The 70,770-nt window shown below is 49.5% G+C and overlaps 3 protein-coding genes across 3 annotated transcripts; 1 reads left to right on the plus strand and 2 right to left on the minus strand.

Annotated features, from left to right (window-relative positions):
• Nucleotides 1–14,590: 14,590 nt before the first annotated feature.
• LOC144248407 (olfactory receptor 14J1-like) lies at nucleotides 14,591–16,228 on the minus strand. Its single transcript, XM_077790580.2, has one exon. It carries the CDS (start codon nucleotides 16,144–16,146, stop codon nucleotides 15,172–15,174), a length of 975 nt encoding a protein of 324 aa, XP_077646706.2. The 5' UTR covers nucleotides 16,147–16,228; the 3' UTR covers nucleotides 14,591–15,171.
• An 11,641-nt stretch (nucleotides 16,229–27,869) lies between these two features.
• LOC146764184 (uncharacterized) lies at nucleotides 27,870–47,581 on the plus strand. The gene is given in 2 exon segments (XM_085565415.1): nucleotides 27,870–28,786; nucleotides 46,411–47,581. Coding segments are annotated over 2 exon segments (2,067 nt in total). The 5' UTR covers nucleotides 27,870–27,890.
• LOC144248564 (uncharacterized) lies at nucleotides 36,700–37,596 on the minus strand. The gene has a single exon (XM_085565688.1). The coding sequence runs from the start codon at nucleotides 37,498–37,500 to the stop codon at nucleotides 36,700–36,702; it is 801 nt and encodes a 266-aa protein (XP_085421814.1). The 5' UTR covers nucleotides 37,501–37,596.
• Nucleotides 47,582–70,770: the final 23,189 nt, after the last annotated feature.

The following is a 70,770-nucleotide window of genomic DNA, read 5'->3' on the forward strand; positions in this document are numbered from 1 at the left end:
TCTTCAGGGGTGGGATCGTTCCCTCTCTCCCACTTTGATCTCCGGGAGATCCAATTTTTTGTATTCAACTGTGGAGTGTCGCACCTGAGTTTTTTAACTAATTTGCGACACTTAACCTGGACTATATCCGTGAGGAACGGACCCAGGGGCTCGTTGGAATGGTAACAGTGGAATTCAGGGTTTATTCCCTTTACGAAAATTTCCCACCACTCAGGGGATCCTTTAGTCAATTCCCGAGTGGCAACCTTGTAATTTAGTACTTCAGATGTCAATTTGCGCTGCTCCAGCCAGCAGCGTTGACATACACTTTTTGGAGCTCTCCCCTTTCTGCAGTGAGCCCACCACAATCCTTTACAGATTTTGCAGGAAAAACAGGCAAAAGGGTAACAACGACAATCTAACCAGCTACACCTTACTCTAATACTTTGATGTTCAGCGTGGCCCTCCCCTTCCCAAGGTCTCTGTTCTTTTTCAAGTCGGATGAACCGATAGAAGGGCTGCTGGGCTGAATCCTCTAGACGTTTACAGTATCCTGGAGGTTTTGTTTCTCCAACTAGTTGTACTTGCAGTTCCCAGTTATCTCCAACCCAAATGTCTTTAGAGCTGATAGAGCTCATGAAAATTATTTGTAAGTTCTCTTTACTGTTAGCTTTAAATCCCCCGGCTTCCCGTCAATTTTCCAGCTCGCTTCTTTGGAAGCTGTATGAAATCGAGTTGGATCCACTGGCCCCTTTATTCTGCTAGCATGAGTCCATCCCTTCTCTGCTGTACGGACTGCGGAGTCAGTGGTGATTAAAACCAGGTATGGTCCGTCCCACTTTGGGGTGATTGAATCTTCCTTCCAGCTTCGGATGAGGACCCAGTCGCCGGGTTGTACCTGGTGTAACACAAGATCTAGGGGTGGTCTTTGGGCCCACATCCCTTTTTCCCATAACTGTTTTTTATATTTCATTAAAATGGTTAAGTATTTATTAATACTTTGATCAGTAATATTAGGATTGGTTTGAACTTTTTCTAGGGAATAGGGCATCCCATATAGCATTTCAAATGGGGATAGTCCTATATCAGCTCGTGGCTGAGTTCGAACATTTAATAATGCCAACGGCAAACATTTTATCCAGGATAATTTAGTTTCTAGTGTTAATTTGGTGAGTTGTTTCTTAATTTCCCCATTCATTCTTTCTACCCTTCCCGAACTCTGTGGATGCCAGGGAGTATGTTGTTCCCATTTTATGCCCAGAGCTTCTGCTAGCATCTGTGTTATTTTTGAAGTGAAATGGGGGCCTTTATCAGAGTCTATCATTTCTGGGACCCCATATCTAGGTATTATTTCTTCCAGCAAGGCTTTTGTTACTGTCCGAGCTGTTTCTCTGGCAGTGGGGATTGCTTCTACATAATGTGTTAAATGGTCCACTATAACCAAAAGATATTTTAGTCTCCCTATCTTGGGGAGCTCAGTAAAGTCTACTTGTAAATTTGAAAAGGGCCTCTTTGCCACTGGCCTCCCACCCAGGGGTAGTTTCCTTAGGTTTCTTCTGTTTACTCGTAGACAGGTTGGACAGCTTCTAGTAATCCCTTTCGCTAAGTCATGTAGGCCCACTGTCATATAATGGGTGGCAAAGTGATCCACCAGTCCCTGAGCGCCCCAGTGTGTTCTCTGGTGTAATTTACTAAGCATCCGCTGGGCTATGGCTCTAGGTAAAACCTCCCTCCCATCCTTTAACAGCCATTTCCCTGATTCCTCTTTTATTCCCAATTTTGTAAGCTTCTCCTGTTCTTCTATTGTAAATATAAGCTTATCCTGGGTAGTAGACCCAGGGTTCTTTGGGGTATCTACAAGGTCCTTCTTAATTCCCTCACTTAAGGTTAATGTCTTAATAATTGCAGCTTTCTTTGCCTCATAGTCTGCCGCATTGTTACCCCTACTCCGGTAATCCATTCCCCGTTGATGCCCTTTTAAATGGACCACTGCTATCCTGGTAGGGCCTCTCAAAGCCCTCAGGAGGGCTATTATTAGTTTCTGATGGATTAAGTCCTTTCCTTGTGAATTTACGAGGCCTCTCTCTTCCCATAATTTCCCAAAAGTGTGCACCACCCCGTATCCATATTTAGAATCTGTATAGATGGTCCCCTCTTTTCCTTTTAATAGTTCCAAGGCTCTTAGGATAGCGTATATCTCGCAGGCTTGGGCTGACCATGTTTTGTCTAGGGGTCCAGATTCGATTACCTTTAAATCAGGCCCCCCCACTATGGCATATCCTGATCTCCTCTGACCCTCAACTACTCTGGATGATCCATCAACAAACAATTTTTCCCCAGTCTCTAATTCTTCTTCCTCCAGGTCAGGTCTAATTTTGGTTTGTTCTTCTGTAGTAATTACACAGTCATGTATCAGTGATTCAGTTTCGGGCTCTCCGAAGAGGAAGGAGGCTGGATTTTGTAATGAGGTGGTTTCTAAAGTGAAATTAGGGGTTTCTAATAGAATCCCCTCATATTTTAGGAGCCTGGCATCGGAGATCCATTTGTCTGCTTTTTGTTGCATTACACTCCGTATGTTATGTGGAGTTAATACCTTCAGAGTGGCATTAAAGGTGATCTTCCTTGCTTCTTCTACTAACTCCGCACAGCCTGCAATTATTTGTAAACAGCCCGGCCATCCCGTTGATGCCCTTTTAAATGGACCACTGCTATCCTGGTAGGGCCTCTCAAAGCCCTCAGGAGGGCTATTATTAGTTTCTGATGGATTAAGTCCTTTCCTTGTGAATTTACGAGGCCTCTCTCTTCCCATAATTTCCCAAAAGTGTGCACCACCCCGTATCCATATTTAGAATCTGTATAGATGGTCCCCTCTTTTCCTTTTAATAGTTCCAAGGCTCTTAGGATAGCGTATATCTCGCAGGCTTGGGCTGACCATGTTTTGTCTAGGGGTCCAGATTCGATTACCTTTAAATCAGGCCCCCCCACTATGGCATATCCTGATCTCCTCTGACCCTCAACTACTCTGGATGATCCATCAACAAACAATTTTTCCCCAGTCTCTAATTCTTCTTCCTCCAGGTCAGGTCTAATTTTGGTTTGTTCTTCTGTAGTAATTACACAGTCATGTATCAGTGATTCAGTTTCGGGCTCTCCGAAGAGGAAGGAGGCTGGATTTTGTAATGAGGTGGTTTCTAAAGTGAAATTAGGGGTTTCTAATAGAATCCCCTCATATTTTAGGAGCCTGGCATCGGAGATCCATTTGTCTGCTTTTTGTTGCATTACACTCCGTATGTTATGTGGAGTTAATACCTTCAGAGTGGCATTAAAGGTGATCTTCCTTGCTTCTTCTACTAACTCCGCACAGCCTGCAATTATTTGTAAACAGCCCGGCCATCCCCTGCTTACAGGGTCTAAGATTTTAGACAGATATGCAATAGCTTTCTTTTTCCCCGCCCAGTCCTGGGTAAGTACTCCATATGTTACTCCATCTGTGATATTAACAAATAAAAAGAAGGGCCTCTTTAAATCTGGGAGGCTTAGGACTGGAGCATGGACCAGAGTTTCTTTTAATTCTTGGAATTTAGATTTTTCCTCCTCTGTCCACTTGAGATGCCCATCTTGGGTAAGTTTTTGATACAGAAATCTTGCCTTCCCGCTATAGTTCTCAATCCACTGCCTACAATATCCTGTAAGTCCTAATACCTGACGAATTTGTCGTTTACTTTGCGGTAGAGGCAGAGATAGGATTGCTTGTACTCTATCTGGATCAATTCTCTTTTCTCCCTTTTTCAAATAATGTCCTAGGTACCTAACTTCTTCTTCCACAAATTGTAGTTTTGCTTTAGAGACTTTTAATCCTTTTAGTCCCAGGAAATTCAATAGTTTAATACTTTCCTTCCGGACTTTGTCTTCTTCTTTACCTGCTATTAACAAATCATCCACATACTGAACTAGCTTTACCTCTGGGTCTGTTTTATAGTCTTGCAAAATTTGTTCCAGGGCTTGCCCGAATAAATTAGGTGATTCCGTAAAGCCTTGTGGAAGTACCGCCCACCTGAGTTGCTGTCGCCTCCCCGTGTCAGGATCTTCCCATTCAAAGGCAAAATAATCTCGACTGGATTCGTCCAGAGGGCAGGCCCAAAAGGCATCCTTCAGGTCTATTACACTATACCACTCATTTTCAGGTCCCAGTTTGCTTAAAAGGGTATAGGGATTTGCCACTACTGGGAATCGGGCTACAGTTCGCTTATTAATTTCCCTAAGGTCGTGCACCAGCCGATAGGATCCGTCTGCCTTTTTTACCGGGAGTATAGGGGTGTTAAAAGGCGACATACAAGGCTCTAGCAGTCCTTGGTTTAACAGCCTTTCAACCTCAGGTTTTAACCCTCTCCTCCCTTCTAGTGAAATTGGATACTGTTTTATTCTTACCGGGATTTCGGGATTTCTGATCTTCACTGTAAATGGGGTTATATTTAATTTGCCCACAGTCCCTGGATTATACCACACTTCGGGGTTTATTTTCTCTTCATCTTCTAAACGGAGGGAACAAAGTCTGATCTTTAATTCCTTCTCTACCACCTCAATTTGAACTCCCAATTCGACAATCAAGTCTCTCCCTAACAAATTGTAATCTGCTTCAGGAACTAATAGGAAGTCACCCAACCCCACTTTAGTTCCCGATTCCACCACCACCCCTTTAATAATTTGTACTTCAAAAGGTTCCCCCTTAGCCCCTATTACCGTGGCTGTCTGTTTTGACAAATTACAGCCCTGAGGCAGAAATTGAATAGTAGATCTTTCTGCCCCTGTATCGACCAGGAAAGCTATTTCCTGGCCCTGGGGACCCACCTTCAATTTTATCAAGGGCTCTTTCTGATGTTTCCTGGTCCCCATAAAATAGAGCCCCTGACTCCCCTATTCGATTTTGAACTCCTCCTCGTCCCTTAGCCTCCTCCTGCACTCCCTCTTGAAATGTCCCTTCTTACCGCAATAATAGCATACCCTTTCTCCTACCTTTCCCTTGTCACCCCCCCCCTTCCGAGTGACTCTCTTTTGTTCTTCCTCTACCCACCTGCTTTCCCTCACTGCAGCAACCATCATTTTCACCTGTCTCTTCTGACTTTCATCCTCTCTGCGGACATAAACCTTCTGCGCCTCTCGCAATAATTCTGCTAAATCCCTATCCTGCCAATCATCCATTTTCTGTATCTTCCTCCTGATATCATCCCAAGATTTAGAGACAAACTGGACTTTGAGAATTGCCTGTCCCATTGGGTTATTCGGGTCTAATCCCGAGTACAGCTGGAAACTTTTCCTTAACCTCTCTAACCATTCAGTGGGGGTTTCATCCTTCTTTTGTCGGTCGTTAAATGCTTTATTTATATTCTGGCCCCTAGGAACGGACTCTCTTATGCCATCAATTAATATGGTTCGAAAGTCCTGCATATTAGCTCTATGGGCCGCATCCTGGTTATTCCAATTAGGATTCTGGAGAGGCCATTTGGTGTCGGCTGGCTGCTGGGCATGCGCGGGTAGGGCATCCCAGGCTCGCATTCCAGCAACTCTTATCATGTTCTTTTCCTCGGCCGTGAATAAAATATTAAGTATAGCTTGTAATTCCTCCCAAGTGTATATATTAGGACCTAAAAATTGATCCACCCGCTCTGCCACACCCAGGGGGTCTTCTAGCAAATTTCCCATCTCCTTCTTAAAGTCTCTAACATCCCCCGAACTTAAGGGCACCGAAATAAATCCAATCCCCGGCTGTGGTCCCCCCATCGGCATTTCCCTTAAGGGAAATAGTTTGCCTTGCGTCTTACTCCGGGTAAGAGGACCACGCGAGCCTGAGGGTTGATCAGAGTCTGAGTCTGATTCTTCCTCATCCGATTGTGGAGGAGGAGGGGGTGCATTTGGTGCAGGGGGAATGTAGGGCGGGGGTGCAATAATTACTTCTTCCGCTCGCCCCTTCTTTTTCTTTCCCCCTGAAACCTCCGAGAGTTTAAACACGAGCACCTCCGGCTTTTCTATCCAGACTTGGGCATAGGCACTCTCCTCAAGGTTAGAAGGTTGTTTAGCGTGTACCCAACCATTCAACAGTTGCTTTACCCAGTCCTCTGAGGACCCAAAGATGGGCCAAAACACACCTTTAGAAATCTCTTGTCCTCCCCATACTTCTATGCAATAGTGTATCATCTTTGCCTTATCCTTCCCAGGTGCCCCTGGAAAGTGCTCCCAATTTTTTAGCATAAACCCTAAGGGACTCTCCTTAGGAATTGGGGGAAGTTTTACCCCCACCGGGGAGGGGGATTTATCCTTGCTTCTCCCCTGCCCCATGTCCTCCGGAGTACCTTCAATCACTCACGACAGCACAATCGCTTCCCCTGGTTCGTGGCCCAGGCCCTCGCGGGCTCTGGAAAACGCACTACTGAGGGTCCACACTCGCTTGGAGAATCCGGCTGCCAGTCCTCCTCTCACACACACACACACTCGCCGTACTCCGGGATCCCGAACCCCGCCCGAACGGATCCCCTTTATACTCACGCGTCCTGCGCCTTCGTCCGGACTTTTGTGCACAAAAATTACGGGGTACCCTGGGCCCGCTTCCCTTTCTTTGCTTTCGCTCTCTAGGCTTTTAGGTTCGTCGGTCGGGATGAGGGTAAAAACCCCGGTCTGAGTCCGCTCAAGGGAGCGGAATCGTGGCGCCCCTCTCAGAGAGAGGTTCCCCAGATCCCGATCCGAGTCACGGCACCAAATTGTTATAAACGAGCACAATAGGCTGTCAAATCCAATTAAAAGGATTTATTAATAGCAGAAAGCGAAAGCAAACCAGCGCGCGCTGGGCGGCAGTCGTTTCAACTACCGCGCCTAGCTCTCCGTTTCCCCCCCACTTATTGGGTTGTCTCTTCCGGATGTGTGACGCTCTGGTGACGCTCCGGTGTCTCTTCTGCGCAGGCGCACCCTGTTGTTAGGTGGTCGTTCTCTGCCTCTTGGTGGCGCCAGTGGTCTTCTTTAAGGTTGTCTCTGCGACCTGGAAATTCCCTCAAAAACAAGAAATGTTATCTCTAGGCACGTTTACATGTTTTGCCAAGTCTGTAACGGAACTATCCTTGAAACATATCTATTTGCTTAGGTGTTTGGGTGCCTAGCAGCAGCTTTTTCAAAACAGTTTTAACTCCCTAAAAAGTTTGTAACGAAGTCGTCCTTGAGAGATAGTCACTGGAATGCATGAGATAGACACTGGAATGCCTGACAAGATGAGAACATGTTCAGACAAGTAAAAACTCTAATTAAAACTCTATTCTGTGAATATGAGAGACTCTATATGAACAAAAAGGCCTTATTTTCCTAACAATGTATATTGACACTACTTACCATTTCATTATCTGTTCTCCTTGTAAAATAAGTTGTGTAGCTCTGAATTTGATTTCTACTGCTTATGCTTATTATGGCAGCATGGTTATGTCACAGTGTTTCCAAGAGAAGAGATAATTGTAGAGAAAAATTTATGAGAACAATAGAAACTTCTAGGATGGACAAGCTCTCAGGCTCTGTTTCTTCAGTTCTGGAAATATTTATTATGATTACAGTGCATTAAAGACACAGAATTGTATGAGTATAGGGGAAAATACCCATAAGTACTTTTGTCACCATCTTTAAAAAGCCATTTAAAGTCATCACCATTCAACTCAAATTCTTTAAAATACTGGTTTACATATTTTAATTGTTGCTGGCAAGGAAAGTTTAGTGCTCATGATTTTTCTGTAAGGCTGCATCCTGACCACAGCTCATATAATCAATTTTCAGGCTCCTCATAATGTTTTCCTGAAGTATCCAAAGAAAATAAATGCACCTCATACAGAAATGATGTGAAATACAATCTGACATCAAAATGACCTGAGGTACTGTTGTTCCCTAGAAATGAAATAAAATTTAAAACAACATAAAATACTTAAAGTATAGAAATGTTTCTGTATCTGGCAGGGCAAAGTAGCACAACCATCCCAGGAGGCTTGTTCTCATTTTCATTATCACTACTGTATAGTCCACACTTCAGAAAAAATAGCTCTGTAAATTTTGGTTTTGTAGTTTTTAGCTTTAAACAATTCCAGAAAAATTGGGGGACAAAGTGGGGAGTGTTTATTTTTTATTCAGTCTTTTCAGTGGTTATTTTTTTCAGTCCATTATCCTACTGTGGCTACATTATGTTCTTATGCTCAAATTTCCAGATTTGACTACATGTATTTAAAAACAACAGCAGAGGATTTTTTTATTAAAAGCATTAAAAACAACCACTTGAACCATGAGCCATTTTACCCAGCTCTGATACTGAATTTCTTTCCTTTGTCAGCTCTATACATATGTCAGAGATTGAGGATTTTTCTTTTTATGCACAAACTCTGTACAGTAATTGCATCTTCTATGGAACATCAAATCTTTTAGCAAAAAGACCATCGTACTGAAGGAATACTTGGTTATATAACTGGGAGATATAATCCAGAATAAGTGCTTGGCCCATGCAATAGTGACTGATATCTCAACATGTCAGAGTAAATGATGGAATTTAATTGTTAAACTTTTTCAACATGGAAAAAAATACCACTGACAGTGATTGCTGTTGGTTTGATCTGTATCTTGGCAAACCCCCAGATTTTTAGTCAAGCAAAAACAAGAACAAAAAATTTAGTTTCCCCTGCAAATATTTAAGGATTTTTATTGCTCACAGAATACTGGAAAGTGACAACAAAAAAAAAAGAGAGAAAAAGAAAAAAAGTGAGAGACACCTGCTTCTGTTAGTGTCTCCTGCTTGCAAGTTTGTTACTCACACCACTGGAGGCAGGAGAGAATGAGCACCTGTCCCCAGGCTGAGGAACTTGTATGGCACTGCACAGTCCCTATCTCTGCACAGTGAGAAGGATGGCTGGGGCTGAAAAAAGCCCCATTCTATCTTTTTGAGGAAGAAAGGAAGGCAGCTGCAAGAGTTTTAGGAGTGGCTGACAGCTGAAAGTATGACTTGTGAAGATGCTCTTTGATGAATGTACAGCATACGTGGAGGAAAAATAAGAGTTTGCCAAGTGCAGACATCTTCTATTCTCTTATAGCTAAAGCTGCTTTGATCTCAACCTGACAAGCGATGTGTATATTATACCACTGAAACCACTTTAGTCTTTTCAACTCAATAAACAAATAGCCCAGGGACCTAAATGCGGGATGACCACGCTCCAGCACGGTGTGGGTGGAGGGAGGCAGAGATCTCTGAAGGTTGCTCTTGGGGAAAGAGGTTTATTGGGGGTGCAGGAAGGTCCGAGCCTCGTGCTCTCAGGCGTAGCATGTGGCCGGGTTTAAGAGGGCAGGGGAGGGGAGAGACAAAAGGAGGGTTTATGAGAGGGGAAGCTCCAGGGGGGGAGGGAGAGGTTCTAAGAGGGGAGGAAGTTCTAAGAGAGGGGAGAAGTTCCAAGAGCGGGAAGAGGTTCCAAGCGGCCGCATGGCTTCTCGGAGCCCCCTTACCAGGGGCTCCTAGGTGGGCTGGGATAAGGCATGGGCCAATGGGGTTACAGACACTGATGTTTTAGGGGCAGGTACAGAGGTGCGGGATGAGCCACACATCTTCTGGGGGGTGAGATGTGAAGAGAGCCTGACAGAGGAATGGTTGTACAACAGGGGACATGATACTGTAAAATTAATCCAAATAGGGAGGGCTACGTGACTGCTGCAAAGTTTGCATGACCCTGAAGAGTAGATGGTGTGCAGAAAGCAGGATATTGAAACTGCTTGGTATGTAGAAATAGATAGAGAACAAAGGGGTACTAAGCTGTTCTAACTGCAAGGCCAGCTGGACAGGCAAGTATCGATCACAAAGATACTTTTAAGATAATATTACAAGTCACGTAGCAACCAATCATGAGCTTGGCTTTTGCAATATGTATGAGCTAATTAACGAACATATATAAACTGTGTAATCTGTTACAATAAACTGAGACTTGATGATCATGATATCATGAGTCTTGTCCCCCGCGGCACCCTCCAACAACTGGCTCCCGAAAGCAGGGACCTGATCCGAGCCTAAGGCGAGAGAGGTGCTGCGTTGGGGTTCGGGTCCTGCAGCTGGAAGGACGGCGAAAGAGCCGAAACGCGTTGCTCCGCGCCCTGAGTGACCGCAGCGGCGAGCTCAGCCGATACGTGCTGCCGAAGCCTGAAGGAGCCAGCAACGGTACCGACGTAATCATGGAAAGGCAAGCAGCATATGATTTATTTAGTGCTTCTCTTAGAAAAAGGCAGATTAGGGGGATTGACTTAGATAAGGATCTCCCTTCGCTATTGCATCATGCTGAGTCTTACGGCTTTTTCATTAACCCCCATAGTGTTCATGAACTTTCAGAATGGAGAAGATATAGGGATAAGTTGTGGGAATTAGTGTTAGATGAGGATAAACCGGGCAAGAAAATGAGTAAACTTTGGAGTGTGGTTGATAACGAATTGTTAATGTGTCAGGCAGAAAAGAGGGCGGTGGAAGTGATACGGACAGCTCTGGAGAAAAATAAGGAATGTAAACCCTCGCTTCTCTCCAGTGAGCCAAACCCTCCGGTTCTCACAAATTTTCCCGTTCCCATCTCTGCTTCTGAAATGCCTGTACCTCCCATAGACACTAGTAGCATTGAGGTGCTGGAAATTGAGATCCAAATTGCTTTATGGCAACGGGACTGGGATCCCAAATTCACTTTGTGTGAACGGGGATCAGGTAGAACGGAGCGGGCGCGGGGCCAGACAGAGCGGGGCCGGCCAGCACCGAGCCGGAGGCGAGCCCGGGGCGGAGCGGACATCAGCCGAGAGACGGAAGGCTCCTTGCTGCCGAGCAGCAGCGCAAGGGGGGAGAGGGGCGTTCCTGGGGCTCAGCCGCGCTGGAGCCGGAGCAGGCGGGGCGCGGCCGTGGCGGGGGTGTCTCTTCTCCCATCCACAAGGTGACACAACAAGGACGGGAGCGAGGCGGCGCCGCCCCTCATCGCCCCGCAGCGCCCAGCAATGGCGGCGGAGATGGCGGCACAGTCCTGGTTGCCATGGCAGCGACAACGCCGAGAGCAGCAGCGCCGCCGGTGGCGGGATCGCAACACTACAGCAAAAATTTCAACAGCATCTTCCCAATTTCTTACAAGAGTCAGAAGACGTAATGAAAAAGTACAGCAGGACCGAGTGTTTTCCAAGATACCAAGAAGGATGAACATTATGTGAATCAATGTTATTTCAAATATGATATAGATAAAAATCACTGTATAAAGATAGAAATGTTAGTAATGATTTAATTACCAAAAATGTCTCTGCAAACAAAGAGTTGAGAAAATGTCATCTGATGGAATTTTAGTATTGAGTTTGTAATCTCCGTCTTTGGGTTTTTATAGATAATAATATAAGTAATAGTGATTTTTAAGTTTTATAGATAATAAGATAAATAGTGATTGTTAAGTTTTTGTAAGTAACGATAAGTAGTGATTGTTACTAATGTTATATGAGTGCTTTAAAAGGATTGTCTTAAACTATTTTAAACATTTCTTGTTAATAGGTTGATCATAAAATGTGAGTTGTCTGATTTTTGTGATAAGAATTATTATTAAGGTATTAAGGTGTTGTTATAGTATTTACAGTCAGTTTTCATATGTTTTATTGTCTCTTTAGGTGATTGATTACAAGATGTTTTTTCAGGATCCTGTGTTTTTGATTTTTTAACTACTCATGTGTTTTCTTTATCCAATCTTTTATGCAGCTGCAATTCATCTTCCTTTAAAAATTCATCATCCAAATTTTAATTCAAAATTTCAGACTTCAAATTTTCAGATTTCTGAAGAAAGGGTTTGTTGTATTTAGAGAATTTTTGTTTTGAAAGAGATTTTAAACAGGTTCAATTATTTAATAGTTTGATAAAATTTTAATAATAAGGTTTTTTACTTATAACTGTTATTTCTAGGACTTTTGTTTTATAATGTGTTAAAACATATCCTCCAATTAGAGTTTGAGCTCTGGCCAAGCTCTGGCTCTACGTGGATGGTGTGATTGACCCAGGTGTTTTCTGCATCAAAAAGTATTCAAGTCCCTTTGGCTTAACAATTTGACCATATAGGGCAGCTGAGCCTCAAAAGGAGTTTTGGAGAAACATGATCCGGACATGTTTTATCCAAATCTCTGTTGTTTTAAGGTTTATCAGCTGCTGCAGACTCTGGGATAACAATTTGATAGTGTAGCACTTGGTAACTGTGATTTTATATGTAATGTTAATAGTGTATTATCTGATTGATTTTTTGTTGTTAGTTTCTTTACTATATGCATTGTTTTGTTCTTGATGTTTTTTCATGTTTATTATAAAGATGTTGATATTTCCATTTCTTCATGCAAATTTTAGGAAACAGAATTGAGAGAGGACCCTCCAGTCCCTGTGGGGGGTGTTGAGTTTGTTTGTGTTTTAGCAGGTGCAGAATCTGGATAGATTTCATTGAAGAATGTTAAACTTATCAATTTCAAGAGAACACTAATCTCTCCACAAGTAAATCAGAGGATGCACAGCAAAAGTGGATTGTACAAAGATTTGTGTTTCACCCACAGAAGATTGTAAGCTTTTAAGTTTTTTCATAAGTGTGTTTTTAATTATGTTATAGACATTTTTGCTAAGTTTTGATGAGTTTTAGTAATGCCTGTGATTTTTCTGTTCATTTTGCCATTGCTTTTCAATGGCAAAAGAAAAAGAGGGACAATCAATTAGATAATCAAAAGCATAACATTAAGTTTATCATAAATATAGTTTGTATTTAGAATTAAGTTTGTTCCTTTCATGTTAAACAGAACAATCAAAAACATGAGAAATATGAAGTGGGGTGCACTTCTGTAATACTAACCTCATTTTTCACCCCACGAGTTGCTTCAGTGCAAGCTCTCACACAATTGAAAATCCTAGCCTACTGGACAAAAAGGTAAATTAGTATTCCATCTAAAATGTTGAGTGAGCTTGCCACAAATATAAGTAGTATCTGTCATGCAGTTCTGCAAAACAGAGCAGCTGCCACTAATTTACTTCTTCTAGCCCAAGGTCATAGTTGTGAAGAATTTGAAGGAGTGTGCTGTATGAACTTATCTGATCACTCTACATCTATCCATAAGCAAATATGAAAATTGACCGAGCTAACTCAACAGTTAAAGGTAGAAGATAGATTAGGTTTAAAAAGATAGCTAAAAGGATTAGAGATCAGACTATAGTTAAGAGACATTATCAAATATGGCATAATAGTTCTAAGCATAATTGTGATACTTTTGCTTGTTTTGCCCTGTGTGTTTACTTGCTTGCAAGGCTTGATGCAGCAGCTTTTGCAGAAAATGCTGAATGCACACCTTCTTGTACAAAAGGAAAACGGGGCAGATGAAGAGAGCCTGACAGAGGAATGGTTGAACGACAAGGGACATGATACTGTAAAATTAATCCAAATAGGGAGGGCTACGTGACTGCTGCAAAGTTCGCATGGCCCTGAAGAGTAGATGGTGTGCAGAAAGCAGGATATTGAAACTGCTTGGTATGTAGAAGTAGATAGAGAAGAACAAAGGAGTACTAAGCTGTTCTAACTGCAAGGCCAGCTAGACAGGCATGTATCTTTCACAAAGATAGTTTTAAGATAATAGTACAAGTCACATAGCAACCAATCATGAGCTTGGCTTTTGCAATATGTATGAGCTAATTAACGAACATATATAAACTGTGTAATCTGTCACAATAAACTGAGACTTGATGATCATGATATCATGAGTCTTGTCTCCTGCGGCATCCCTCTAACACCATCCCAGAGCTGGGGCAGCCACAAAGCTGTGCCCATTTCTGTTCATTCCTGCTCTGATGGGGATGCATCCTCAGCCACTTGGAGGTTGATGATGAATTTTACTACTCCAGAGGGCTCTTCTTTCTTGAGCTCCTCTGTTCAGGAATTCCGTGAAAAAGGCACATAAACATATGTTCTAAATACCTGAACAAGAAAAACCTATGGGAATAATTCATGTCCTCAATTCCTCTGTGGTGAATTAGACAGATTTCTGAAGTTTATTCAAAGTGAATATACTATATTGAAAACAATGCAGAGAGAATTATTTTGTCCTGTTAAGTTTTCTTTTCCTGTTTATTGATTGATATCAGCAATGTCCAATTGATATTGATCCCCAGCACCTTCTAATACAATCTATAAATATATGGAACCAAGGGGCCCGTGCTGCTCCTCAAGGACTTGTAGAATTAAGGGAACATATTTAACACCATGGTGGCCCTTGGGACCAAGAGGCCATTGTGACACTCTGGGAACAAGGAGAGCATTGCTGCCCTGCCAGACCTCATGGAACCAAGGATCCACTGTGACACTGCAGGGCCTTGGGGGATCACGGTGACATTGTGACACTGCAGGGCCCAAGGATTCAAGGGACTTTGTGACACCAAGGGGTCCCATGGAACCAAAGGGACATTGTGACACTGGGAGGCCTCATGGAATCATGGAGACCATTCGGACACTCTGGGGACTCATGGAACCGTGGTGACACCAAGTTGTCTGGGAGTGTTGATCTGCTGGAGGGTAGGAGGGCTCTGCACAGGGCCCTGGACAGGCTGGATCCAGGGACCAAATCCAACAAGGTGAGGTTTAACAAGTCCAAGTGCCGGGTCCTGCACTTTGGCCACAACAACCCATGCAGTGCTACAGGCTGGGGACAGAGTGGCTGGAGAGCAGCCAGGCAGAAAGGGACCTGCAGGAGCTGATGGACAGCAGGCTGGACATGAGCCAGCAGTGTGCCCAGGTGGCCAAGAAGGCCAATGGCTGCTGGCCTGGATCAGGAATGGTGTGGCCAGCAGGAGCAGAGCTGCTGTGCCAGCACTGATCTGCTCCAGCTCTGCACACAGACATTGCTGCTGCAGCTCCAGAGAAGGCAACAAAAGGACATCTCTGCAGAAAACTTTGCTGGGAGATCCTTTAGTTCCTGTAAAGCCACAGAGGATGCAGCCCCTCAGTGACACAGTCTGTGGCCACAGGGAAGGGGAGAGAAACAAAATCAGAAATGGCACAGACGATGACATTTGTTAAGAACATTAATATGTAAAACAAGGAAAAACGACCTCCAAAATGAAACCAGCAAGATGTATCTAATATTAATTTTATTACAAGTGATTTGCAGAAATTGGCCAGCCGTTTAATGTTTGTGAAAGCATCCAGTCATCAGTCTCCTCACTGCAGCCTTGAGCTCCTGGTTCCTCAGGCTGTAGATGAGGGGGTTCAGGGCTGGAGCCACCACCGAGTACAGAACTGACACTGAAAGATCCATGGATCGAGAGGAGATGGAAGAGGGTTTCAGGTAGGCAAATACTGCAGTGCTGACAAACAGAGAGACCACAGCCAGGTGAGGGAGGCAGGTGGAAAAGGCTTTGTGCCGTCCCTGCTCAGAGGGGATCCTCAGCACAGCCCTGAAGATCTGCACATAGGAGAAAACTATGAACACAAAACATCCAAGTCCTAAACAGGAACTAAATGCAATGAGCCCACGTTCCCTGAAGTCAGATTTGGAGCAGGAGAGCTTGAGGATCGGTGGCACCTCACAGAAGAACTGGCCAAGGGCATTGCCATGGCACAGGGGCAGGGAAAATGTATTGGCTGTGAGCAGCAGAGAATTGAGAAAGGCACTGGCCCAGGCAGCTGCTGCCATGTGGGCACAAGCTCTGCTGCCCAGGAGGGTCCCGTAGTGCAGGGGTTTGCAGATGGACACGTAGCGGTCATAGCACATGATGGTCAGGAGGGAATACTCTGCTGAGATGAAGAAAATAAAGAAAAGGAGCTGTGCAGCACATCCTGAGTAGGAGATGTTCCTGGTGTCCCAGAGGGAATTGTGCATGGCTTTGGGGACAGTGGTGCAGATGGAGCCCAGGTCACTGAGGGCCAGGTTGAGCAGGAAGAAGAACATGGGCGTGTGCAGGTGGTGGCCACAGGCTACGGCGCTGATGATGAGGCCGTTGCCCAGGAGGGCAGCCAGGGAGATGCCCAGGAAGAGGCAGAAGTGCAGGAGCTGCAGCTGCCGCGTGTCTGCCAGTGCCAGCAGGAGGAAGTGGCTGATGGAGCTGCTGTTGGACATATGTCCTGTCTTGGCATGGGGATCTGTAATAAAAGTAATCATGGAATAGCTGGGTTTGGAGAGAACTTTAAATATCCCAGCACAGCTTGGGGGCACTTCCCCTCACTGCCTATCCCGGGGTCTTGTGCCCCGAGCTGTCCCTGCCAGCAGCTGCTTCCCTGTTCCCAGCGCTGTGCCCTGCCAGAGCTGCAAGAGCCCAGTCCAGCCCTGGGGGCTCAGCTCTGCCCTGCAGACCCCTCCCAGACCTGGCACAGCCCAGGGGCAGCTCTGGCTCTGCCGGTTCCGATGGCAATGTCAGAACAACCCTGATGAGGCTGGGAAAGCGACACTGATGCTGCCTTTAAGGGGCCCTGTGCTGATTTCTGTCACTGCCTTGTTTATCCCGATCTGAGAAAAAAACCTTTTTATTTTTTTCGACCTGAACTGAGAGATGAATACGTAAGAGAAATTTCACATCCAGGCAACACATAGCAGTACATTAAAAAAGGCAAATTTTCCTATTTATGCAGCCCCTGCCTTGCTGTGATCCCTGAATAATCTGCTTGGAAATGCTCTGGGGATAAGTATCGTGCTGGGAGCAGTCCTGAACAATGCAGCATCCTCATCACACCACACAAGGAGAACACTTCCAACCCTTTCCAGCTGTCTCCTACCACCCAGATTTTGGCCTCCAGCGCTGGGAGCAGCTCCAGGGCCGGCTGAGAGCTGTCCCTGGCAGGCAGCAGAGTCCCTGGCCCAGCACAGCGCCCTGGGCTGCAGGACCCTGCTCTGCAGGACAGCCCTGGGCACCCCTGGCTGCTCTGCACAAGAGACAAGCAGAGAATGTACTCACAGGGTTTGTGGGCATTGGGTTGTTCCAGCTTTAGGAAATCACTGCAGGAGCTGCCTCTGCATTGTCCTGCAGCCAGAGGTTCCTGTGCCAAGGGCTGGCAGTGATTCTGCCCCAGGCACTTCTCAGCCCCTTCCCAGCCCTGACTGATTGAAGCTCTCTGTGCCTCTGTGCTGTGCCCGGGTGGCTGCAGGCAGTGCCCCAGCCCTGCTGGGCTGGCAGAAGAGCTGCTCAGCAAGAGAAATGTGCTTTTGAAGCTCTGCTTGGTTACCAGGATCACTCTCTGCGCCAGGAGCCCGGCCCAGCTCAGCAGCACAAACACAGCACAAGGACTTTAATGACCCTCTGGGGCTTTGTGCTCAGGGCCTGAGTATCAGGCCCTGAGAGGGAGCTGCAGAAACCTCTCCAGAACTCCAAGTCAGAATCCAACCCCAAAGTTTCTTGGACTTTTAATGGGTCCCACTGAGGGACATGACTGAGAAAGTGTCCCCAGGCCCCAGGCAGAGCAGAGAACTGGAGGCACTGATGACAGGAGGGGACAAAGAGAAGCCAAGTCTTGGTGCCCTGGGGCACAGCAGGGTCTGTGCCACCAAGGGCTGTGAGGAGACACCTTGTCCTGAGGCCCTGGGGCCTCCTGGCACAGCCCCAGCCAGCCTGGGCACTGTCAGCCCCTGGTCCTGCCCTCAGCATCCCCCCCGAGCCCACATCCCAGTGGCCTCAAGGATCTGCTGGAAGGAGTCCCTGGGGAGCCTTGGTCAGGAATGGCCCTGCGGGCTCCTTCATGATCCCAGGGACTGCAGGTTTTTCAAAGGACTTTGCCTTTTCCTTTGGCCTTGGAGTCTCTGAGAGCTTTGTGCAATCATGGCCTCCAATTATCTGCTTTAATTAGTCCCTGGAGAGGCTTTTTCAGAAACAACATACAGTGGGGCCCATTCATGCTTCAAGGTACTTCAGTTTTATTAAGGTACTTGGTGTTCCCCTTTTGCTACAGACTGTGAGAAGTTTGTGCAATCATGGCCCCAATTATCTGCTTTAATGAGTCCCTTGAGAGCTTGGCACTGACACTCAGTGGGGCTCATAAATACTTTGAGATTCTTAACTTTTGCAAGGTACTTTGGATTTTCCTTTCCACTGTGAGAGTTCTTTGTGCCATTTTCAGTCTCTGAGAGGTTTTTGTGCCATCCTGGCCTCCAGTTCTCTCCTCCAAGGACTCCATGAAGAGCCTGTGGTATAGATGGACGTTTGTGGTTCCCATTAATGCTTTAGACTCCAACCACTTTGCGGTTTTCCTTCGACCTTGACTCCGGGAAAGGTTTGTGCAATCTCCTCTCAGGCCCTGGGGTTCCAGGACTCAGCTCCAAATTCACCACTGGGCTCATTAGGATCAAGCAAGTCCTGACAAACCATGGGTCTGCCTCAATTTCTCTCTGCTCTTGTGCAGTTTTTCAGGAAGTTTCTGTAGTGGTTTTGGTTCATCATTTTGAGATTTCTCAGCCAATGCTTCAATTAGTGTGGTGGGTTCATTGGTGGCTAATTACCAGTGCACTCACTAGAATATACTTACTCATTTCCTGCTGTGAGATAGGATTAGGAGAAAGGCAAAGTGTTTTCAAAATTTTAAAAGGTTATAAATAAAATTGAATTAACAATAACTAAAGAAAGTGTAATAAGAATCAGAACAAAACTTTCAGAACACTTCCTCTCTCCATACAACCTGACAATATAAAGAGACAAAACCTAAAATTTTCAGTCAGTTTACCACCTCTAAAATAGTCTTTCTTCACTGCACTTAGGCAGAGAAGTTCCTCTTGTTAATGTTATGGAGACTTCTCCACAACAAAACAGTTATCTCATGGCTTTTCATTTCCACAAATAGCAGCTGCCTGGAGAAATCTGCAATCATGAACTCCCTCCCACCTTTTCCCACAGATGTGCTTATGGCCCTTGTCAGCTTATGGGGTATTAATTTTGAAATGAGCTGTTTAAGAGCAACGGTTCTCTTCATCTCTTTCTGAAATCATCTTCATCTTTGGGAACAGAGGTCGTCTTCTCTCCCTGAGGGCACAGGGTCTCATCACTGTTCTCCCTTTCTCTGTTCAAACCTCTCATGGGATCACAGCTACTTCAACATTTGCTTACTTTAGCATGGAGGCCTTTGCTGAAACAAGTCATCTCTCTATGTTTTCAATGCCTTACAGGGAAAAAGAGAGTCTGATGTATCAATGACATCCTTCTCCACAGCTTTAGCAGAGGATTGCAACCCCAAGATCAAGGCATCTCCTCATCCCTCCCATCTGGGACTCAACTTCCCCTTCCCTGCCCTCGGTGTGTTCATGTTGCTCCTCTGTGTGCCTGCCCTGTGTCCTTTTCTCTCACGGGAGGGAGGATGGCAGCACTGGCAGAGTCAGTATCTCCCGGGGCTGCAGATGGTTCCGTGAGCCCGGCCGGGCTCGGTGCTTGCTGCCGGAGCTGTTTTGCCATGGAGGTTTCTGCAGCGGCTGCGCTGGGGCTGTGTCAGGCTGGGCCGCGCTGGGGCAGGGCCAGGATCTCAGCAGCCAGGCCAGAGCCCAGCAGCAGCACGGCCGGGGCCGATGGCTTCTCCTGCCCTGCCCGCCGGCTGCGGGTGAAGCCCAAGGGCGGCAGAGCCTTGGCCGAGCCGGCCCGGCCCGGGGCTGCTCCTGGGGCCCGGCGGATCCTGGCCGGGCCCGGGCTAGCGGCGGGGCAGGGCTCGGCAGGGCCAGATGTCAGCACCCGCAGCCATGGCCCGGCCTCGGCCCCGCGGCCTCCCCTGCTCTGCCCGGCAGCCGATGGCGCCTGGCGGCTCCCTGGGAAGGGGCCCGGCCCCACGGCAGGAGCCGCCCGGCCCCACGGCCAAGACGGGGCTGGGCCGGCCTCGGCACCTCTGTGGGGCCAGAAGGGACAGAGACCCAGCCAGGCTTTCTCCTCTGTAACTTGTCCATATGTAGTGGTCATGTGCCCAAGCCCCCAAAACCTCTCATTGGGAGATCCCTGGGCCCTCTGCAAGGTGTTTTCTAATAAAAATATTAAGCTCATGGTCTGTGAAAATTACCAGAGGAGGGGGCTAACCCATCCTGTCTGTCCTGGCCACTTTTGTCTGGGAGCAATCCTTGGATATACAGACTTTAGGAGGCCACATTCTAATTTTGGCCATGGACCATGGACAAGACCATTTATTTTCCACAGGAATGAAGGAACAGAGCCCCAGTGTTTCAGGGACAGATGAAAGGTGACCACCACAGTGAAAGGGCAGCCAGAGCTGGCTGTTCTTTCCTAAGACATACCCTTGCATACAGGAAATTGTTTAGGGAGAGAACCAGTTTTGGCAATGGGCATCTGAACACAGACAGTTCTTTTCTATAGCAAGGAAAGCACATAGCCCCTTTGCTCCAGGAGCTGATGAGAAGCAGCCCTTGGCATTCCAACATCAGCCAGACCTGTCAGGTGGCCCCTGGGAGGCCAAGCCAGCCAGACCTGTTCCATGTTCCCTCACTTCCATGGGGTACCTTGCTTCCAGGAGACTCTGAGGTGTCACAATGCCCCCTTGGTGACACGGGGCCCTGAAGGGTCAGAATGGTCTCCATGGTTCCATCAGGCCCCATAGAGTCATAATGGTCTCTGGGCCCATGAAGCCCCGCGGTGTCACCATGGCCCCAGAGTGTTCCATGGGCTCTAGTGGTACCACAATGATCCCCTTGGTTCCATGAGGTGCCCACAGTGTCACAGTGATCTCCATGGGAGGGAAAGAACCGAGCCCCAGTGTGGCAGGGGCAGCCACCAGAGGCCAAGGCCAGCCAGACTTGACAGTACTGGCAGATTTTGACTGGGAGCAACCCTTGGATATAGGGAATTTTATAGGTGGAATCCCAATTTCAGACATGGACACCTGTAGTAGAAGGATGGTTCTTCCATAGGAAGAAAAGCACAGAACACCGGTGTCTGAGGGGCAGATAAATGGCGGCCATCAGAGGCCTAAGGCAGCCCGACTTCTCTGTCCTGGTAGCTTTTGTCTGAAAGCAACCCTTGGATATAGTGAATTTGGGAAGTGGAACCCCAGTTTCAGCCATTTCTGCGTAGATAAGAAGGACAGTTCTTTTCCATAGGAAGGAAAGGACAGAGCCCCAGTGTTTCAAAGGCAGAAGTGAAGAGAGGTGGCTCTTGAGAGGCCAAGCCAGACAGACCTGTTTGTCCTGGCAGTTTTTGTCATGTGAGAGATCCTTGGATATATGGAATTTGGGAGAAGGAATCTCAATTTTGACTATGAACACCTTGAGAAGAAGGATGGTTCTTTTTCATTGGAAGGAAAGCACTGACCCCAGTGTTTTGAAAGCAGATGAGAGGCTTCCCCAAGAGGCCAAGGGCAGCCAGATCTGTCTGTCCTGGCAGATTTCACTGGGAGCAATCAATGGATGTACAGAGTTTTGGAGGTGGAATCCCAGTTTTGGCCATGGACACCTGCTCAGGATGGATTTTTTTTTCCTATAGGAAAGAAAAGCACAAAATCCAAGTGTTCTGGAAGAAGATGAGATGTGGCCAGCCTTAGGCCAAGCCAGCCAGACCTATCTCTCCTGACAACTTTCATCTAGGGGCTGTCCTTGGACACAGGACATTTTGGAGATGGAATCTCAGTTTTAGCCGTGGACACCTAGACAGGAAGATGAATTCTTTTCATTAGGAAGGAAAGCACAGTCTCAGTGTTTCAGAGGCACATGAGTGCCAGCCCTCAGGAAGTCAAGGCCAGCCAGACTTCTCAGTCCTGGCAGCTTCTGTCAGGGAGCTATCCTTGGATATAGGGAATTCTGGAGGCAGATGCCCAATTTTGGCCATGGGTACCTGGTTGAGATGGATGTTTTTTTTCCCATAATAAAGAAAAGCACATGGTCCCACTGTTTGAAAGGCAAATAAGAGGTGGCCTGTGGGTAGCCAAGGCAGCCAGATCTGTCTCTCCTGGCATATTTCATCTATAAACAATCCTTTCAAGATAAGGAAGTTTGGAGGAGGAATTCCAGTTTTGGCTATAGACCCCTGGAGGAGAAGAATAGTTCTCTCCCATAGGAAGGAAAGCCCAGAGCCCCAATGTCACTATGGGACATGAGAAAACATGACAGTCACCTTTGCGTTTGTGATGGTAAAATAAAGGAAGTTTATTTCTGACTCCAACATTTATAGTTTTCCAAAGGTGACAGTGAATTGGAGGATGAAAGTACCACCTCTCCAATGACACTGGACAAAACTACCATCCATCAAATTTCTCCTCCTCTATGAAGGAATGCAAAGCAATAAGTTATTTACAGAAAGTTGTGTGAGAAATTTTGCTACAAGAATGTAAACTCAGAAGGTTTTAGAAAATCTTAAAATATCAGGCCTACACCCCAGTGCTTCAGGGGCAGATGAGAAGTAGCCCTCGACATGCCAAGGTCAGCCAGACCTGTCAGATGCTCCCCAGGAGGCCCAGCTAGCCAGACCTGTTCCATGTTCCCTTGGTTTCTTGGCACCACACAGTGTCACAATGGTGTCCTTGGTTCCATGAGGCTCTGGAGTGTCACAATGTTCCCCTTGCTTCTGCAGTGTCACAGTGGCCCCATGCTTCCATGAGGCCTTGCAATGTCACAATGGCTTTGTGGTTCCACGAAGCCCTGATCTGTCACAATGGCCCCTCGGCTCCGTGTGTCCTCGCTGTGTCACAACGGCTCCTCTGTGACACTGTGGCTGCACAAGGTCACCATGGACCCTTGGTTCCTTGGGGTCTCTGAGTTCTCAATGGTCTCCTTGATTCCATGAGGCCCCACAGTGTCACAATGGCCCCTTGGTTCCATGGGCCCAACAGTGCCACAATGATCCCCTTGATTCCATAACTTCCCACAGTGTCACACTGGCCCCTTGGTTCCATGATGATCTGCAGGGTCACACAGGTTTCTGACATTTGTCCTTGCTGCCCCTCACATCCCCCTGCCCCACAAACAGCCCCAAGCCACTCGTGAGGGACAGGCCCTGCTGTGCCAGGCTGGGCTCAGGGCTTGGCCTTTCTGCTTCCCCCAGCCAGCCCAGGCCTTGCTCAGCATTGCAGTTCCTTGCTCTGAGCCTTGGTCTCCCTGCAATCCTGGCCTCAAGGATCTGCTCTCACCAGTCCCTGGGAGCCTTTGGCAGTCCCTGCCCTCAGTGGGGCCCAGTGATGCTCCAAGGGACTTGGAGTTCTGCTTCTGACTCCTTGAGCAACTTCTTCAGCCTTCTCTCAGTGCCTGAGGGTCCTGGACAGAGTCCCAAATCCATGTTGGGGATCATCAAAATACAGAAAGCCCTCAGGGGAGCTTTGTCTTCCTTCAATGGTCTGCAAATCTCCAGGGCTTGTGCAGCTGGTTGGAGTCAGTTTTGAGTTCTTGTAAGGAGGAGGATTTCAAAGTGCACCTCATGACATTTTTCTTTAATTAAGTGAGTATTCTTAGTTTCCAGTTCAGAGAAGAGCTGATAAAAGCATTCCCCAGGTGATCTTGATGCTCACTGTCTCCTTAGGAGGTCTGGGCATGTAGAAGAATGAGCCCCCTGAGGGCTGACCCTGTTTGGACAAGCTGCTCCGCACCCCCAGCCTCACCATGTCTGACATCGCCCACCTGGCACTGACATCCCTGTGCCCTGCAGCAGAACCTTGTCCCTGAGCTCTGCAGCTCCACGTCCCAGCCCATTGCACCGTGTCCCACCTGCTCTCCTCAGGGCTCTGCCTGCACACAGGCCCAGGAGAAGTTTGTCTCTGGGGAAAGAAAGAATGGAAAAGCCTGAGCAGGTTTCCTAAACAACAAACCCCACTCAGGAACCACCTGCTCAGTACAGGCTGCCTGGAATGGTGTCACCTTTCTACAAGGGACAGTGTGACCAGAAATGATCACTGGAAGCAGAATTCTCTGAGTCTCCCAGCTGAATTCTCTGTCCCTGTCCTTTCCCTGGATCTCTGTTGCAGATGGAAGCTGCTGGTGCCAGCCTTACCTTTAACCTCTCTTTGGAGTGCAAACAGATATTCCCAGCTGTGTTAAGCAGGATTTGCTCAATGTTTCTATAAATCTTTTGTGTTCCCCATGGAACGAAGGGGCCATTTTGGCACTGAGGGTGTGAAATGGAAGCAAGGAGTCAATTGTGACCCTGGGGTCCCATGGAACCAAGGGGCCACAGTGACACAGCAGGGACACATGGATCCAGTGGTCCATTGTGACACTGTGGATCCAAGGAGACCATAGAGACACCTCCAGAAGCTCATGGAACCAAGGAGTCCATGGTGACCCAGCGGGGCTGCATGGAGCCAATGGTCCATGGTGACACTGCCCATCCAAGGAGGCCATTTGGATACTGCAGAAGCTCATGGAGCGAGGTGGCCATTGTGACACTGAAGGACTTCCTGACATCAAATATCCATGGGGACACAGCAGGGCATCATGGAACCCAGGAACCACTGTTGGCAGTGTGGAAACTCCTGGAACCAGGGGTTGTTGTGGCACTGCAGCACCAACACAGCTGCTGCACCTTGTCCCCTGTCCTGCACAGCTCCTTGGGAGGCACGGCAGGAGCAGCACCCTGAGAGCCTCGGGAATGCCCCTCTGGGATCCATGGCACACACTCCCAGGGGCTGGAATTTCAGTTCCCAGCCAGGAAAAGATGTTCCTGCCCTTGAAGGCAAAGCTCTTATGGAAAAGTCAAAAGCCAAGTGGAGCAACATCTTAAAGTGACATTTCACTGCCAACCTCCCTAACTTCACCCATGGTTGTTGTAGCTCATGGATTGGGAATTAAATCAGGGCAGGGTCTTTGGTGGGAGCTGCCCTGGGTCAAAGGAGGCACTGAGAGAGGAACAGAGCAGGCAAAGGAAGGCAGGAGAGAAAGGAGGTGTTTTGGTTTGGAATGACAGGTGTCTGCTAAGGAGGGCAGGAGCCTCCCCTGAAATGGAAAAATGAAGACTCTTTCAGAATTGTCATAGATTTGAAATTAAAGGGGGCTCTCAGGTAAAAATATGGGAGCAGGAATAACTGTTTTTTATTAGGGAAGAAAATAGAACTATAAAATAAACAATGCAGTAAACTGAAATAACACTGGCAGAGTCAGAATATAACCTGATACCGTTTTTGGACAGGGTATTGGCCACAATACAATTGGAATTGTGGCTGCAGTCCTGCAGGAGTGTCAGCTGTGCTTCTGTTAGAGAAGTGATCCTGTAGAAAAGGGTGTCTTCCTCTGAAGAGGAAGAGGCAGCTGTTCCTCTGAGAAATCCAGCCCAGAAAAAGCTGTGTTGGTGGGCCAGAATCTCCAGACTAGATGCAGGTAGGAATGCTTGGCTCCTCCCTCTGGGCTGAACATCTCACAATGGGATGTTACAGTTCTTACCAGTCATGCAGTGACATTCAATAGCCCATTATCAGCAGATGTCTCCTCTGAGGGAGGATTGATTGTGAAAGAGATAAGGAAAAACTGCCCACTTAACACAGGACAGCTGCCATACAGATGGCAAATAGAACACATCTTGCTTTTCAGTCTGGGACAGGAGGACACAAACAAAATCAGCTGAGAAGGCAGCACTCTGAAAAGCAAACCAGAACTGACAGAAAATGAATGGGACAGAAATCAATAATTCTGATAGTTTTACTTATTATCAAAATAAATCACACCCACCCAGCCCCGCACAATCCGGACCCCACAACCTCAAATTTGGATCTCACTTCTCCCGATCGCCTTCCAACCCCATCTCATCCTGGAGGCTGAGGAATTGAGCAATTTTGGCATGGGACTGAGGTGGGAAACAGCCATTTTGAGGTAGGATTTAGTCACTTTGAGGTGACAGACCAATCCACCTTGGCTTTTGGAGTGCAAAGATATGGAGAATACTACCAGATATGCCCCAAGAACCCACAAATCCTCCAGTATATGTTCCCAAACAGTAAATTCCACCTCAAATACTTCTTAACTGGTGGGACTTCTGTCATCTCTGGTCAATACTCTTTTTAGTCATTTTTCATGTGTTTTTAAGTGATAAAGACAAATCAGGAGTAAATTAGGGCCAAACCAAAACCAGAGACCCCTTGAGCATCACCTGAGCACTTGACAAAACAAACTCAGCAGAAATCAAATTTAACCCTCCATAAAATGCCTTGAGGAAGATTTGCTCTTCCCACAAGTCATTTCTGATGGAAACACAAACAAATCCCAAACATTAATAGACCAAAAACAGAAGCAATTCTGTGGCAACTCCAAATTCCATCAGTTCCAACACAGCTCCAGCTCAGATGCTGGCAGGTTCCAAAAAAAAAAAAACCCAAAAAAACCATGGAAATTTGGCCCAATACAGATTATAAAAGGAAGGGAAAGGTCTGTGTAGCTATTACAAAAGTGACAGGGACCAAGAAAATAATGCTTCTCCCCACAAAGCCCATGAATTCAGGAGTTATTTGGGAATTTAGCTACTTGAGCTGGGCTTCTTGTAGGATTTAAGTAGCCTTGTGTTCCTCACTTTGGGGTGAATGATGCTTGTCAGTCTCACTGGTATCATTTGTTCCCTTTCCTCCAGTGATTTTAACAGACTTTTCAAAGAAGGAAAACAAAATATTTTCTTTAAACTGGTCACCCACAAGAGCTATTTTCCTCATAAATTCTCCCAAAAGTCACTCAGAGGAAGCTGCATCCAAGTTTCCAAGTGTTCCTCCAGAAAGAGCCACAAACTCCTCAGAGGAGGGAACCATGCTGTTGTCAAAGGCACTTGGGGTCAGACAACAGAGCCCTGAAATCACTGTGCAAAATAATGTTGCAATTCTGGATAATAAAATTGTTAAAGAGATGCCTCTGCCCCAATTAAGGTGCTAACAAGACCAAATCCAAAGTGGATTTCATTGAACAGTAAATGTGAGGTAGAGAGAGATGGAAAGAAAAAGAGAGAGCAAGGGAGTGACAGGGACAGAGATCTCCCCTGGAGCAGGGCAAGTGTGACATTGTCCCCTGTGTGCGTGGCCTTCCCAGGGTGGGGGTTTTACACCTGAGCCAGTTTGGGTAAAGGGGGGGTGTTCACCCCCCACCCCGAGCAGGGATTGCCACACTGTTTCAGGTTTCAGTGTCAGATGTAACCAAAAGTGTTTTCAGTCACCATCTCCATAAACTGTTATCAACAGGTGGGGCAGTGTTCTTTATCTCTTCCATGGCTCAGCCCTGATAATGCCCTCCAGGGTCCATCTTCTGTTAATGGGCCATTGAGTGTCACTGCAGCACTGATAAAATTACATCATCCCATTGTGGGATGCTCCGCCCAGGGGGAGGAACCAAGCATTCCTGCCTGGATAAAATCTCACCATTTGCAACACCACGACCACCTTGCCTACTGGATTCCCAGAGGACAAGAGCTCCATAAGCACCACTGGACCTTCAGAAGAAGACCAGACCCTTCTACAGGATCACTGCTTTGACAGAATCACGTTCATCACTCCATCCAGTCTGCAGCCACCATTTCATCTGACAGCTACCAAACGCGGTGTCAGGTTAAATCCTAACTCTGTCAGTTTAAACCAGTGTTTCTGTATCATTGCCTTGATCTTAATTTTCTTATTCAATTGTCATTCTGGCTTAGACTCTCCCCCTGGTTTGCCTTCAAACCAGTACAAAACTCACTGTGCTCATCCCTTGTTTTCCTCCCAAAACAGGATTTCCCATACCCAAATATTTTCCAGATGGAGAAGAAGATTGCGAGGAAGAGGAAGATGCCCTGGGACACCGAGGCAGGTGAGGAGGAAGTCAGTGCCCCTTTCCCCCTCTCTCCTGCTCCATCTCCCAGCCCAGCCTGGCCCCCAGCTGCAGGACAGCCCCGCTGCCGGTGCCCTCCTGCTGGAGATACTCTGGGGAGATCTCCTTGCCCTTCCCTGTGGCATGGAGGCAAATCCCATCCTCTCCTTGTCCTTCCTCCCGCAGTGCAGGAACTAAGGATGGAGACCAGGAAGGACAAATCCCTGCAGCAGAACCTCATGGAAGAGGCCATTTTGAGCAACTCCACAGCGCAAGAATCCAACAGGGAGGAAAATCCCTGGAGATCTCACAGGAGGAGGGTCTGCAAGCCCAGCCCAGGATGCTCTGAGGAGGAAAGACCCACTCTGGGCCAGGAAGGTGGGCAGAGCTTCAGCCAGAGCTCAGAGCTGGTGGTCCCTGAGAAGCTTCCTGATGGGGAGAAGCCCTACAAGTGCTTGGAGTGTGGGAAGAGCTTCAGGAGGAGCAACAATCTGAAACAACACCTGATGATCCACACTGGGGAATGGCCCTATGAGTGTGGGGAGTGTGGGAAGGGCTTCAGCTGCAAATCCCACCTTTTCAGGCACTTACACATCCACACTGGGGAGAGGCCCTACGAGTGTGGGAAGGGTTTCAGGTGGAGCTCTGAACTCATCATCCACCAATGCATCCACACTGGGAAGAGGCCCTACGAGTGTCCCGAGTGTCAGAAGAGGTTTCACAGCAGCTCTGATCTCCTCAGACACCAGCAGATTCACACGGATGAGAGGCCCTTTCACTGCCCTGACTGCGGGAAGGGCTTCAAGCACAACTCCCACCTCATCAGGCACCAGCGCATCCACACTGGGGAGAGGCCCTACATGTGCCCCACTTGTGGGAAGACGTTTCACAGCAGCTCAAATCTCCTCCTGCATGAGCGGATTCACACTGAGGAGAGGCGCTTCCTCTGCCCCGACTGTGGCAAGGGCTTCAAGCACAAGTGCAACCTTGTCAGCCACCAACGCATCCACACTGGGGAGAGGCCCTATGGGTGTCCCCAGTGTGGGAAGAGCTTCACATGGAGCTCTGACTTGACCAGACACCAACGGAGCCACCAGTAAGGGAAGTCCTGAAAATTCTCCAGCTGCAGGAAGAACTTTGTGCACTGCTCCAGCTTCATCCCCCATTGGAGGACCATGTTGGGAAGAGCCTTGGTGATCCATGTTCCCTGTGATCCATGCTGGGAAGACACCTGTCCCTTTTCCTGCCCCTACCAATGGCCTGATGTGGGATTGAAGGACATGAGGGTCTGGCCATGGCCCTGTCACTACATTCACTCCCACCTCAGGTCATTGCCAGGGGTAGGAAAGGGAATCTCTCTCTTTCCCTGAGGAGACGGGTGTCCTTTCCATGCAGGAGGAAACACGTGGCCAGGAAGATACAATTGATGGTGATGTAGTTTTCCCTGTAACCAGTTTTTCTTATCCCTTCTGTTGTCAATATTTTTTCTGTTTCTGTTTGTTCCTTATCTTGTTGCTGTTGCCAGTAAATTGTTCTTATTCCAGCCTGGAATCTTTGCATTTTGTGCTTTCTATGGTAGGTGGGAGGGCAGCAAATGGCAGGGCGGTTTTAGCAGCAGCAGGAAATTGAGGAATGCCATTCCTGAACCCCGGCCTGTGGAAACCGAGCATCCCAGCTGGTGCCAGCCCTGGTGGCCATGGCAGCAGCCTTGGGAGTGGGTCCCTGGCTGGGGCTGAGGGAACCTCTTCACTCTGGTGCCCAGGGACAGGAGTGGAGGGACCAGCTGCAGCCGAGTCGAGGCAGGCTTAGGTTGGATCTCAGGAAAAGCTTTTTGCCCAGAGGCTGCTGGGGCTGTCCAGGCTCCCCAGGGAAGGGTCACAGCTCCAGGGCTCTCTGAGCTCCAGCAGCGTTTGGACAGCGCTGCCAGGCCCAGGCTGGCAGTGTTGGGGTGTCCTGTGCAGGGCCAGCAGTTGGACTCGAGGATCCTGATGGGTCCCTCCCAGCTCAGCCAATTCTGTGGTTCTGGATCCATGACCCTGGGGATGGGAGTGCCAATGGTTGCCATGGCAACGAGCTCCAGGCCTGAGCTGGTGTCCATGGCAACCACCCCTGGCATGGGGTCTCCATGGAGCTGCCCAGGGACTGACCATAGCAACAGGGGCTGGGGATGGTTGCCATGGAAACTGACCATAGCAATGGCCATATTGGGATTTCACCTCCAATATTGACTGTTGTGACAGACTGGAGGAGATTGGTGGCTGCAAACAGTTCATGTGTAGGGGAGGAAGGGGCAGGTCCAGCCTTGCCCTGCCCTGGAACCCCAGCCCTGCCCTGCCCTGGAACCCCAATCCCCAAGTGCCTCTATCCCAGCCCAGCAGTGTCTGCCAGTCCCTGGCACAGCACAGGCAATGCTCCACAGCCACCTCTGGAGCCCCAGCCCAGCTCCTGAGTGACCAAATGACCCCAAGTCCCACCTGGGGGAAGAGCCCAGGAAGACCAAGGGGTATTTAAGGCTGACCACAAGGCAAGCACACATCTTGACTCTACCTCCTCTTGGAATTTCCATCTGAACATTGCTGGAATCCAGGAGTTGGTAGCTGAGTGTGTGCTTCTCTGTAATCTTATTGTTCTCTCCTTTGGTATTTACCTCTTCTATTTCTGTACTCTTGCAAATATTGATTAACTTAAAATTGAACAGGCTCAGAGTTTGTGAAGTTGAATGGGCCAAGTCAATGCTTTGAGAAGTTTTTTTTGTTGATTGAATGCCATATTAAAACGTTTGCCAAAGTTTCACTGCTTTTCTAAATTTCCCAGTAAAGGCTGTTTTGTTGCTTAGAGCTCCTGAGAAACTCTTGATAGTATTGCTCTAGTGCATCCAACTCAGAGTGTTGCAGATGATAGATAGATATGATTGTTCATAAATAATACAGCTAGGATGAGAAAAGTTCTCCCAGCTAGCCGGATGTCACTTCTGTCCTTGGATGAATCCTGGAGTGAAATGGACTGTTCCATCTCACCCCCCAGAAGATGTGTGGCTCATCCCGCACCTCTGTACCTGCCCCTAAAACATCAGTGTCTGTAACCCCATTGGCCCATGCCTTATCCCAGCCCACCTAGGAGCCCCTGATAAGGGGGCTCCGAGAAGCCATGCGGCCGCTTGGAACCTCTTCCCACTCTTGGAACCTCTCCCCTCTCTTAGAACTTCCTCCCCTCTTAGAACCTCTCCCTCCGCCCCTGGGGCTTCCCCTCTCCTAAACCCTCCTTTTGTCTCTCCCCTCCCCTGCCCTCTTAAACCCGGCCACATGCTACGCCTGAGAGCACGAGGCTCGGACCTTCCTGCACCCCCAATAAACCTCTTTCCCCAAGAGCAACCTTCAGAGATCTCTGCCTCCCTCCACCCACACCGTGCTGGAGCGTGGTCATCCCGCATTTAGGTCCCTGGGCTATTTGTTTATTGAGTTGAAAAGACTAAAGTGGTTTCAGTGGTATAATATACACATCGCTTGTCAGGTTGAGATCAAAGCAGCTTTAGCTATAAGAGAATAGAAGATGTCTGCACTTGGCAAACTCTTATTTTTCCTCCACGTATGCTGTACATTCATCAAAGAGCATCTTCACAAGTCATACTTTCAGCTGTCAGCCACTCCTAAAACTCTTGCAGCTGCCTTCCTTTCTTCCTCAAAAAGATAGAATGGGGCTTTTTTCAGCCCCAGCCATCCTTCTCACTGTGCAGAGATAGGGACTGTGCAGTGCCATACAAGTTCCTCAGCCTGGGGACAGGTGCTCATTCTCTCCTGCCTCCAATGGTGTGAGTAACAAACTTGCAAGCAGGAGTCACTAACAGAAGCAGGTGTCTCTCACTTTTTTTCTTTTTCTCTCTTTTTTTTTGTTGTCACTTTCCAGTATTCTGTGAGCAATAAAAATCCTTAAATATTTGCAGGGGAAACTAAATTTTTTGTTCTTGTTTTTGCTTGACTAAAAATCTGGGGGTTTGCCAAGATACAGATCAAACCAACAGCAATCACTGTCAGTGGTATTTTTTTCCATGTTGAAAAAGTTTAACAATTAAATTCCATCATTTACTCTGACATGTTGAGATATCAGTCACTATTGCATGGGCCAAGCACTTATTCTGGATTATATCTCCCAGTTATATAACCAAGTATTCCTTCAGTACGATGGTCTTTTTGCTAAAAGATTTGATGTTCCATAGAAGATGCAATTACTGTACAGAGTTTGTGCATAAAAAGAAAAATCCTCAATCTCTGACATATGTATAGAGCTGACAAAGGAAAGAAATTCAGTATCAGAGCTGGGTAAAATGGCTCATGGTTCAAGTGGTTGTTTTTAATGCTTTTAATAAAAAAATCCTCTGCTGTTGTTTTTAAATACATGTAGTCAAATCTGGAAATTTGAGCATAAGAACATAATGTAGCCACAGTAGGATAATGGACTGAGAAAAATAACCACTGAAAAGACTGAATAAAAAATAAACACTCCCCACTTTGTCCCCCAATTTTTCTGGAATTGTTTAAAGCTAAAAACTACAAAACCAAAATTTACAGAGCTATTTTTTCTGAAGTGTGGACTATACAGTAGTGATAATGAAAATGAGAACAAGCCTCCTGGGATGGTTGTGCTACTTTGCCCTGCCAGATACAGAAACATTTCTATACTTTAAGTATTTTATGTTGTTTTAAATTTTATTTCATTTCTAGGGAACAACAGTACCTCAGGTCATTTTGATGTCAGATTGTATTTCACATCATTTCTGTATGAGGTGCATTTATTTTCTTTGGATACTTCAGGAAAACATTATGAGGAGCCTGAAAATTGATTATATGAGCTGTGGTCAGGATGCAGCCTTACAGAAAAATCATGAGCACTAAACTTTCCTTGCCAGCAACAATTAAAATATGTAAACCAGTATTTTAAAGAATTTGAGTTGAATGGTGATGACTTTAAATGGCTTTTTAAAGATGGTGACAAAAGTACTTATGGGTATTTTCCCCTATACTCATACAATTCTGTGTCTTTAATGCACTGTAATCATAATAAATATTTCCAGAACTGAAGAAACAGAGCCTGAGAGCTTGTCCATCCTAGAAGTTTCTATTGTTCTCATAAATTTTTCTCTACAATTATCTCTTCTCTTGGAAACACTGTGACATAACCATGCTGCCATAATAAGCATAAGCAGTAGAAATCAAATTCAGAGCTACACAACTTATTTTACAAGGAGAACAGATAATGAAATGGTAAGTAGTGTCAATATACATTAATGGAAAAAATTGCCTAAGCCCTGCATGACTCTGAAAGAGCAAGCTTTCCAGTTATTTTCGAATATTCTGATCCACATGGAAAATGCAGAGAAGTCCTATTTTGCAGGGCTGATTTGCTTCGTATGTGAGCCATAGCAAGGTCAGAATCCTTGGAAGGACACTGCTTCTTACCTCAAGATTTCTGTGAGCTTCTGCCTTGCTTCTGGCTTGGAAGACCTTGAAAGGCAAAGAAAGAAGAGGAAACCAGTGCACTTTTAACCAGGGGTGACTCAAGAGATTAAATCGCTGCCCACTGGCCATGCTTCACAGAGCACAAAGCGAAGATTGACTGCCCATGACGACATTTGAACCTTGTGTCATTGCTGTGAATCCTCCTGAGTGTACCTTGCTCCTTAGACTGAAGGCACTGTCATTGAGCAAGCTGGGGGTTAAAGCAGCCTTTTTATTTTGGATAGTAATTCACTAATACTTGGGGACTGAGAGGATTTGGGTTGCAGTACTTATTACAGCCTATTTCTGCCTTGGTGGAAGGAGGTGAGAAGTACAGAGTACCTGAAGCAAGGAAGAATTGAGATATGCCAAAGAACCAAAAAGCTTGATTGGCCACCTAGAGCAAATCTTTGTGGGCTTTAGGAAACTGTGGGGTGGCTGCTCTCACCTGCTTCATGACTGGCCTTTCTTTTCCTGCATATTATTTTCATTTCTACTGTTTGTATTGTTTTTTCTTGCACTTTGCTCCTTACTATGAATTAGTATGCTGCTCAAAGCTAAATATCAGCCAAATTGATAAAGATAGGTTATTTATATCTTCTCAGGATTTAAATGCCACAGAAAAAGTTGGGGGACTTGAGCAGATCAAGCAATGTTTTACCCTGCAGCGCCATGTAAGTGACTAACTGCTTTAATGGCAGGTACATTGACAGCTTTAGTTTGGATATGGAGGGAAAATAGATTGTTTTTCGGAAGACACTGCTACTTTACTCAAATTTGCTGCACTACAGCTCAAGGGTTAGAGCACACCTAGACAGTGTGACCATGCTGTAACTATCACTGTGTTCATTTGTAGTTTTTTACTCAGAAGTTGAAGCTTCTTCTTCTTCCTTTAATTAGCTGCCTCTATCAGGACCTGTTTTGTTTTCTGCTATAAATGGTGGGTCAAATAAAAAGAAGGACAGATTTCAGGCAATTTGAGAAATTTTTCTTCTTTTATTATTTCTTCACACATATATATGTAGATATTGCTGAAGGGCAGCTATTACTGAAGGGTAGCTCAATCTTTTAGGACTAAATTGTTCCCTAGGAGTTGTAAAAGTGACTGTGTAAAGAAAACTTCAGCAATCTTTCCAAAGATTGCTAAAAAAATTCAAGAGTACTCTGCTGCAAAATTTCAGGCATTTCAGGGCATTTTCACTTCAAACTTCAAGCATTTCTATGGAAATGCTCAAGAGACAGCATACTTAATATATCCAACATCTCTGTTTGCAAAGAGTCTATTTCAGATAGAGGTATAGGAAGGACATTCTCAAAGATATAGAGGGTTACGTACAAAGAATGACGCATTTCAGGCAATTTGAAAAACTTAACTTCTTTTATTAGTTTCTCAAACATAGATATTCAAGTATTGTTTAAAAGCAGACAAGCAACTGGGGGAATTCTCTAAACTAAGGGTAATTCTCTAAACTAAGGGTTTAAACTAATCTAGTCTAAACTCTATTTCTCTACACTAAGGGTAGCTTTGCAAAATAGTTATATACTGCCAACACTAAAGGGCCTCTGGAATGAATGCTAAGAAACAAGTCTAATTAAAACTACAACTCACTAAATAACTACATTAAGTCCCTAATAGGCTAGGTTGCTGTCTTCGAGGTATTCCAAGCAACCTCCATCAGCTTCACTGTTGTTCTTCTGCAAGGATGTGCAGGTGGAGCCCGTTTCTGCCTCCTTGACTTAGGCAACAGCACTGTTGTAAATGGAAGGTGAAGGGCAAGGCCACTCATGGAAGTGTCTGCACAACAAAACCATGTGCTGCAGCATCTTCCTTTCACAGGAGCAGGAAAGCAGCTTCAGGATTGCCGCGGACAAATACAACAATCACAAAGAGTCGACGTCACAGCAATCAGCTGCGAACTTCTCCATCAGAGCTTTGTGCAGGGAATTCTTCTCAGTGTTGGAGAGCATCATCCAGAGGTGAAAGTGCAGCTGAGCATAAGCCTCCATTGCCTTTCTGTGGGCATCTGGATCTCGGGCCAGGTACTCAAAGAGGTTGAGTGGCTCAACCTTTTGCATTGCTTGTGGCAAGCTGATCTCTGCAGGAAGCTTCTCGTTGCCTAGAACAAAATGGTCCAGGTGTTTCCATTTCAGGCAGAGCTGCATGTATGCCATGATGTCCCACAGCCGCAGTGGAAATTCCTTCCTGCGCCAGTAGACGGGCGGTAAGATGTTTAACACATGCATGACCAGAGTCTTCCAGTTAGAGTTGGAAAAACCTGTGCCGCTCAGCATGCAGGTGAAGAGCTGCAGGTATTTCAGGTGCAACCTCTTACATGGTATCTGCCTGGCAATGTGCTGGAAGAATTTTGCCTCCGCCACAGCGAATGTCTCAGGCCATGCTGTTCTTGTGACGATGTTGGCCTTGGCGGGCTGACTGCTCACAAGGTTACCGGAGTTGCCTTTCTGGGCCTCTAAGGGCTGGTTGACCACAAAGATGTCATAGTCCCCTTGGCACACCCAAAAAAGCATCTCCACCGACAGGGTCCTCTTGCCTCTGCTCAGCTGGAATTGGCAGGACCGGCTGCAGGGCTGAAACACCAAGTGCCATGAGTATGACTGAGGCACATGCAGCCACGAGCATCTCACCATCTGGAAGAACCAGCGGGAGGTTTTCTCCACATCCAGGTAGGAGCCGGTGCAGAGTGTCTCCAGGAGGCTGCGCTGCTGCTTCCGCCGCAGCTCCTCCTGCGAGTGGTGCAGGAGGCACAACAGCTTCTCACCCAGCTGCTCGCTCTCACACGTGCACACCAGCTCCACATGGACGCTGAAGGTCCTTGCTGCCGTCTGCCCTGCACTGCTTGGCTCTAGGTGGAAGGTGTGCCCTGGCGGGGGATTCAGTGGGACCAGCACACGGTACACCCCATCCCACTTATGGGGGCTCCAGCCCTCAAAGGCACTGCCCACCCTACTACTCGAGGCACCGGATCAAAGCTATTGCTCACGCTGTACACAAAGACACACGTGAAGCTCTCCATCAGCTCAGCTGTCACTGAGCAGCCTCTCTCCAGGTCCTCCACAGGCCACTCTATACCATCCATTAAAAGGATGTCCTTCTCATTCCCAGCATCTTGGGTGTCTTCTCTGTTTTCAATTCCACCACTGGCATTTTCTTCCCTGCCACCATCACTGCCACCTTTTTCACTGGCAGCCACATTACCTTGTTCCTCTTCTTGTCTATCATTATTCTTGTTTCCCTCCACATTCACATCAGCCTGTTATTCATCCTTGTTTCTATCATTGCCATCTTCTGCTATCACATCCTTATTTACTTCCTCAGGTGCAGGAAAACCACTATGGGCAATTTCATTCCCACATTGATTGCTATCTTCCTGCCCAGTCCAGTCTTTACTTCTTTGGTCATTGGCACGTCTGCTTTCCTGCACCTTCACATCCATGTATTCTTCTGTTCCATCTACATTGTCTTCACCTTCATTTACATCAGTGTTTTTGCCTGCCTTTATAGTAACACTATTGTTTTTTTCTTCATTTCCTTCTCCTTCTTCCTTTCCAGTGTCCTTGTCTTGGTCCACCTGTACATCCTTAGTTTTTTCTTTATTTGCTTCTCTAGATCTTCTTTATTTCCAGCAACATTGCCAGGTTCTTCTTCATTTCCTTCAGTGGTAGTGTCTCCTGGCATATCCCCATCACTCTGTCCTTCTTTCTTTAAGTGATAGCCATTGTCGACATCGCTGTCTTCCTTCACATCATAATTGCCACTGTTGACATCGCTGTCCTCCTTCATCTTCACATCATAATTGTCTTCAATGGCATCATGCTTGTTGCCATCATCTGCAGCCACAGGACTGCCTTCTCTGTCATCTTCAGTGCCGCTGTTTTCTGCCTCCAGAGTCATATCTCTGTCTTCTTCACCTTCCTCTGGATCAGCGGTGTCTTCTTCCTGTTCAGTTATTCTCTCATCTCCCAAGGTCTTGCGGGAGCTCTGGTCCTTGCTGCTGCTGCTGGCCTCACAGCTCCTTCTCCTGCAGCCCAGCCACAGGCCCAAGAGAAGCAGGATGCCAGCAAGAACCCAGAATGGCCACTGCTGCAGGGCACCAAAGAGCATGGCTCCCCAGCCCTCATCCTGCTGCTGCAGGGGCCCCTGCTCCAGCTCCTGCATCAGCCGGGCCATCTCACGGTCCAGCAGCTCCTGACGCTCCCGCATTCTCTGGCGCGTGGCCTCATCCAGCCCATCCCCAGCTGGCTGGGGGTACTGGATCAGGCTTTGCACAAGCACAAACAGCAGTGACAGTAAAGCCATGGTCTGCAGGAGGACACACGGGAGGGGCTCAGTGGGGCCGGAATGGAGACAGTGAGGGGCAGGAGCGGCAGGGATGTGGTGGCAGGAAGGAAAGGGCCCCCGGCAGCTGGCAAGGCTGCACCGCTGCCCCGCACGCCCCGCGCCCCCAGCAAGGCGCTGCGCCCGGCGCTGGGCCCTGGAGACGGGGCAGCCCCGGGGACCGGCGCTCCTGTCCCAGCCCTCCTCCAGCCCCCTTTCCCCTCTGCTGTGCACTCACCGCTTGCCGAGGCTCTACTGGGGCAGTGGCACCAGCCTGGGGCCTTTTATAGTTGCCCCCATTGTGACACGGCCCCTGTGCTGTCACAGAGCCCAGAGCGCATCACAGGCCAGCCCCGCCCGCCGTCCCAGCCCGGTCATGGAACTCATCATGGCCCCGATGCAGAGAAGAAAGGAACTGAAGTCTTTTTTTGCGTTTCAGGCTCTCTTATGTAGTTTGTCTCACAGCCACACAGCACTCCCCCTACCCCAGACTGGATGTGAGACTTCAAAAGGTGATGCATGTCATCTGCATCCTGTTCTGTTCAGCGCTTGAGACAAAACACCCCAACACCTCTTTCTGCTGCTGCTGGAAGGGGCAGATGAGATGGCTTGAGCTATGCTTGTAGGAAGCTACCAAAACAGTAATAGCCTCTTCAGCTGCACACTCACTAGGCAGAGGAATTTACCTCAAGGCACATGTTGGACCTGAAGGCACATCTGGAAGTGAAAAAGCATCTTGAGAAAAAATATCTGCGTTTAGTCTCAGAGGAAGAATTTGAGCCACCTCAGAGCATTTCTGTTTTGTTCTATAATTGTGGGGTTGGCGGCTTTTTTTTTTTTCTTTTTTTTTGAGGGCATAATAATTGTAATAAACACTACCAAATGTGAATTTCCCCTCTCCCTTCTTTGATGGAAGACAAGCAATGAAAAAGTGGCAATTGCTCTTTCTCTGCATCTTACTCCAACATTTGCTGTTATTAAAATTTGTATCTTCTTTTCACTAGTCCATCAGTTTGAGGTGATGTCTGCAAATGAATAATAATTTTTCTTACCACTGTATCCTCAGCTTTAAGAGGATTCTCTCCCTTTCATATTCAGATCTTTCATTTTCTGCTTTATGCATCCTTTAAAGACCAGAAGCCTTTTCCCTCTGCTTTTTAATTTACTTCGGAAAAGCACATTAATTAAACAGTTACATTTGGTTGGTTGAAGGTTGTCCATGATATTTACTTAGCTGGGGTTTATCTGGCTGTCAGAATAACTCACTGGAGAGATCACAATTTTATAACAATGCTGGTCAACCAATGTGACCTTCAACAGGACCACCTGTGGTGAACTTTGTGAGCCCGCCTGTGGCACTCATCCCTGCCTTTTCTGGCATGATTTTATATGCTACTGCACCTCAGGCACACAGTATGTAACTTCTGTCAAGCCTTCAAGACACTAGAAGTGTGATTCTGGAAATGCTGATAAATATAAAAGATACGACTCAGAGATAGCCATGTTACCTCTTCTTCTAAGGTTTCCAGGCCTGTAAACGAGGAGGGACAGGAACAACCAGACAATCAATTTATGGAACACTGAAAAGGTCAAGATATTGTAATATGCTGTATTGCACTGAATCTATGGGATATTAAAATTCAGATGGTTCATTCCTAGAAAATATTTGCAGTTGCACAAATAGAGAAGCACAGATTTCCACCATGGTGGCAATTACACAAACAAATGGATCTACTCCAATTACAGTTCGAGACAAACATCCTTGTGTGAGCTTCTTTGGAGCTTTTATATTTGGAGTACTGAGTTGTTCCACTCAAGCAGAGGAACTTAACCTGATACCAGGGATGGAAGGCTTCTTCCCTTCTTCTTTCTCATAAACAAAATGATGAGAAAACATTAACAGTCAGATCAACCTCTGCTAACCTTTTAACTTCAGCTGTTGATATGATTAAGTCAGGACCCTCTGTTAGACTATTTTTACCTCTTATTTTCTTTCTCTCCTTTCTGATCCTTAATTTGCACTTGACATTTCAATTGATTTGTTGGGCTAAGGAATTTTGCCACTATTAGCTTTACTTTGACAAACCTCTCTTATTTTAGCATAGAGGGTCCCAGAAATTTAGCTAGGAGCCATTTTGACATAAGGGAAAGATGAGGTTTCTGGTCTATGTGACCCTGTACATTTTACAGGCTTTTGAGGAAAAACTCCTTTTCTACAGGATGCAATTTCTAAACCTCTGGACATTGCTAGTCTAATCGATCCTAAGTGGTGACCAACATTTTTTAAATCCTTATCAAACTCTGGACCTGCAGCTACAACTGAGGCTGCAGCAGGAACACATGGAGCAGAAAGGATATTATATGTATCTCGCAGAAAATAGTCTTCTCAGTACATCCCTCCTCTCAGTGCTTGCTTATATTAAGCACTGAAAGTCACAGTTCTCTATACAGAGCAGAACCTGACTATTTAGAAAGGAAATAATTTAGCCAGCTAACCCAGACAGAGAATTGAGGCATTACTTCAGGAGAAATGAGGAAGGTGATGTCTGCCATTAGTCTTCAGTTACAAGAAGAAATAAATCCTGTCCCAAATTAAAGCAAGAGTTGCAGACCACTTGCATTGTGACTACAAACAAAGTTGAAAGAGTATTCTGGCAAGAGCTTCTGAATTTAAATACAGAAATGACACAGGTCATGTGAGAACCAAAGAATGGAAACATTAATAAAGGAAGCAAAACCCTGTCCATGTCACTCCAAGATGTCTTCTGATATCCATGGCAGAATGGTGAGTTTGACAGAAACATTTATGTCTGCCAGGCAGATATCCAGTTATAGGAAAAAATTCTGTTTGTCTATGAAAACGCAGTTTTCAGTAAAAAAGATGAAAACTAAATTTGAATGTATATAAACAATACAAAATCATTCTTCAGGATATCTTTATGTATCAGGAGGCACATCTTTTATAACACTTTTATTGCTATATTTGTGAATAACTGTTTTGCAGTGCTATTTTAACTCAAATAATTAAGCTTTCCTTCTGTTTTATGTTTAAAAGTTTGGGGGTTGGGGTTTTTTGGCATTTGGAAGCAAGTCAACTGGAGAGCATTTTCTGTGCCATCTGAGGCCAAAAGTAACAGCATGGAGTCAGAGAAGGCCATTCAGCAGGCAATTTGTATCCTCAGTTGGGTATCCCTTCTGTAGAATGCAGCTGGTATAAACTATACAGGGTCTGGGGCTACAGAAACAGCAGAAATTAAGAAAGTGAATTTTCTAGAAAAGATTGAAGTATAGAAAACTTTGAGCATGCTGTTAAAGAAGTTGTGAGTTTGGTTCAGGGGACTGCAGAGTTGATCCCTTCTTCAGTCATATTTCAATTGTTAATACAAGAGGAAATAGATCTTTTGATCACTTTTTCCTGTTAACAATCTGTTTTTAAACACTTCTTATATATTGTTTTGCACTCATAGTATGATAAAAAACACAATTATTGAAAAATTCAGCTACATGTGAAAATTAGATTTGGAAAAAATGGTGCTTCTTTACAAGTGTTGAAGTAGTTCTCTCTTCTTTGAGTAACTCCAGCTTTAGAGCAGGTATTTGAAAGTTACTAGTGAATCATACCTATGTCCTTCACCATTCTAAACAGACATCTGCACTTTGAGCCACTTTGGAAGCCTCAGCTGTTATGGGCAGTGCCTTCTCCATAAATAGCCAAAAGTTAGGGTGCTGGAGACTCCATCTTCACTGAGAAAATCCATTCTAAAACTTGCTGAAACTATTACTATCTAATCCCCAGCTTCTAAAGGTGTTTCTTTTTATCCCCATTCATTCTTTGTACCCAGCCTGAGCTCTGGGGGTGCCAGGGGTTCTGGAGGTCCCATTTGTATTCCTAAAGCTGCCATAACCCCCTGGAGGAACTCTCCTGCAAAATTAGTTCTGCTCTCTGAGTCTATGGCTTCCACAGTCCCTTTTATTGGAATGATGTCTTTTAGAAATGCCTTAGTAAGTGATCCAGTGGTTGCTGAGCAGTCAGAATTGCTTTTGCCCCCCTGTTAGGTGAGATGGTGTCACCAGAAGATATTGAAGCCTTCCTGCTCAGGGCATTTCAGTGCCAGGCTCTTACAAGCACACACAGCTGTGCCGGTTGAGCTGACCATGGGGGTAACCTGCGCTTTGTCTGATACCCTTTCCTCAATAACAGCGTGTCTTGGAACTCTTTTCCCTTCTGCTGCCCTTGAAGAGCCATCCACAAAGACATTTTCTGCCTCAGGCCAGGCAATGTCTCCTGAATCTCCCCCAGGCTGGGTCTGGAGCTGTGTCACTTGAATGCAGTGCTGGGTTTCTTCCCACCCCCTCTGTGGGCTGTTCAAACAGGAGGCTGGGTTAAACCCTTCCCCTGTCCTCAGTTCTGAATCCTCCTGTGCCACTGAACAAGTTTCACACTGTAATAACCGAGCACTGCTCATCCATTGCGAGGCTCTTTTGGTTATCAAAGCTTGAACTTGATGGCAGACTGGAACAGTTGGAGATCCTGTTGTCATCAGGTTTTGGTCCTGGGTCCCCGCTGAAGCTGTGGCTGCACAATTCTGCAGACAATGAGGCCACTGTGGCCACTGGGTGAAACATTTTGGCCCAAGGATTCCTTTGGCATGGCCCTGTTGAACATTCAGCTACAATTCCAATTTCTTTTCTGAGTCTGGAAGAGACAGAGCTGAGGCATCAATATTTTTGGTTGTTCATTTTCTCAAGTTTTGCTCTCTTTCTCCTGTCTATACCACAGCATGGAGGCTGTCTGAGGTTAAAAAGTCCTACAATGTTCTGGCTGGAACAGAGAATCCTCAATCCAGGCTGTGTAATTCCCTATTTATCCTCAAAATTGTCTCAGCTCCTTTTTGGTCCAGGGAAATGTTACTTCTGAGATTGCCCAGTGCCTCTCTGGGTCAATTCACCAGGAATCTTCAGTCCCAGTATTTCCCAAATATTTAACCTTTTTCTCCACCATTTACCATTTGTTTTTTTTTTTTTCCCCAATACTCAAAAGATATTTTTAGCCAGGAAATTCAGCCATTTCACTGGGGCTTTGTCTACCACTTGTTCTTGTCCTCCTCATTGGAGCCATCTGATTCCCTGACTGGCAGGATAGGAGTGCTGTAGGGAGACATCCCTGGCTCCAAGAGCCCTGCCTTTAGCAGGGACTCCATACCAGGCTGTGAGCCCTTCCTTCCCTCCCCTGGAACAGGGTGTTGCTTTTAGACACCACTTGTCCTGGTTGCTTCCAAGTAGTTTGGAGAGGCTCCACATCAAATTTTCCCTGGGGCTGCCCACACCTCTGGGTTCCCTTCAGCACAGGCCTTGCCAGACATTTGACACAAAGGTACAGCAGCAATAGCCTCTGTATCACCTTTTACAATATTACAATGCCACCATCAAATTCCTTCCTAGTCAATTACAATCAGAGTAGGAAGAAAAAGAAATTAGTTTATTTCAAACCTATCCCCCACAGCTCCTAATAGTGATTGAACAAATGATTGATACCAGCTCAGCTTTCCCATTTATTCCCTTAATAATGAAAACACTCCTTTACAATTTTCCCCCTTTAGGTGTAATATTCAGAGTGGATGGAGAGGCCCCTGTGTCCATCAGGAGAGGCTTCCTCTGGATGCAGACCCAGCCTGAATGTTGTGCAGGGCTCCAGTGTGGTGGGTCCTCGGTGGGATGGGAGCTCAGAGAGCCCTGACAATCCATGTCCATGCAGGGGTGGACTTGCTCCTGCTGAGGGTGCTGCTGTCTGTGCTTGCAGTGTCCTTGTGGGCTGCAGCTGGAGCCCTGACTCCTTCCCAGGGGCTGTTTGGGTGGGCTCTGCCCTGGCCAGGAGGGCAATGCCTCTGCCAGGTGCTTGTGGCCGACCCCGTCATGCCCTGGGTGCTGGGGCCCCCTTGGGCCCTGGGGTTGATCCCTCAGGGGCTGAGGGAACTCTGCCGTGGCCTTTGCCTTCAGCTTGGCCTTTTGCTCATCCCTTCTTGCCTTCAGCTGCTGTGCCTTTGTGCCCAAGTGCTGCAGGGCTTCTTGTGCCACTCCTGCAGCCCCGGTCACTGCCTGTGGGTGCTCATCCTCTGAGAGCTGCTGAGCTTTCTGCAAAACCTTTCCTTTCTGCAGGGACCCAAACGAAATCCTGAACAGCAAATCCTGATCCTTCATGTGCACTCTGCATTTCCCAGCTGTTCCTTTGTGTTCCCCGTTGTGCTCAGGGTCCCTGCCCAGCCCGTGTGGCAGAGCCGGTGCCTGTCCTGCCGCAGTGTCCAAAGGCGGCCCCCCCGGCGGGCAGGGCCGGCAGCTCCCCGGGGCCGGGCAGCGGCCGGGGCGTCCCGCAGCCTCCTGGGGGCCGGGGGCCACTGCCGGCCCTGCCCGGGGCTGGTGGGGTCAGGCAGCGCCCGGCGCTGAGCCCCGGCTGCCCCACAGCCCCGGCCCGGCCCCGCAGCTCCCCACAGGCCCCAGCCCGTGCTCCCGGTGCCGCACCTCTGCGCCCGGTGCTGCCGCTGCCAGCGCAGAGAAACCCCTGGCATCCTGACCTCCTGCTTTTCCTCTCCTGGAAACCGGGGATGGAAAGGATCTGGATCAGCTGGCAAATGTGAGGATAAGACCCTGCTGAAAAACATTTCAGTCCTCTGTATTTTTCTCTTTCTCCTCTTTTCCATCATCCTTTTTCTTACCACATAGATTCCTCCTGCTGCTTCTTACCTGAACCATATTCCTGCACACTTCTCTTCACCCGATCCCTTCCCAGCACACCAACCCCATCCATCCCCTGTTGTCCAAATCCCTTCTCCCCTTCCCTTATTGCCCCCCTTGGGTGTCCATGTCCTTAATTACCTCTGGGGAAATATGCAAACTACCTCAACATTCTCCCAGGGGACCCTTCAGAGACATTTTGGGATAATCATCACTTTGGCCAGGACCGTCCCTGGCTTTCCCTTTTCTCCCCTCCATGGGTGCCCTGCCATGTTCACTCCCCGAGGATCCCAGGGCACTCACTGATGAGATTTTCAGTGCTCTCTCCCTGCTGACTCTTCACAGACCCCCTGATGTGTCACTCATCTGTCTCCTGGTCACTCCCAGGTCCCAAATCAATCCCCAGTGCCACTGCCAGCCAAGGGAGCCGATCACCCAAAGTGGGTGAGGCACCTTCAGCTGCACTCCCTGCCCGCCGCCCCGGAGGGTGGAAGGAATTCGGGATGAGCCCCAGGGTGTGCGGGAAAATTGACATCACCAGACGATTCTGTCCACAAAGAATACAGAGGAGTACTGTAAAAGTAATTTCATTTCTAAAACTGGGAGAGGCCATGGGACATTTCCCATGGGATCTCTCCAATTGTTGAAGGACACAGCCTCCTTTTCATCCTAATTCTCCTGGCCACATCTCACTCTCTCTTTCCTAATTGGCTGAAGTACTTGAGAGCTACAGATATCCCAGTCCACCTACTACATACACCATTAATATGCACCCCACTTTCATATAGCAAACGATATTAATGGCTCTGTTAAGTCTTTGTTGTTCTTCTGGAAGTTCATGAATAGAGCAGGACCTTGGCTGAGCAGCAGTCTGTGTCATCAATTAATAAAATTTTCTGAAACCGATGTCTTCTCCTGTCACTTCCTTACATAAAAAAGTTGCCTGGCCCTATCTCCGAGCAGCTTTAGAGCATCTGTTTGTAAAGACACTTTCCTGTGGTTCCTTCCATGGGGTCCCCCGTTTGTGGGACATCCCCCCTGGAGCAGGGTGTCCCCTCTGTGCTGCAGCCCCAGGGCTCGGGCCGAGCTCAGCCAATCAGAGCCCGCGGCGCTGATGACTCACCAGTTGCCAGGCAGACTCGCAGCTCCCCGCGTTCCCCACCTGGACCCACCTGCGCCCCCCCTCGGCCCCATGGCCCCGCGAGGGGAATTTGGGGAGGTGGGAGTGGGGCAGCGCCAAGGCCGGGCCCCCCCGCGCTGTCCTGGCGGGAGCGGCTGCAGTGGGGACCGAGTGCGGGCGGGAGCGGCCGAGAGCCTAGCGCTGCCCCAGCCCGACCTGCCCCAGCTCCATCCCTGCCCCTGCGCTGGGATGCTGTGGGGCTGGGGGGAAGAGGGAGCCGGCAGTGGGTGCTGGGCCTGGGGGCAGGAGGAGAAGGGAAGGAGAAGGAGGTTTGAGGAACAGAATGGTCAAAGGATGCAGGTGGCAGGAGAGGGTGGGATTGTGCAGGAGAAGGAGGAATAGGAGGAGGAAGAGGAGTGTGAGGAAGAATAGGGACACCGGAGGAGGAGGAGCAGAAACAAGGATCACCACAAGGTTCCATACCTCCTTGTATCTATAGCCTCCCCTCAGCCCCAGGAGCATTGTCACCCCACATGCAGCACGTGACTGTTGAGGGGTTCCACGATTTTCACAGGGGTGAATCACGGCATTTCTCAGCTTTATTGGGTTAAATGTTGGTGCTTTATTTTTTTTAGGGGCTGAATCTTTATGTTTTGGAGGAATTTTTTACTGAATCTTGATGTTTGGGGAGGTTTTGATCTGTGTCTTAAAGTTTTGAGGATTTTTATGCTGAACCTTGGTGTTTTGGAGGTTCTTATAGACACACAATGCCCAATGACTTGGTGAGATGAAGTGGGGACAGGAGAAACTCCCAGTCCAAGATGCTCTGTTCTTTTTTTTTTCCCCCAGACCAGGATTTTTCATTCCCGGGGAGGAATGAAAATGGAGGAAATGGAGGAGGAGGAAAAGCCCTGGAGATCCCGCACAAGGAGTGGCAGCAAACCCAGCCCAGGGAGCTGCAGGGAGGAAAGAGCCCCCCTGAGCCAGGAAGGTGGGCAGAGATCCAGCCAGAGCTCAGAGCTGGTGGAGAAGCCTCGTGGCAGGGAGAAGCCCCACAAGTGCTTGGAATGTGGGAAGGGTTTCAGCCGGAGCTCCCACCTGATCGAGCACCAGGTGATCCACACTGGGGAACGGCCCTACAAGTGTGAGGAATGTGGAAAGTGTTTCAGGTGGAGCTCCATTTTGAGACTTCACCAGAGATTCCACACCGGGGAGAGGCCCTTTGAGTGTGGGGAGTGTGGGAGGAGCTTCAGCCAGAACTCCATTCTGATCCAACATCAGAGGATCCACACTGGGGAAAAGCCCTTTGAGTGTGGGGAATGTGGGAAGAGCTTCAGCCAGAGGAGCAGCCTGATACAGCACTCGGTAATCCACACTGGGGATCGGCCTTATGAGTGTGGTAAATGTGGGATGAGCTTCAGCCAGAAGGGCTACCTGATGCAACACCAGAGGATCCACACTGGGGAAAAACCCTATGAGTGCGGGGAATGTGGGAAGAGCTTCAGGCAGAGCTCTGGCCTGAGGAGACACAAGAGGATCCACACTGGAGAAAAGCCCTACGAGTGTGGGGTGTGTGGGATGAGCTTCAGCCTCAACTCCCAGCTTACGGAACACAAAAAGATCCATACTGGGGAAAAGCCCTACAAGTGTGGGGAATGTGGGAAGAGTTTCAGGGAAAGCTCAGGCCTGATTCGGCACCAGGTGATCCACACTGGGGAACGGCCCTACACCTGCTTGGAATGTGGGAAGAGCTATGGGTGGCACTCAGACCTGAGAAAGCACCAGCGCATCCACAGCGGGGAGAAGCCCTACGAGTGTTCCCAGTGTGGGAAGAGGTTTCAGATCAGCTCCAGTCTCCTCGTACATCAGCAGAGTCACACCGAGGAGAGGCCCTACCGCTGCCCCGACTGCGGGAAGGGCTTCAAGCACAACTCCCACCTCACCGAGCACCGGCACATCCACACCGGGGAGAGGCCCTACGAGTGTGGGAAGTGTGGGAAGAGCTTCTCACAGAGATCAGCCTTGATCAAACACCAAAGGAGGCGCCACTAAGGGGGGAAGCCCTGTGAGTTCCCCAAAGGTGGGAAGAGCTTCTTATGCTCCTCCCAGCTCCATTCCCTATGGGAGGATCCATGTTGGATGATCCTCAGTGACCTTCATTGGGCAGTCTTGGTGATCTATGGGCCTGGTTATCTGTGTTGGGAAGACTCTTGACTGGGAGGCTCCACATCTTCCTCGTTCCCTCTGGGCACCTAGATAAACCCAGTGGCAGGAACATCCACTGGGGCACAGACCAACAATGGGAATTCCTTGGGGAGAGCAGATTTAATGACTTCCAACTCCATAAAATCTTTTGCATTCAATCCTATCTTCTGGTGGCATCAAGGAATACTGAATGGTCTTGGAGGTATGTCCTAGGTTGACTATATGATGCTTGTATCTCCAGTTGTCTGTTCTGTTTATAGTGAGTTATAATTTTTGCACCTTTAAGACTTGTTCCGAGAGCAAAGGAGGGAGAGAAGGGCAGAGTTTGTTTTCAGAAACTGCACTCACTCCTCCACATTCTTGCTCCTGGGCCGGGTTGTCTGCAGATGGACAGACAGAGGTACAGATCTCTCCTTTGCTGTTAATTAGTTTTAGCTAGCTGTGGCAGAGAAGTTCCCTGGACTGTGGCTGTTTTTCCCTTTTCTTTGGACCTGTTTAAACCTGCTCTGGCCTGAACACCCAGAAGAGCACCGGCAGCTCACACCTGTGGCCCAGCGGGCCAGGCCTGGACTGTGGCATTTCCAGCACCGGAGGGACTGATAAGAGACTGAGTGAGCTGAGCTACAACCCACGGAGGGACTTCCTGAGTTTGTCTCTCTTTTAGAGCAGCAAGAGGTTTTATTGTTTAATATTGTTTAGGTTTTATTCTTTAAAAAACAGTTTTTTCGACTTTTCTCCAAGGAGGTATTTTTACCAAACTGGCTGGGGGAGGAGCCAATTGAATCTGCTTTCCAGAGGAATCCCTTTGGAGGTTCTCTCCCAAATTTGCTCTGAACCAGGACAAGGTCTTTTCCAACTTCAGGGATTCCACGATTTTGATTTCCTATTGCCCAAGGGTGTCTTCTGCAGCCAGATGGTGGAAAAACTGGGGAAAAGACCAAGATTTTGGAGACAGTGGGGTAGAAACTCCACCAAAAAGGTTCTTCCCTCCACCCAAGCACGTGGATCCTCAGCCGGCATGGACATGGAAGTCTTTTTCTTTTGGCCTTGATTTTGTTTTCATTTCTCTTTATCCCTTTAAAATATCCAATATTGAAGTAAAAATAGACATTGAACTAAGTTAGTGGATGTGGTCATGGTAGGACATAGACATGGTGGGACACGTGTAAGAATGTGCCCTCTGTTGACAGAGTAAACAAGTTAACCTTTTGTTCCCTTAAAAAGGACAAAAGGCCAGGTGTTTATCTCCTCAATTTGGTTGAAAGACACCTTATAGGACCTTGTGGACTTCACCTCAAACTTAAGGGTAGCTAATTGGACAGGAGCCAAAAAGTCCCACCTAAGCAATTCCCTAGAAAAGAAGAGAACAAAAGAAGTTAATTGCTTTTGTGAAGTGTTTTAGCAAGAGCAAGAACCTCTTGCCCTGACTTGGCTTTTCTCTGTAAAAAGCTTTTTCATTTTTGACTTTTATTAAAACTTTTTATTCCCAACACTGTCACATGAGCCATCCTGCTTGTTTTATGCCACCTGAGGTAGCTGAGCTATCAAGGGTATAATGCTTATCTCTGAGAGCTTATAAGACCAGGCTCAAAAAGAGAAAAAGGATTAGACATGGAGAGTGACATGGGCACGCATGGACATGGAGGGGGACAGGGCCATTCCCTAGGGACATGGGGAGACACAGGCATGGATGGAGACATGGGGGACAGTGACAGGGATGGAAACATGGTGGGGAGATAGCCATGGGTGAGGACATGGTGGGACATGGCCAGTGACAAGTAGGGACATGGCCATGGCTGGTGCCATGGGAGGAACTTGCAGGGGATGTGGGGGATGCTGGGTTTGAGGGAGTTGAGGGTTCCTGGGCAGGACTTGGACCTTGCTGAGGCCTTTGGGGAGCCCAGGCCGAGCGGCTCCGGCTGCGCTGGGAGACCCTGGTGGAGGTTCTGGGGCAGCTGCTCAAGGACCCCTGACCTGGAGCCCCAGGTGGGCACTGGGCTCCTGGAAGGGGATGAACATCCCTGTCCCTAGGAGGGAAATCCCAACACCCCCAGGGTGTTGGGGACAGCTGAGGGGCCACAACAGGGAGGGGAAAGCCCAACAGAGCTGTCCTCCTCCTAAGCTACATCCTAAATATCCCAAAACTCAGGGATTCCTCCCAGGAAAAAGCTGCCAGGAGCTGCCTGAATTGAGGGAAAGGGGGGATGTGATCCCCAAACTGAACAGGAGGGGCCTGGATCCCCAAATCCAAGCCCAGGGGTGAGAGGTAGAGCTGGAGGCACAATGGGGAAGGGGTGGGAGAGCAGGAGAAAAGAGGATTCCGACCAGGAGAGGAATGGGACCCTCAGATTGAGTTGGGAGGGGTCTTTGGGTTGGGGGAACAATGGGAGTGGGGAGGGAAGGGTGGGGATGGGATCAAAAATGGGTGGTTCCATGGGGATCCCTTAGTGTCCCCATCGCTTGATCCCTGGAGTGATTTCCGTGAGGCTCTGGGAGGGGGGAATGGATCTGCACTGGGTGGGTCCCCAAGCCCCCTGCCCATACCTGGAGGGCTCATGGGAGGTTCCCTCTACCCAAACGCTGGTGCTGCAGCCATGGGGGAGAGGTGGGTAGGAAAGGGGGATTTGGGGTGGTCAGGGAGGAGGAGCAGTAGGAAGAGGAGAGAGAGATGAGGAGGAGGTTAGGGAAAAGAAGGAACAGGAACAGGAGGAGGAAGAGGAGGAACCGCAGCAGATCCACACGGTTTGCCTGCCCTTCTGCCGAGTCTGCAGCTCCCCTGGTCAGGGCAGCATTGACTCCCCCAGATCCTGTAGGTAAGTGGGGAGGGGGAGCTCACCCCAAATCCATTGGGGGATTTCTGGGAGTTTTTTTTGCAGGGAAAGGGATATTTGGATCTTGCATTGCCCCAAAGGTGAGACGCAGATGCCCCTTTGGAGACTTGTGAAGGGTTCCTGTAGCGATCTCTGTACTGGCTGGGGCAGTGGTAACAGTTTGGGGGGGGACATTGGTTTTGGGGTTCCAATTGGCATCGGAGTGGGGAGAGCAGCAATGGCCAATCCTGGAGCTGGGGGATCCCAGCAGCCTGGAGGAGTGGGGGACTCTGGAGATGAGCAGAGTCTGGGCCCATCCAACTGTGAACAGGGTGGTGACTTCTCGAGCTGGACTTGGGCAGCAGGACCAAGGTGCTCACCCTTTGTTTTTCCCCCAAGCCAGGATTTGTCCATCTGTCCTGGGTTGTAAGATAAGCTTGTATTCTATTTGCCATCTGTTGAAGGCAAACCTGTTGGGCAGGTTTTGTTATCTTTTCCAAGAACTGGTTTTGCTCCTAAGAGGTAATGGTTTGTTAGTGGGCCATTGACTGATTCAATGCAGGGCTGGTAACATAACACCATCCTATTGTGAGATGTTCCACCCAGAGGGGGAAGCCAAGCACTCTTTTATTGGATATAAGGGGGTACCTTTTTGGGGACAGAGCAGCTCTTTACTTTGGGGGATTGCCAGAGAAGCAGCTCTCTCTCTCTCTCTTCGCGGGATTCCCAGAGAAGCAGCGCTCTCTCTCTTCTTCGCGGGATCTCGCAGCAAAACAGCCGGGGAGGCGGCAGCGGCGGAGCTCGGAGGCAACCCCGGCGCAGAGGAAGACCGTCCCCACTGCCACCAGATCTTCAGAGGAAAACTATACCCTTCAAAAGATCACCACTGCAGCTGCAATTCATCAACCACTGCAAGGGGAGCAATTGTCCCAGCAGGACTGCTACTGGCACCCCGAATCCTCAGGTTCTGGACTTTTTCACTGGTTTTGTTTGTACCGATTGCATTTGCCTTTTTAAATTGTTGTCTAGTTTTCTCCTAGTAAAGAATTGTTACTCCCATTCCCATATCTTTGCCTGAGAGTCTTTTGATTTAAAACTCCTAGTAATTCGGAGGGAGGGGGTTTACCTTCTCCATTGCAGAGGAGGCTTTAGCCCTCCTTCGCAGATTCCTGTCTTGTCGAACTTAGACAGATTTTGGCGCATCAACGTGGGGCTCGAGGGCATTGAGAGGGAAAAAGGATTAACAGTTCTTAAGTAATTTGGTTTTTTGTTGCGTGTAAAAACATCTTCAGCATCACCATGTGGTCTAGTTTACCTTGGTTTGGGTGGCATGTGATCGTAGCTATACTTTTCCCATTTGCAGACCCTTATCTAAAAATGGGTCCTATAACTAAGGCTACGGTGTCTGTTATCAAGTTTGGCTTCTGGGTTAATTGGGTGAGGAATTCATGGATCTTTAATTTCCTCTGGAAGGCAGGTACATGGATTCATAGCTATCACACGTTAACTGTATGTTTTTGGGGTTACTTTAATAACGGTACCTACTGCGAGGAAATAGCGCCTGGGCAAACTTTCTCCCAACCTTTTAACCATCTTTTTGGGTCTGCTCCACCAGTTCTCAAAGGGTTAAGATCCTTTCTAAGTGCTAATGATACCATACAATGGGTGGTGTTGCTGATAGTCCTGTTATATTTAGCATTCAGAGATAAGGGAAGATTAACCTGGATAACTACCCTCACAGCTACACCACAGACTCGAGATGCTGCTGCTCCAGAGCATGACCCTGCCCCACAGCCCACCTCAGAAATGAACCGCCCAGATTGGGTGAGGGTTCTGGTTAAGGAGATACGAGAGATGCTGAAGGAGTGCATTTCCCCAGCTGGTGAGAAACCGGCCCTTTGCCTTGAGGAGGGACAGTCTAATAGTACAGCTGTGGAACCCACAGATGTTACAACTGTCCAGGTTCCAGCTGAACCACAAAGGCAGTCACGGCCAGCAGCAGTGGCCCCGGTAGAAACAAGGAAGTCTAAGGTGAAAGCAGAGCACCCTGCAGATAGGGACAGGAATGGAGGAACCTCACAACCCACAGGGGAGCCAGAGATTGCTATCATCACCAAGTCCCTGATGTACGAAAGTCTTTGTAATCTGCATAAAGACATTGTGCGATGAGGGCGTGAGGCTTATGCTACTTGGTTACTCCGGGTTTGGGATCTTATGGGTACAGGCATGCAGCTGGACGGTGATGAGGCAAGGAACTTGGGACCCTTGACCCAGGACTCGGGTATAAATCAGATTTTTGTAAGGGAACCAGGGTCCCTTTCTCTCTGGGAGCGGCTCTTAATGAGTGTCAGGGAGAGGTTTGTCCACAGAGAGAGAATGCAAGAGCACCATCATAGAATGCGCTGGAAGACCCTCGAGGAAGGGATCCAACAGCTGAGGGAAGTGGCAGCATTGGAGGTACTCTTTGGGAGGGATGGACGACACAATAATGACCCTGACAAGGTCAGGTGTACGGGACAAATGCTGTGGAGTCTGGCAAATCTTGGGCCATCTCAATACACCACCTTCATTGCAACAATCAATGCTGACGCCCACCAGGAGACAGTGGGTTCTGTTGCCAACAAACTTAGGAATTATGAGAGTATGATTAATGGCCCAATGCAGGCTCATATCTCAGCTGTGATTAAGGAGTTTAAAGAGGAGATGAGGGAGGAGATAAGGAAGGTTAATACAGCACCCGTGAGAGTCACGGGCCCCAGAATCAACGCCCAACAATCCCCAGCTAGAGAGAGAGGGTACACCCCAAGGGCTAATCTGTGGTTCTTCCTGCGTGACCATGGGGAAGACATGGGGAGGTGGGATGGGAAACCCACTTCTGTCCTGGCAGCACGGGTCCGTCAACTTAAGGAGGGAAACTCTAACCAGGGGAGTTCCACCAAAGTGAAGGTAGCCTCAACCTCCCGTGACCAAGCTTGTGGGTACGATCTGTCAGACCCCCTTGAAGGGACCTCTAGTATGTATGCCCAGGAAAGGAATGATAACCAGTGTTAGAGGGGCCCTGTCTCTAGCCAGGGAGAGGCACGGGAAAACCGGATCTTCTGGACAGTGTGGATCCAATGGCCTGGCACATCAGAGCCACAAAGATATGATGCTTTAGTTGATACTGGTGCACAGTGTACTCTGATACCATCGGGACATGTGGGGGCAGAGCCTGTTTCCATTGCTGGTGTGACAGGGGGATCACAACAATTGACTCTGGTGGAAGCCGAGGTGAGCCTGACTGGGAAGGAGTGGAAGAAACATCCTATAGTGACTGGCCCAGATGCTCCGTGTATCCTAGGCATAGACTTCCTCCGGAACGGCTATTACAAAGACCCAAAGGGACTCAGGTGGGCTTTTGGAATAGCCGCTGTAGAGGCAGAAGACATTAAGCAATTGAACGCCTTGCCTGGACTGTCAGGAAACCCCTCTGCAGTAGGACTCCTAAGGGTGGAAGAACAACGCGTGCCAATTGCGACCTCGACAGTGCACCGCCGGCAGTATCGGACGGATCGAGATGCCGTGATCCCCATCCACAGAATGATTCGGGAGCTGGAGAGCCAAGGGGTGGTCAGCAAAACCCACTCACCCTTCAACAGCCCCATCTGGCCTGTGCGCAAATCTGACCAAGAATGGAGATTGACTGTGGACTATCGTGGCTTAAATGAAGTGACTCCGCCACTGATTGCTGCTGTACCGGATATGCTGGAACTCCAGTACGAGCTGGAGTCCAAGGCAGCAAAGTGGTATGCCACCATTGATATTGCTAATGCGTTTTTCTCCATTCCTCTGGCAGCAGAATGCATGCCTCAGTTCTCTTTCACCTGGAGGGGCGTGCAGTACACCTGGAACCGACTGCCCCAGGGGTGGAAACACAGCCCCACCATCTGCCATGGACTGATCCAGACTGCACTGGAAAAGGGTGAGGCTCCAGAACACCTGCAATACATTGATGACATCATTGTGTGGGGGAGCACAGCGGCAGAAGTGTTTGAGAAAGGTGAGAGGATCATCCAGATACTACTAGAAGCTGGCTTTGCCATCAAGAAGAGCAAAGTCAAGGGACCTGCCCGAGAGATCCAGTTCCTGGGAGTGAAATGGCAAGATGGACGGCGCCAGATTCCCACTGAGGTCATCAACAAGATCAGGGCTATGTCCCCACCAACCAGCAAAAAGGAAACACAAGCTTTCCTAGGTGCCATTGGTTTCTGGAGAATGCACATTCCTGAGTATAGCCAGATTGTGAGCCCTCTTTATCTGGTTACCCGAAAGAAGAATGATTTCCACTGGGGCCCTGAGCAGCAACAAGCCTTCACCCAGATCAAGCAGGAGATCGCTCATGCTGTAGCCCTTGGCCCAGTCAGAACGGGACCAGAGGTCAAGAATGTGCTCTACTCTGCAGCCGGGAACCATGGGTTGTCCTGGAGCCTTTGGCAGAAAGTGCCTGGGGAGACTCGAGGCCGACCACTGGGATTCTGGAGCCGAAGTTACAGAGGGTCTGAAGCCAACTACACTCCCACAGAGAAGGAAATCTTGGCTGCATTTGAAGGAGTTCAAGCTGCCTCGGAGGTAATTGGCACAGAAACACAACTCCTCCTGGCACCCCGACTACCGGTGCTGGGGTGGATGTTCAAAGGAAAGGTTCCCTCTACCCACCATGCCACTGACACCACATGGAGTAAATGGATTGCCCTCATCACTCAACGCGCCCGTATTGGAAACCTGAATCGCCCTGGGATTTTGGAGATAATTACGAACTGGCCAGAAGGTGAAAACTTTGGTCTCACTGATGATGAGGAGCAGGTACAAGTGGCAAGGGCTGAAGAAGCTCCACCATACAACCAACTACCAGCAGAGGAGACCTGCTACGCTCTTTTCACTGACGGCTCCTGTCACACTGTAGGGATGAACTGGAAGTGGAAAGCAGCCGTATGGAGCCCCACACGCCAAGTTGCACAAGCTACCGGAGGAGAAGGTGGATCAAGCCAACTCGCTGAACTCAAGGCCGTTCAGCTGGCTCTGGATATTGCTGAAAGGGAGAAGTGGCCAAAGCTCTACCTTTATACTGATTCATGGATGGTAGCCAATGCTCTGTGGGGCTGGCTGGGAAGGTGGAGGAAGGCCAACTGGCAACGTAGAGGAAAGCCAATCTGGGCTGCTGATATATGGAAAGACATTGCCTCTCAGGTGGAAAAGCTGACGGTGAAAGTCCGTCATGTAGATGCCCATGTCCCCAAAAGTCGGGCTAATGAGGAGCACCGAAACAACGAGCAGGTAGATCAGGCAGCAGGAATAGAGGTGTCAAAGATAGACTTAGATTGGCACCATAAGGGGGAGTTGTTCCTGACTCGATGCGCTCATGATGCCTCAGGCCATCAGGGCAGAGATGCCACCTACAAGTGGTCACGAGACCAAGGGGTGGATCTAACCATGGACAATATTTCTCAGGATATCCATGACTGTGAGAACTGTGCTGCCATCAAACAGGCGAAGCAGGTAAAGCCCCTCTGGTATGGTGGGCGGTGGTCCAAGTACAGCTATGGGAAGGTCTGGCAGATTGACTACATCACACTGCCCCAGACACACCAAGGCAAGCGCTACGTGCTGACCATGGTAGAAGCCACCACTGGATGGCTGGAGACTTTCCCTGTACCTCATGCCACTGCCCGGAACACCATCTTAGGCATAGAAAAGCAAGTCCTGTGGAGACGCGGCACACCTGAGAGAATTGAGTCTGACAATGGCACCCATTTCAAGAACAGCCTTATCAACACCTGGGCCAGAGAACATGGTATCGAATGGATATATCATATTCCCTATCATGCTCCAGCTGCCAGCAAAGTTGAACGGTGCAACGGACTCCTTAAGACTACCCTAAAGGCACTTGGTGGGGGAACATTTAGAAACTGGGAAATTAACCTGGCAAAAGCAACCTGGATAGTCAACACCCAAGGGTCCATCAATCGAGCTGGTCCTGCCCAGTCAGAACCCTTATACACAGTAGATGGAGATAAGGTCCCTGTAGTACATATGAAAGGTATTTTAGGGAAAACTGTTTGGATTAATCCCACCACAGGCAAAGACAAACCCATCCGTGGGATTGTTTTTTCTCAAGGACCTGGTTACACTTGGTGGGTAATGCAGAAAGATGGGGAAACTGGTTGTGTACCACAGAGAAACCTGGTCTTAAGTGAGAACTGGGTGTAAGATTTCATTGTGATGCAGATGGAAATAGAATAAGGGGTGGATAATGTCCTGATTTGCAAGATAAGCATGTATTCTATTGCCATCTGTTGGAGGTTTGGCAGTTTTCTTATCTCTTCAGAGAACAATGTCTCCCTCGGGGGAGATATCTTCTGTTTATGGACCATTGAATGACTCACTGCATGACTGGTAAAGTTACATCATCCCATTGTGAGATGCTCCACCCAGAGGGAGGAGCCAAGGCTCCCTACATGCATACAATTTTTTTGGCCATCACAACAGCCTCTTTGCTGGATTCCCAGAGGAGCAGCTTCTTCCCTGCTGGATTCCCAGAGGAAGACCAGGCCCATCCACTCCAGCACCAGACCTCAGAGAAAACTAAACCCTTCTGCAGATCTCCGCTCCAGCAGCATTTCATCTGTCACTCTAGGAGGAGCAGCCATCATTTAACTGGACTATTACCAGTACCCTGACTCCTCAGCGTGTCAGGTTTCTGACTCTATTAGTAGTTTTGTTTGTACAAATTTTTTTTTTTGTAGTTTTTTTCCTAGTAAAGAATTGTTAATCCCATTCCCATATCTTTGCCTGAGAGCCTTTTAATTTTGAAATTGTGGTAATTCGGTAGCAAGGAGGTTTACCTTTTCAATTTCATGGGAGGCTTCTGCCTTCCTTCACAGACTCCTGTCTTTTCAAACCAAGACAGGTCTCGTCGGGAACAGCCTGGTTTGGGTGCCGTGAGTGCAGGCAGGAGTTGGGGCAGGTGAAGAGGCAGTGAGCAGCTTGTGTTTGTAGAGGGCCTGGGGCTGCACCTCTGAACCTCCACCTGGAAACGCACTTGGGGGAATAGGAGCTACAGCTGGAGTGCCTGTCCTGAAAGGACATGAAGGCCTTCAGCCTTGCCAGCGTTTCTTAAGGGTGTGTTGGTGTTGAGCAGAAAAGCTGCACATTTGGGGAAATGCCTTTGGAGGACAGGGGCTTGCTTCTCAAGTAAAGTGCTTCCCAGAGAGCTCCCAGTGAAGCAGATCCAAGTGTCCCCCTTTGGCCAGGCAGTGTGGTGGAGAGTCTTGGCTGATCTTGGTGTGTGCCAGGCCTCAGAAAAGGCTTGGAAGGTTTGCCTCCCAAGTGCCCTGCTCACTGGCTCTCCCTGTGCATCTTGGAGAGCACAAGGTAGGCATTTCTGGCAGCTGGGCATCAGCAGGCCTTCCAATGGGGGCGTGTTGTGGAGCGAGCCCAGCTGAGATACCCTGAGAGGAGCCCAGGGCTCCTCGCTCCTCTCTGCTGGCCTGTGAGCGTCTGTCTGCTCTCGGGATGGCCCTGGCTGTGTCAGGGCTGCTGCGTGGGCATGAGACAGCCAGTCCTGTCCCGCTGGGTCCCAGCAGTACCTGGCAGCCGTCCTGCATCCACGTCCGGATGCTGGCCAAGAGAGGCCCTGGAAGCTGAGGCAGCTGATTTGAAGCTTTTGCAGGTTCCAACAGGTCAAGGCCAACAGTGTTCCCTCAGGATACAGCATTCCTGAGGGGCTTCCCCAGAGGTGCCTGATGCCACCCACTCCTTGTGGCAGCAGTTGCTTTCCTGTGGAAGGTTCTACCTTCCCCAAGAGCACAGAGGGAGCTGGAGAAAGAGCTTTCCAGGCTGCTCTCCATCCTTTACCAGGAGCCCTGGGTGAGCGGAGTAGTCCCAGCTGAGCGCAGATGTGCCAATGGAAGAGCCGTGCCAATGGAAGGCTCAGTGGGAAGGATGATCCAGGATCCATAGGCCTGGCAGCCTGAGCTTGCTGCCGGGGAAGGCCTTGGAGCAGATCCTCCTGAGTGCCATCCCATGGCATATCAGGGAACCAGGGCATCTGTGGGAGGGTGGGACAGGGACAAGGACAGGGACAGGGACAAGGACAGGGACAGGGACAGGGACCGGGACAGGGACAGGGACCGGGACAGGGACAGGGACAGGAACAGGGACAGCTGAGGGTCCTGGCGGGATGTTGAGGGCTTCTGTGTGGTGTTTGCAAACTGTTGGTGTTGAAGGTGTGTTGGAGAATGAGTTGTCCGGGAGGTGAGAGGTCTAGGCTGGAATTTGAGTCTGTTTGAAGGCAGCATCTGTGGTTTGGCACAGCTTTGCTTATAGGGCCCAGAAAGAATATCTGTGACTGCTTTTGTTCATGGTCCTGATTCTGCTGCAGGGAACAAGAGGGGAGAGCTGTACTCTAATGGCCATTTAGATCTCTATCCCGGGGCAGGGTTAACCATTTTGCCATCTACTCATTGTTGCCAGCAGTTGCTCCAGGTGTTCCTGCCAACAGCCCCTGCAGGCAGGAGCACAGTCCCCAGTGCCCCTGGGCTTTGGCTCCCTCTGGCACAGAAGCCCCCCAGGGGCACAGGTCTCTGGGGCAGGAGATGGCACCAGCCCTGCCAGGGCTTCGGGGGTGGCAGGTCTGCTTGGGCAGGGACTCTGCCTCACCTGCTGGTGTCAGTGCTCCCCGGGCCCCAGGGCTCAGAGCAGCATTCCTGCCCTGGCCCACAGTTCCTTGTCCATGTCACACCCAGGGGTTTGGGATGGCCACAAGCCAGGACGTGTCCTGAGGAAGCCGTGCCAGCTTCTGTGGAAGGCCCTGTGCCCTTCCCAGCGCGGCTGCGTCGGCAGCCCTGGGGGCTCCTTCTGCTGCCCTGAGCCCGCAGAGCAGGGCAGCGTTTGCTGATGGGCTGAGCCATTCCTAAAGATCCTGTTGGGCTGTCTCAGACACTTGAGGCCAGGGATTCCTTCCAACCTGGGCCACTTTGGGTGGGCAGGGGGCAGCCCCAGCGCAGGGGGCAGTGCGTGCAAGGGCCCTTTGTGACACATGCAGCATGGAATGGAGCCCGGTGTCCAAGGGCCCTTTGTGACACATGCGGCATGGAATGGAGCCCGGCGTCCAAGGGCCCTTTGTGACACATGCTGACATAGGAGCTGGAAGTGGCAAGAGCACGCCACAGTGCTCAGAGCAGGCGAAGGGACAGGACGGGACAGAGCGGTGCTGTGAGGAGCCCCTGCACAGCGCGCTCGTTCCTGTCCGACCCGGAGCTTTCCTGAGGCATTGTTCCTGCAGCTGACCTCGAGGCCAGACCACAGGACTCAGTAGCCTGCGGCCTTCCGAGACTTCAATTCTGCAGGTACCCTTGAGGGCAGAGCGTGGGACTTGGTACCCCAGAGTTTTCCAAGGCATCTCTCCTGAGGATAGCCAGAAATCCAGTCAGTGACACGGGGCAGGGAGCCCTGACAGTGCCCAAGCTGACCTGGATGGAGGAGGAAGAAGGCGACCCTGCAGCTGCCCCAGCACAGGAGACTGAAGAGGTGGTGCTGTTCCATCCACCACAGGAGGGTGAGTGGCAGAGCCAGGCCGCAAGGCCGGTGCCTTCAGCCAGCTTGGCCCCATCCCATCCCATCCCATCCCATCCTCTGGTGACATGTCCATGGACAGGACGGAAGAGCAGCCCGGACAGTGTTGCCTTCATGGGAGGCAATGGCGACCTGGTTTCAAGGAACAGCACGGCAGCCCAGTCTCCCCTGGTCCACTCGGGCTAACGACACACGCAGGACACCAATGTGGTGGACGGTCGAAAGCGTTTATTATCTCATGGGTTTAAATAGTCTTGGGGGACTCTGCTACGTCAGGGGGGGTTGGCAGGGTCTCTAGGGTTAGTCAGGAGTGGAAAACTACTGGGTTAGGTGTGGTTACATTCTTTGGGGTAATGGATAACATGTTGCAGGGTGAGAGGGGGATGGGGGTCTTTCTTTCTGTCACATCCTGAAATCTTCCGTTCGTCTGTCCCTATCTACTACATCTCTCCCCTCCTTTTTATAAATAAAATGAGGTAGTTGTAGATATAGGCACTGGAGTGAGGTACAAACTTGTAACTTGGTAATGAAAAAAGGGGTTTGGTAAACCTGAGTAATTCTCGCAAGGTGAGTTTCGAAGGCTTTTGCAACTGACTGTGTTCGCAGTTTTTGGTTTACAGCATTTGTTGCTGGCCCACGAACAGAATGTTCGCCCGTTCTAGACGGGCCTGAACAAACGAGACTAGCTTGTTTAGCAGGCATGGTCTTATGGTAACAGCTAAAAGCAGTATTGCCAATGGACCTACCAGGGCGGAAATTAAAGTGGTGAGCTAAGGTGATTGATTGAACCAAGATTCGAACTAGCTCTGCTGGGTTTCCCTGTCTCTCTTTCTCTGAGCCAGTCTATCTTGGAGTTCTGCCATGGAGTTTTTAACGACTCCTGTATGATCTGTATAAAAGCAGCATTCCTCTTTTAAAGCTGCACACAGTCCTTCTTGTTGCATGAACAAGAGGTCTAGTCCTCGCTTATTCTGTAAAATTATTTCTGAAAGCAAAGAGACTGATTTTTCTAGATAGGAGATGGATTTCTTGATCTTCTACAGGTCTTCGTTGATGGTCATTTGTAGCTGAGAGAGTCCGTGCTGTTGGGTTGCGATGGCTGAGACACTCGTGGCTGTGCTAGCTGCTCTCAGGCCGAGCAGCATTGCGATAGTTATACTTGTGATTATTTCTCTTTTGTGGAGTTTGTCAGGTTCTTCGAAAAGGTGGTACACTTCTTTATCTGAGTGGTACAGGACCTTAGGAACAATCAGAACTTGGACACAGAAGTCAATAGAGTAATTAAATTTGGCAAGGAACACACAAGGACTCACTCTGGATCACTAGCAAACCCACATTCTAGATGCGGATGGGACCACCTACTTATTGGTCTTTCTGTGGGCTTGACAACTTTAGTGCAGAAGTTGCTTTTTTGCTTTGCTAAAGTTGCATTGCCAAAACATTTGCCCTGTCCTGTGATTTAACTCAGGGTGATACTTCTGCGGGGAGTGTCCCATCTGCACTGGTGGGGGGCATCGGCTGTGGAGTAACTGAAGGGGGTGTCTAAAGCAATGCCTTCGTAGAAAGGGGGTTTAACATCATAACAAAGCCAACAGGAGTTAGTCAGGTTTGGTTTGGTTTCGTTTAGGGTTAGAAAGGTAGCTTTTAGTATACGAAAGATTGGGTTTGGATCGGACTTGGCTGTGCAGCTTATCTGGAAGGCATCTGTATGGCTAGCCGGGGTGTTGGTGACTTTTGGGGGCAAGGTTTTGGGGTGGGTTGTGTTTTTTTCTTTTTTTGTATGAAGCGTTATAGCTACTAATTGGGTGCTTTTCCAAGCTCGGGACGGCTTTTTCACTCCGTTCACTGGGGGGACTTCTTTGCATTGCCAGTGTCGGGGCTACAGTGCTTGGGGAAAAACTGAGCAGTCTGCTCCTGTGTCTGCCTAAAACTGAAGCCCTATGACGTGGGGGTCCTGACTGCCATAAAGGTGTCACGTCCCCCACACCTTCGGGGGCTCTTTTCCTATTTTCATGGCCAGGGCTACCCAGGGGTCCCGTTCTGGGGCGTCTCTTGCTGACTCTGCGGCATAGGCGCTGCTTGCGGCGGTAGTGGGTACGAAGGTACCGCAGGCTGTGTTGCGAAATTTGCTGGTGAGGGTATGAAGCTGGCTGCCTCCTGTGGGGGTATGGGGTATAAGGGCACCCCATCTCACTGGGGGTTGGCATAGATGGGCTGCCTTGCGTTCGCGGCGGGAGGAGGCTGAGTGCGGCCCGCACACCCCTTCTCTCTCCTGTTTCCCTGGGGCTGGGACCTGCAGTCTTTGGTGAGGTGCCCCTTCTTCCTGCAGCCCCAACAGGCTCTTCTCGGGCGTATTTGGGGTGGAGGCGCCGCGGCGGGCTGCCATGCCGGCTGGGGACCATTCAGCGCAGGCTATTTTTATTTCTCCCCAGTCGGTAAACTAGGCTGGTTCGTATTGTGGCTGCTTTTCGGTGCGGCTTAAAGCTTTACTCGGTTTTGTTTTAAATTGCGTTGGCTCTGTTTCCTCCATCTCAGAGTCCTAGCCAGCTTCCGTCAGCTCTTCTGAGCTGCCGGAGCTGCTGCCGGACTCCGAGTTGGAAGTCGAATGCCAGCAAACTTCTGGGGCTCGGTGCCGTTTTGCGCGGCTCCGACCCCGCTCCTCCCCCCGGGGGTGGCACTGCTGCCGCCCCCCGGGCTCGCCCTGCCTCCTGCAGAGGGGGGTTTCTCCCTTACATGGTAGCGGCGTCAGGTGCGGCTGCCAATTGGCTCCGAGCCCTCTGCTGCTCTCCTTCTCTTTCTCCCGCACACGCGCATTAGCAGAACTCCGCGCCTCTGGGCTCTTCGTGCCGAGACTGCCCGCGCCCCGCCCCTCCCCTTGGCTGCTGGCGCCATTTTCAAAGGGGTATGGAGGTGGCGTGGGTAGGATCTCCTCCCGAGCCACGGCTCCCGCACCTCTGGCTTCCCCCGCCAGCCTCCGCCAACAGAACGCTGCGCGCCACTGCACTTCTGGCAGCGGGCCACCGACCGGCGGCGGTGGGGCGGACGGGGAAGCCGCGGATTTTTGGGAAGGTTCTGTGGGGGGATTTGGGCTCTGGTCCGGGGAGGGGGGTGACGCGCTGGGCCCCCCCGGATCCCCGCTCCTGGGCGGATTACCCTCAGGGGCGGTTTGCGTTGCCGCTCCTACGCCTAGCTTGGGTGTAACCAATAAACACGTACGCGCCGCGCTCCATGTCTCTTGCTCTTCTATTGCTTTGCGTAGGGCTTTCTCGACTTTGCCCCATGCCTTAAGGCATTTGCTGCTGCCTGAGGATTTCGTGTCCTCGGCCAGCATGGCTGTGCATTTTTCCCATATTTCTGGATGCAAAACCTCCACAGGGCGTTCAATTGCCCCAAGCTCAAGCAGCCTTGCTATAGCAAGATAAAAGTCTTTGGGCTTACACTCAATTCCCCATTGCTTATGAACCTCACTTACGACCCTGGCGATGGCATCCATGATGATCGCGGGTCCTGGGACGTCTCCCTCGCCGAGAACATGGTTTCACCGGTCTGGCCGCTGCTCTTGTCCAGGCGACACCCGCTGCCCGAGCGAATTTTTCCCGGGTTTCAGCACCAGATATCTTGCCTTCATGGGAGGCAACGGCGACCTGGTTTTAAGGAACAGCACGGCAGCCCAGTCTCCCCTGGGCCACTCGGGCTAACGACACACGCAGGACACCAATGTGGTGGACGGTCAAAAGCCTTTATTATCTTATCTCATAGGTTTAAATAGTCTTGGGGGACTCTGCTACGTCAGGGGGGGGTTGGCAGGGTCTCTAGGGTTAGTCAGGAGTGGAAAACTACTGGGTTAGGTGTGGTTACATTCTTTGGGGTAATGGATAACATGTTGCAGGGTGAGAGGGGGATGGGGGTCTTTCTTTCTGTCACATCCCAAAATCTTCTGTTCGCCTGTCCCTATCTACTACAGGGCAGACACCCCACAGTGGCCATGCTCCATCCACCTGGGGCATCCCGGGGCTGTCCCTGCCTGGGCAGCGCAGGGCTGGGCTGTGTTCTCCGGCCTCTCCTGCAGCCCCTCAGCTCGGGCTGCGCTCGCTCTTTGCCAGGTGCAGCCATGCAGCGCACACGAGAGCAGGAACGCACCCGTGGCCGCTTCCGCAGAACAGCGCAGGTACCTGCAGCCATCCCCACCTGGGCTGGGCCTGCTGGCACTGCTCAGCCCAGCAGCACACCTGCAGCACTCCATGGCTTCTTGCCCTTCTCCTACAGCTCGTTTGCAAATTCATCAAGAGAATTCGGCAGGAAGAGACCAGCGCCATGGGCCCTGGCCTCAGAGCCTACTCAGAGCTCCTCGGACATGAGACCAGTGCCGCCCTGCTGGATTTGCTTGTGCAGAGGGGTGTTTCCAGAGCAGAGCAAGTAGGCAGCTGTGGCCAGGCTTCAATTCCCCCATGAGTCACACGGCTTCCCAAGCCAAAGTGCTGGGCCCTGTGAGCCTTTGAGGCCATCGCAGTGCGGTGGGGAGGGAAACACTTCTCTGGGGACACTGGGAACACTGCTCCCTCTGGCAGCTTTCCAAGTCTCCCTGTGCCTTCTCCAGGTGCCCGCCATGGTGAGGTACATCCACCAGTGGCTCATGGCCAATGATTCTGCTGAGCATAGGCTGGACAACGCCCTGCTGTATCTCACAGAAGCGCAGCCAAATGACGCAGTAATGGCACTTCTGTGTGTGGCCCCATCCTGTGACAGGTACGGGGCCCACCTGCCCAGAGGGCTCAGGGATCCCCAGCCCATCAGCCTGCACAGCCTGTCCCAGGTGTCTGACCAACAGAGAGTCCCAGGGCCCTCTGGCTGCTCCCTTTGCCAGCCCTGGCATGTCAGCCCCGACCTTGCTGCCATGCTCCCTCGCTGCCCCTCAGGGGCCTGTCCCCACAGGGCTGGGCTGTCTGGCTGCTGCTGGAGAGGGGCAGTGGGAAAAGACAGAGCCGGTGGTCAACCCAGGCCCCTAGAGATGCCCAGGCCATGGTGCTGTGTCTGAGATCCCCTGAGACAGATCTCTAACCCCACAGAGCTGCCATGGCCATGTGGAAGAGCTTCATGTGCACACCCTGGACTGCAGAGCTGGCACAGCAGATACTCCTGGATGTGCTGGGGAGCTGGCCAGAGCACAGCACGTGCACCTCCGATGGGGACAAAATGGGTGTCTTTGTCCTGGCTGTGAGTTTCTGCCTTTGCTGGCCCCAAGGTCACCTCTCCAGTAGTTCTCCATCCTCCCTCCCCCACGGCGTCTCCCTGCCTCAGGCACTGGGCCGAAACCTGGCCTCGGGGCAGCTTCAGGGCCACCAGGCCTGGTGCTCCCCCTGTGTCTCTCTGGGCCTCTCCCTCCCGTGCTCAGGCCCTGCCACACGAACACCTCAGCACTGAGCGCTGTCTTGGGGGGCTTTGTCCTTTGCAGGCAACTGTGGTGATATGGAAAATCCTCCAGGAGTCCTGTGTCCCAGATATAGTGATGGTGCATTTCCCACAGTTATTTGTGCATCTGCTCTTCCAAGTGTTCTTCAGCACCAAAGAGATGCCAGAGGAGGTCGATACCTTCTGGAAGGGATGCCAGGAATAACACGGCCTTGCCACTAGCCCCAAATAGTGTTCCATCCCAGTCCTTCTGTCCCTGCCACACAGCCAGGGCAGGAGCCAGTTCAGAGCAAAGCCAGGTTCCCAGTGTGACCCGGGCTTTGCTCTGCACTCAGGTTTGCAGTGAGGACGCTGAAGTCCCTGCTGTGCCAAATGGACTATGAGGATGTGGTGGTGTCAATGGAACGCAAGCGTGGCTGGGACACGCTGCACTGTGCTGACACGCACATTTATGCCGTGGGTCTGCTGGCCAGGTGAGACCCCCTTCTCCCCATTGCTCCCGGCATTTGTGCTCTGTGTCTGGGGTATTCCACTCAGTCCCTGTGGCTGTGGGCCAGAGGCACGAGGGACGGCCAAGCAGACTGGGAAAGGCTGGGAGAGGAGGCTGCCCAGTAGCAGCCACATCTCCAAGGGCCCAGGTCCCCCTGCAGGGTGGGGGGTAAAGACAAGAACTGCGTCAGTCTGTCCTGGGAGGGGCTTCCCCCCACCCTGGCTCAGGGTCATAGTGTCGTAGGGGCAGGCCCCCAGCTGGGTAATCATTATTACTGACTCCATGTATTGCAGAAGTCTGATCAATAATTAACTTCATTAGGAAACCCATTGTTCTTATAGATAGTTATGATATAGGTAGATTTAATTGGTTTTCTAGTCTAATCACTATCTCCATTAGTTAATTAAGAAAACACCCTTTGGTAGACAAATCTCCGTAACATATTCCTTATGTTCACAATACCAGGTGCAGCATGTTAAGATAAGAATGATTTTCATTCTTTCCTCTGATCTTCTCAGACTTCTCAGGCCATGCCTTGGAAAGTTGTCTGTTTCTCTCTGAGGCCAGAGAGCTGCTGCCACATCTTAGTGCCATTTTCCTCCTTGCAGAGAGATGCACAATGAATCCACCTGCTTGTGCAAAAGCATCTTATGCTGTCTCCTTGAGTTTCTCAGCAAAGAGATGCCATACTGGAACTTCCCTGCCCTGGCATTCCTTGTGGAGGTGAGTCTGAAGGCCGGCACTGCCTCCCAGCTCTCTGCCCTCTCGTAGCCGCAGCTGCCTGGGACGGTGCCCACGCCCTGCGCTGCTGCCTGGTCCCTGCCCTGTGCGGTTCTGGGCTCCTGCCGGCCGGGTCCCCTGTCACTGCCCTGTGCCTTTCAGGTCCTGCATTGCCTGGACTTGAGCGCATGCAGTGACAGCATCATGGATCTCTTGTCGAGGCACTTGCTGAGTGAGTGCACAGAGATGCGCCGCCAGGTTCTGAGGGCCCTCCTCTTGCTCAGGGATAATCCCTCACTGGTAAGGAGGGGCAGCAGCTGAAGCCGTGCAGGCAGCGTGGGGCTGGGGAACGCAGTCGCTGGAACTTGGCTGGGCTTCAGGCACTGGGGCAGCCGCTCCCAGCTCTCCTGCCTCCCACTTCAGCTGCCCGAGGGCTGCGGGACAGGCCTTTGGCCTCTGGGCCCTGTGGCAGCAGGGTGGCCTTTCACACACTTTTGTTCCAAACAGGCCAAAAGAATGTGGAGCCTGACTGAGGCCTCGCAGTGCTCACCAAGGATCCTTGGATGGTGAGAAGGGGGCAGTGGCTGAAGCTGCGCTGGGCAAAGCAGCCCCTTGGTCTGTCAGGGCTTCAGGAGCTGAGGCAGCTGCTCCCAGCTCTCCTGCCTCACCTGCCCCAGTGCTTTGGGAAAGGCCTTTGGCCTCTCTGTGATGTCACACAGACATCTCTGTGATGTCCCACTGAAACTGTGAGGTCACATAGCTGTTTGTGATGTCACAGTGACAGCTATGTGATGTCACAAAGCGCTCTGTGATGTCCCACAAACCACTGTGCATGTGTGCCATTGGATCTTTCCCTCCAGTTCCCACAGAGGCCATGCCAGACACTCCTGTCTGGCTTCCAGGTCTGCAATTTCCTCCTCCAAGTGCAGCTGGTGCTGCCAAAGGATCACCTCCTGCTCCTTCATCCTCTGGACAATTCCTTTATCATCCTCAGGAGAAATCCCATTCGTTCCAGGGGGCTGGTTGATGCTGACAATGGCCATCAGCACCAGGTACCTACAGAAGATTCCTTCAGCCATGGCTGATCCTTCCCTGAAAGAGAAAGAAAGGAGGACAGAGCCAAGATCCAGACTATATTGCCTCGGGAAGAGACAGGAAAGAGGCTCGCCCCTGGCAGGAAGGCTCTGGCCAGCCCTGCAGAAAGGCTGGAGGCCAGAGGTGCTCCTCAGGGCTCGCTTGCTGCTGCCCGTTCCAGTCCAGCTGCCCAAAGAGGCTCCATGAGCAAGTGGTGAGGAGGAAGAGGAGGAAGGTGCGAGACACAGGGACACAAACCTGAGCAGCCAGGTTTGAGGAGAGAGAAACTCAGCATTGCAGATGGCAGAAGAAACCAAGCCCAGTCCCCCAAGCAGGAGGAGGAGAGGAAGGGCCCCCAAGCTGGCTGCAGGCAGACAATGGAGACCTTGCCCAAATGTTCCCAAATGGGCTGGGGGGAGGGAATACATGGCCCTGCTTTTCAGCTCCTCCCACCACTTCTGACCCTGACACTGTCATGAGACAAAGCCTGATGAAATCCTGCTCAGCGTGGGCAACTGAGTCCTTGAAGGACTTAGTGTCAGGTCAAGGCTTCCTTTCCCTCCCAAAGCGTTCCCTTGGCAGTCTTGGGCAGGGGATTCATCCTCCCTCCCTCATCCTTCCCACAGACCAGCTCGGAACCACTCCATGGGCACTTTCCATTCTTTGTGTCTGTCCTCAAGTGCAGTGCCAACCTGGGGAGAAGTCCTGGCTCTGTCCTGAGCTTCCAGGAGCTCCCAGGATGAGATGGCAACGCTCAGCCACACCAGGGCCCTGCCCCTGCCAGCAGCACCCCCACAAGCAGCAGCAGCAGCAGCAGCAGCAGCGGCAGCAGCAGCAGCAGCAGCAGCTGCAGTTGCCTGTCAGCTCTTGGTGCCCCTGCACTGCAGCCCCTCCCGCTGGCACCAACGTTCCCTTGTGGCCCTGGAGACAGTCCTGAATCCATCCATGGGGTCACAGAGCCATGGAATCCCAGAGTTCCAGGTTCCTGGAATCCTAGAGTCATTGAATCCTGAGAACCACACTCAGAGGAGGAGGAGGAGGAGGAGGAGGAGGAGGATGAGGATGAGGACAAGGAGGATGAGGAGGAGGAGGAGAAGAATGAGGAGGACGAGGACGAAGAGGAGGAGGATGAGGATGAGGAAAAGAATGAAGATGAGGAGGACAAGGAGGAGGAGGATGAGGAGGATGAGGAGGAGAAGGAAGATGAACAGGAAGAGGAGGAGGACAAGGAGGAGAATAAAGAAAAGGAGGAGGAGGAGGACAAGGATGAGGAGGAGGATGAGGATGAGGATGAGGATGAGGATGAGGACGAGGATGAGGACGAGGATGGGAACAAGAAGGAGAAAGACGAAGAGGAGGACGAGGACAAGGAGGCGGAGAAGGGGTTGTTAAAAGAGCAGTTAAAAATGAGTGCTGGGAACCTGTCCCCATGGAGAACCCATCTCCAGATGTGCTCCATGCCCTTAACAATGGCCCCTGGGGAAATGGAAACCCCCTGGCTGTGCACGGCTGCTCCCAGTGTGCAAATACAGCCCTGGGCAGTGAGACTGGGACTGCCTGGGAAATTGTTCTTGGTGTGATGGCCCTGGCAGGGCCAGCCCAGAGGCTGCAGGGCTGGACCTTCATCCACTGGAATTAGTCAGGATAAATCAGAAGCAAATGAGAGTTAACAATACAGGAACAGGAATCCAGATTCCTCCAGGACACTTTGGTTTGATAACTGCTCACTGGAGCTTGGCCTTGCAAAGTGCTCATGTCATGGGAGGAGGAACTGATGCAGATTATCAAGGGGTAAATGAAGTAATTTGGTTAAAGGATAGCGAACAAGATTGGATTATTCAACCCCATGACAGGGTAGCACAATTATTGATATTGCTAGTGTTTAAAACAATTGGGGGAAAAAAGGAGATCCACCTGAAATCACTGCTGTTGGTGGAGATAAAGGGTTTGGATCCAGCAGTGCTAATAATGGAGCCGGAGTGTGGGTCCAGAGGCCAAAAGGCCTCCCGAGGCAGCTGAAGGAACAGCTCCTGGGAAGGACAGCAGTGTTTGAATCCTGAAACCTGGGCAGGAACGATGGGAATGTGTCCCTGCAGCCAAGTGCTCTGTGTGAGAACAGGTAGATATTACAGAAGATTGTTTTACACATCCTGCCAGATCAAATCTCCCTGTTTGCCCCAGTGAAAACTCGTGACCTGGACTCCACCTAGGATGGAGCCAGGGCCAGGCTCTTGTACTGCCCAAGGTGTATCCCTTGAAGACCTTTTAATAAATACCTGCTTTATTCCTTTAACACTGCCTAGCTCTGTTCTAGGCAGCCTCTCAAGGCATCACCACCAAACCAAGGGAGCACGGACCAGGTCTGGCTGGCTGGGCCTCCTGGGGACCACCTGGCCACCTTGGCATGTCGAGGGCTGCTTCTCACCTGCCCTGAAGCCCTGGGGCTCTGGGCTCTCCTTCCTATGGGAGAGAACTCTCCTCCTCCATGGGCCATGGCCAAAATTGGGATTCCTCCTCCAAAACTCTGCATCCAAGGATTGCTCCCAAGTGAAAGCTGCCAGGACAGACAGGTCGGGGCGCCCTTCGCCTCTTGGGGGCTGCCTCTCATCTGCTTTTGAAACACTGGGGCTCTGTGCTTTCATTCCAATGAAAAGAATTGTCCTTCTTCTCAAAGTGTCCCTGGTCAAAATTGAGATTCCTCCTCCCAAATTCCATGTATGCAAGGATTCCTCCATGAAAAAAGCTGTCTGGAAGAACAGGTCTGTTTGCCTGAGACTTCCAGGAGCCACCTCTTTCTTCTTCTGCCTTTCAAACACTTGGGCTCTGTGCTTTCTTTCCTGTGGAAAAAACTGTCCTTCTCCAGGTGTCCATATCTGAAACTGGGATCCAACCTCCCAAATTCCCTATATCCAAGGGTTGCTCCCAGCCAAAATCTGCCAGTACCATCAAGCCTGGCTGGCCTTGGCCTCTGTTGGCTGCCCCTGCCACACTGGGGCTCAGTGCTTTCCTTCCCATGGAGATCACTGTGACACTGTGGGCACCTCATGGAACCAAGGGGATCCTTGTGGCACCACTGGAGCCTA

Source organism: Lonchura striata, chromosome 36 (assembly GCF_050655825.1).
Source record: "Lonchura striata isolate lonStrDom1 chromosome 36, ASM5065582v1, whole genome shotgun sequence".
NCBI classification, from domain to species: Eukaryota; Metazoa; Chordata; class Aves; order Passeriformes; family Estrildidae; genus Lonchura; species Lonchura striata.

Bases quoted from the DNA above. Each gene is read 5' to 3' on its own strand.
- LOC144248407 (XM_077790580.2), bottom strand. From the start codon at position 16,146: ATGATTACTTTTATTACAGATCCCCATGCCAAGACAGGACATATGTCC.
- LOC144248564 (XM_085565688.1), bottom strand. From the start codon at position 37,500: ATGGCTTTACTGTCACTGCTGTTTGTGCTTGTGCAAAGCCTGATCCAG.